At 38.8% G+C, this 71,899-nt stretch overlaps 2 protein-coding genes, 1 long non-coding RNA gene, 2 other non-coding genes and 2 pseudogenes across 6 annotated transcripts; 3 read left to right on the forward strand and 4 right to left on the reverse strand.

Annotated features, from left to right (window-relative positions):
- Positions 1-8,857: 8,857 nt before the first annotated feature.
- LOC112089829 lies at positions 8,858-11,316 on the forward strand. The gene is made up of 4 exons (XM_024160585.1): positions 8,858-9,159; positions 9,232-9,931; positions 9,979-10,483; positions 10,595-11,316. Exons 1-4 carry the CDS (start codon positions 8,858-8,860, stop codon positions 11,314-11,316), a joined length of 2,229 nt encoding a protein of 742 aa, XP_024016353.1.
- Positions 9,113-9,198, reverse strand: LOC112090115 (annotated as a pseudogene).
- Positions 11,317-19,022: 7,706 nt separating the features above from the next.
- On the forward strand, positions 19,023-21,126 carry LOC112089661. Its single transcript, XR_002901284.1, has 2 exons — positions 19,023-19,957; positions 20,199-21,126. It is a non-coding gene; the product is annotated as an uncharacterized LOC112089661 (long non-coding RNA).
- Positions 21,127-24,334: 3,208 nt separating this feature from the next.
- On the reverse strand, positions 24,335-24,441 carry LOC112090197. Its single transcript, XR_002901545.1, has one exon. It is a non-coding gene; the product is annotated as a small nucleolar RNA R71 (small nucleolar RNA).
- Positions 24,442-37,290: 12,849 nt separating this feature from the next.
- Positions 37,291-41,176, reverse strand: LOC18026059 (aminotransferase ALD1, chloroplastic). 2 transcript variants are annotated; one of them, XM_006409612.2, is made up of 10 exons: positions 41,029-41,176; positions 40,909-40,934; positions 40,670-40,737; positions 40,449-40,565; positions 39,190-39,252; positions 38,833-38,937; positions 38,709-38,759; positions 38,234-38,554; positions 37,846-38,052; positions 37,291-37,759 (listed from the first exon to the last, which is right to left on the reverse strand). In XM_006409612.2, exons 1-10 carry the CDS (start codon positions 41,097-41,099, stop codon positions 37,418-37,420), a joined length of 1,371 nt encoding a protein of 456 aa, XP_006409675.1. In that variant the 5' UTR covers positions 41,100-41,176; the 3' UTR covers positions 37,291-37,417. The 2 variants fall into 2 exon arrangements, with proteins under 2 accessions (XP_006409675.1, XP_024016608.1); XM_024160840.1 differs by having other exon boundaries at positions 40,909-40,952; positions 41,029-41,174.
- A 22,210-nt stretch (positions 41,177-63,386) lies between these two features.
- LOC112090020 lies at positions 63,387-63,493 on the forward strand. Its single transcript, XR_002901379.1, has one exon. It is a non-coding gene; the product is annotated as a small nucleolar RNA R71 (small nucleolar RNA).
- Positions 63,494-66,788: 3,295 nt separating this feature from the next.
- LOC112089830 overlaps positions 66,789-71,899 on the reverse strand; it is an 8,871-nt pseudogene continuing 3,760 nt past the window's right edge.

A 71,899-nucleotide genomic window follows, 5' to 3' on the forward strand; every position in this document is an offset into this window, starting at 1 on the left:
CCTTTGAAGTTTGCAAGCTTGGATTCAATACCTACAAGCCAGCAAGGATATCATTGATACTAGCTGATAGATCAGTGCGGCTTCCCATAGGTTTACTTGAAGACCTACGAGGCTTTGATTCATTGTTTTAGAGATGAATGAGAGCCAGTAGATCCACTCATCTTGGGAGACCATTCCTTGCCACAGCAGGTGCCATCATGATTTGAGAGGAGGAAAGATTGAGTTGCACCTTTGATCAGAAGCTTTCACATTTGACATGAATGAAATGATGAAGAAACCAACTATAGAAGGCAGATCTTCTATATTGAAGCAATGGAGGAGCTTGCTGATGAGCTTCTTCAGGAGTTAAACACAGAGGATCATCTTCAAATTGCTTTAACTAAGGAGCATGGTGAGTTGGGTACTTTGAAGATGAGACTTTGGGGTTTATGAAGCTCCTTGACTCTCACAAACCAGAGGAAATCACTGATTCTTTCATGGAGTTAGATCACAGGGCTCTAGAGAAGCCATTAGACCGTTTAGAACCTCAGATTTGTCAAGGGATCATGTTCATATCGACCAAGTTTCAGTCGGTATTCAACTCGGTGTAGAGGAGGAGCAAAGGCCGAACATATATCGACCAGCCACATCGAGGGAAATGAGGTCGGTGTCTCAAAAATCTGTCAAGAAGCTGAGGTTTTAACCCACACAGAGGTGAATTCAGTCGGTATAGCATCTCGGTGTGACAGGGCTCACAAAGCCGAAGAAATATCAAGGTCCTACACCGAGCAAAATCAAGTCGATATGAACATGGCAGCTGGTGTAGAAATGGGTTCCAAAGAGGATGAAGACAGGGTTCAAAGGCAAGAAATCAACACCAAAGAAGCCACAACAAAGGAGAGTTCAAAACAAGCTGATCAAAGGAGCTTCATGGAGGATTGGGATGAGACAAAATCACCCCCTGTTGAGCTCAAACCTCTACCAACAAGGCTCAGGTATGCATTCCTTGGCTTTAACTCTTCCACCCTGTCATCATTAATGATAGGTTGCTAGCTCATGAGGAAAGTGCATTGTTAAATGAATTAAGAAAGTATAGGAGAGCCATTGGTTATTCATTGGATGACATAAGAGGTATCTCACCCAAGCACACATAGAATTCATCTTGAAGAGGAATCTATGTCATCCATTGAACACCAAAGAAGGCTCAATCCTAACTTAAAAGAATAGTTAAGAAGGAAGTCCTAAAACTCCTTGAGGCAGGGATCATTTACCCAATCTCTGACTCAAGATGGGTTTCACCAGTCCATGTGGTGTCCAAAAAGTGTGGGATGACAGTAATTAGAAATGAAAAGGATGAGCTGATTGCAACTAGAACCATAATTGGCCTTATAATGTGCATAGACTATAGGAAGCTAAATGCAGCCTCAAGAAAGGATCACTTGCCTTTACCATTCATTGATCAGATGTTAGAGAGGTTATCTAATCATCCCTTCTATTGTTTTCTTGATGTGTACTCTGGGTTCTTTCAGATTCCAATAGACCCCAGAGATCAAGAAAAAAAACAACATTTACTGTCCATATGGTACATATGCATATAGGAGAATGCCCATCGACTTGTGTAATGCACCAGCTACTTTTCAAAGGTGCATGATTCATATTTTCTCTGATCTAATAGAAGAGAAGTTTGAGGTATTCATGGATGATTTCTCCGTCTATGGATCCTCCTTCTCTTCATGTTTGTCAAATCTTTCTCATGTCTTGAGGAGATGTGGGGAAACAAGCCTTGTTCTGAATTGGGAGAAGTGCCACTTCATGGTACAAGAAGGGATAGTGCTTGGACAATAGGTATCTGAGGCAGGCATTGAAGTGGACAAAGCCAGGGTTGAGGTCATGGTAAATTTAGAAGCTCCCAACTCAGTCAAAGGAGTCAGAAGCTTTTTGGGTCATGCTGGGTTCTATAGGTGATTCATCAAAGATTTCTCTTCAATAGCAAGGCCATTGACAAGGTTGCTGTGTAAAGATGTGGAGTTTCAGTTTAATGCTGAGTGTGAGGAGGCTTTTAAGAAGATCAAGGAAGCTCTCATCAGTGCTCTTATAGTCCAAGCCCCAGATTGGACTTTGCCTTTTGAGGTAATGACATATGCATCAGACTATGCTGTAGGAGCTTTTTTAGGGCAAAAGAAGGATAAGAAGTTGCATGTCATATCCTATGCAAGCAGAACTTTGAATTCAGCTCAGGAAAAGTATGCTGCAACTAAAAAAGAAATGCTTTCCATAGTATTTGCCTTTGATAAATTCAGAAGTTATTTGGTTGGCTCAAAAGTGGTGGTCTACACAGACCATACAGCTCTTAGGTACCTAATGACCAAGAAAGATGCCAATCCAAGGCTTTAGAGATGGGTGCTTCTCCTACAATAGTTTGACATGGAAGTTCAAGATAAGAAGGGCATAGAAAATGGTGCAGCTGATCACTTTTCAAGATTAAGAGTCGATTCTGAGATCCCCTTGAATGATTCATTGCCTGAAGAGCAACTCATGGTGATCAGGTTTTATTTGGAGATTGAGCAAGCTAACACCATCAGAGAAAGAGGATTACCATGGTTTGCTAACATTGTTAACTATCTCTCTTGTGGTGTGGAGCCACCAGAGCTGAATAGTTATCAAAGAAAGAAGTTCTTCAAAGATGTGAAAAGGTACTTCTGGGATGAGCCATACTTGTATGTGCTCAACAAGGATCATTTGTTTAGGAGATGCCTAGCTGAGAAAGAAGTGCAACCGGTTCTACAAGAGTGCCACAGTTCAGCATATGGAGGGCATATAGGAGCTTTCAAGACTGTTGCTAAGGTTCTCTAATCAGGGTTTTGGTGGCCTTCCATGTTGAAGGATGCACAAAATGTAGTTTCAAGCTGTGACTCTTGCCAAAGACAGAGCAACACCTCAGGAAGGAATAAATTGCCTCAGAACCCCATCTTAGAAGTTGAGATATTTGATTGTTGGGGCATTCACTTTATGGGGAGATTCATCTCTTCTCATGGGAATCAGTATATCTTGGTGGTTGTGACTATGTGTCCAAATGGCTGGAGGTCATTGCTAGTCCTACAAATGAATCTAAGGTTGTGCGCATAAGAGCATCATCTTCCCAAGGTTTGGAGTACCAAGATTTGTGATCAGTGATGGTGGGACTCACTTTGTGAGAAAGACTTTGGAAGGTTTGCTAAGGAAGCATGGGGTTAAGCACAAGGTAGCAAGTCCATATCACCCCCAAACCAGTGGACAAGTGGAGATCTCCAACAAACAGATAAAGGCAATCCTTGAAAGGACATTGAGTGCATCTAGAAAAGATTGGTCTAAGAAGTTAGATAATGCACTATGGGCCTATAGGACAGCTTTCAAAACCCCCATTGGGACCTCACCTTTCAATCTGTTGTATGGGAAAAGCTGCCACCTACATGTAGAGCTGGAGTACAAGGCTCTTTGGACTGTCAAGTTACTCAACTTTGACATCAAAACAGCTCAAGAGAAGAGGCTCTTACAACTCCATAGCTAGAGGAGATCAGGCTGAATGCTTATGAGAGCTCAAAAATCTACAAAGAGAGGACCAAAACTTTGCATGACCAGAAGATCATGCAGATGGAATTCAAGGAAGAAGACCTTGTGATGCTGTTTAACTCAAGGCTCAAGCTGTTCCTAGGCAAGGTAAGGTCAAGGTGGTCAGGTCCTTTCAAGATTTTGGAAGTAAGAAGCTATGGAGCTGTGGTACTTGAGGGAAAGAATATAAACAGCTTTGTGGCAAATGGACAAAGGCTCAAGCCTTATTTGGCTAGTGAAATCAAAGAGAGAGCTACCATAGTCTCTCTTGATGACACCCCAACCCAGTAATGGTTATGAAAAGTCAAACTTAGTGACACTAAACAAAGTGCTCTTGGCAGACACCCCAAGCTTATCCTTGTACATACTTCTTTTTAATATTTTCTCTTCTTTCTTTTTATGTTTGTAGGATGTTTTTGATGTGTTTGTTGAGTGTATTCAGGTCTATAAGTGTTCAGGAGTTGTCCAAAGAAGAAGGAATGGTGCCAAAGGGAAGGAAAAGACATGCTGCACCAAGTTAAATCCGGTCTTGGACACATCGAGCTCAGCATCAGCCATATGCACCTCGGTGTGGAAATTTTTCTTTAAGAAAGTTTAGCACTGGGGACAGCATTGAGCAAATGAACCTCAGTGTATACTTAACCAAAAAACATGAAGGTTTTACACCAGGAAGCACCTCGGAATGCTTAAGCTCGGTGTGCAATCCTTGAGGCGTATGGGTTTAACACCAGGGACAGCACCGGGGATATGATGGCCGGTGTAGAAACTCCCCAGACCGTGCAGCATAACACCTGGATCAGGACCTGGGAGATCAAACTCAGTGTAATTCTAGCCTAAAAGAATTCTTACCAACACCAGGGATCACACCGGGTAAAAGCAGCCCGGTGTAGAACTTTTTGTCCAAGAAGAATCCAGCACCGGGGATCACACCGGGGATATTATGGCTGGTGTAGAACACGGCTTGCGAAGAAGAAGACAGCACCAGGACAAACACTTGGGAGCTCAGTGTTGTTCGAACCACCCTTTTACCCAGCGACCAAAGGGTGTGCCTGCTCAAAGTCAACAAGAGACACCCATTCCCAGCTGTCTCCCACACCGACATAAAGATTTTGCCTTCTTCCCCGATCAGGCTTGCTTTCTTTCATTCCCTGAACTTCATTCCCTCATAACTTGTGCATTTCAAGTCGGTTTTTCGTGATTTTTGTTGCACTGAGCTCGGTTTTCATTCTTCTTTTTGCTCTTGAAAAAGTCTCTAGCTCATTTCACTTAATCCCAAGGTAATCGATCATGAAAATCATCTCTCTTGTTCTTGAACTGAATTGGTTTTGAAAAGAATTTTTCTTGAAGAAGTTTTTCTTGAAATCGGTTATTGCACTGTTAGAGGAACTTAGAACCTTGGGATTTAGGTTGAAAATGAGTTAGGAAGGAACCCCTGTGCCTAATTGCTGTTCTCGAGTTAAGTTTTGCATTTCTTGAGAAACTTGTCTTTGAGCAGTGATTTATGGTGCAAGAATTGTTCTGGGCTGATCCGATTTTTGAATTTGATGTGATAAATTGCTGTGAATTGATTTGGATGTTCTCTCATGCTAAAAATGTTTTCGAAAATTCACAATGACTTTACCATTTTCGATTCCATAAAATCGCACAAGTGATATTCTCTTGGCTTGAAAGTTCATTTCTTGTGTGCGGATTGTGTTTTCAGGAAGAATGGTGAAAGTCAGAGGATCTGATGAACCATAAAAGGTTAAGAAAGGTGCTAAGAAGGGCAAGCAGATGGTTGTTAGAAAGGGTGAGGCCTCAACTTCCAAGTCCCAAGGAAAAAGAGCTGAAAGTGAGGCAGCTAGCGATGATGTGAGAGCTGTTCAGGCAGCTGCTGGGAAAGGAAAAAAGACATAGAGCAAGAGGCCAAGGAAAAGCAAAGAACCATCTTTTGCTGATTACTTGAGGAAGCTGAGAGAGATAGAGATAAAGCCAACTTCGTTTCCTGATTGTGAACTCCTTGAGAAGCTTGGGATTTTGGAAGATGTGAGGACCATTACCCAAGTAGCTGGTCTTGGGAACTTGATTGACATGCCTCACCACGCCTACAGTGATTCCACAGCCCAATTCCTTGCCTCATTTCTTGTCACTTACCACAAAGATGAAGGGCATTGTTCCATAGACTTCAAGATTGGTGTGGAGCGATATTAGATGATTTTTGCTGAGATATATGAAGTCTTTGGGTTTGCCACTGTAAACAGGTCTGATATTGGTGAACCCTCTGCCACTAAAGAAGATGTGGAAGTACTTTGGAAGCTCTCAGCTAATGGAGTATATCTTGCTGGGATAAGCAAAGTTTCTAACTTGAGGAACCCAGCAATAAGAATGGCTCACAAGGTTGTAGATCAGAAATTCTTTGGAAAGAAAGAGTTTGGGTCTATGTCTGAGGAAGAGATGAGGATTGTGTAAATGGGGATGAAGGCTTTCCATTATTGGAGATGAGACAAAGCCTTCTATGTGATATACTCATATTTTACCATGTTTAGGATTGCATTTTTTGTCCAAATATTGAGTCTCATGCATAAATTTAGATAGTTTTGTTAGAGTTTGTATTTGGTTCTATCTTTGTTTAGGGATTGCATTAGGTCCTAGAGTGTCCTGAATTTTTTGAGTGTTCTCAGGTCATTTGGAGACTTTTGGGAGCAACTTGGAGCTGGGATCATGGAGGAACCCTCACCAGTGTACAGAAACTTGGATAAATGCTTTGGATCCGAGAACACCTCTACTTTGATTGCGTGAAACAAAGGACTTACACTGCGATTCAGCCTACGGTGTCCTCATCTATAGCAATGAGTATAGTTTCCGGAAAACTTAGAATCAGACGCTTTGGAGACGTGAGCTAGGAGATATCACAATCAGAAGGAACACATGTCTCGCAGGCCGATCAGGACTTACGCGATGCGCCTCAAAGAACCGGCAACACGGAAGCCTTTCCAACGTCACACGGGTTCGAGCCCTTCCAAAACGTTGGAGCTGAATGAGTCATCTAGTTCGTGGAGTTGACAGATCAAGGTTTGGACCATTGAGCAAGGAGTTATAAAGGATTTGGTGCAAGCGGTTTACATTCATATCGAAGAAATACCAACCAAAATCTGGTCGATATGACCTTGGAGCCTTGACGTTTTTGGCTGGCCTTTTGGGAGCTCAAAAAGCCAAACGATTGTCGAGGTGCTGCACGGACCGAATTCTACTCGGTATTGATCCCCTGAAGCAACTCTTTAAACTGCACCGAGACGCCACACTGAGAGAAGTCTGGTCGGTATTTTTTTTTTAAGCGTTTCTCAGAGCCACACCGAGGTCCTGCACCGACCACTTTCACCTCGATACATTCTCGATCCAAGGCCTTTTTGGGACCAATACCTAGTTTGTTCTAGGTTGGCCCCTCAAGGAACCCTACCTATATATATGTTTTAGGCATTATCCAACAGATTAAGGTTTATTCTCTCTAATTTCCTTGCCTCTTTTAGGAAAAGACTATTCCTTTGTAAGAGATATCATACTTTTTTGAGTTTTAATCAAGAGAAATCAAGGATCTTTTGAGTTTAAAGATGCAATCCATCATCATCTATCTTCTCCATCTTCATTTCCCATCATAAATGATCACTTACGATTGATTCTTAATGATCACAAAAGTATGATATCTCTTACAAAGGAAGAGTCTTTTCACAAAAGAGGCAAGGAAATTATTGAGTATAAATCAGATATCATACTTTTGTGAGTTTTAATCAAGAGAAATCAAGGATCTTTTGTGTTTAAAGCTGCAATCCATCATCATTTATCTTCTCCATCTTCATTTCCCATCCTTTTGTGAGTTTTAATCAAGAGAGATCAGAGATCTTTTGAGTTTAAAGCTGCAATCCATCATTATCTATCTCCTCCATCTTCATTTCCCATCATTAATCATGCCAATCTACTCTACTTGCAAAGGTTTAAGAGAGATTAGTATAATTAGTGAGTAGTTTGCTTAATGAGGTTCTAGATATGTAGGTTAGGGTGAAAAGTGTTAGATTAAGAGTGCTTAGGGCTACATCCATGTTTTCAATTCTCTAAATAGCTGATCTCTATGCTGGATCCTTGCACATCACTTGTTATCTACAATCTGGGTTTTTCATGCACTAAAGGTGATTGATGAAATTCCTGAAAGAGCTATATTAGAGGTTTATGCATTAATGCCATGATGATGTTTGTTATTTGCATAAATGATCACTTACTATTGATTCTTAATGCTGTCTTGTTGTTTGATCTCCAATGATGATGGGGTATGTGAAATGGCTTGATTTGTGTCTTGATGCTTGGGAAAGATTAAGGCTTGACTAGAATCCTACATCACTTAAATCATGTTTCATTATTTTCATTAGCATTTCTAGTTTAGCACCAATGCACCCTAGCCAGCTATCATGTCTAGAATCTCATGCTTCCATCATTTCATATTCATTCACTTGTTATTTGCTATTGCTTGTTTCTTGTTTTTATCACTTGGTAGTTTATTAATCTTGTTTAGTCCTTAGTTATTCACTTGTTTGAATCAAAACTCACTTGTTCGCTTGGATTAAGAAACTAACATCATGAACTAGTGTCTACCCACATATTTAGATTGATAATCCCTTTGTATTACAAAGACAAGGGATTGATAACCCCAACTAAAAGCCTAAAAACCTTAGTTATCAATTGGCGCTGTTGCCAAAGTGTGGTTTAGCATTAGTTCTTGATACTTTCTTGAGATCAAGCCTTTTTTGACCTTTTTGTTTTACTGATTAAACTCTTGAGTGCTGAGTTTCATGTTTATGTCACATAGACCCAGAACCAGGAGTAGGATTTGTGAAGCAGCTGAACCATTTATTGATAACATCCATTTGCTGGATAGAAGAGGAAGAAGAGAAAGGGTCAGAGCTGCTAATCAATAAGAAGATCATCTGGATCAGTTGGGTATAGAGCAACAGGCTCAAGAAGCTGAGCATCAAGCTCACTTAAATCAGGCTCAAACTGGGAGGAATTAGCAGCAAACGTTCATAAATCAAAACATGGCATAGAGAAATAAACGCCAAACTCAGGAGAATCAACAGCAAGCAAACAAGAATGAGCAGCAGGCTCACAACATTCCTCATCGTCAGCCACAGGCTCAAAGACGTCAAGAACACCAACCAATCTCTGTGGGAGCCAATGATACAGCCAATGCTCACCAGAACAGAGCTGATATTGTTTTTCCACCAGTGGAAAAAATAATTTCGAAGTCAAAGCATCACTGATTAATATGGTCCAAAACTCTAAGTTTCATGGACAGCTAATGGAAGACTCATTGGACCATATTGATCAGTTTGATAGAGTCTGCAACTTGACCAAGATAAATGGAGTCTCAGAAGATGGTTTTAAGCTGCGGTTGTTTCCATTCAGCTTGGGAGATAAAGCAAGACAATGGGAGAGGAATCTACCAGTTGGAAGCATTCAGACTTGGGAACAATGTAAAGAAGCTTTCCTCACCAAGTTCTTCTCCACAAGCATAACAGCAAAGCTTAGAAACCAGATCTCTAGTTTCATACAGCAAGCATGGGAGCGGTTCAGAACATATATCAATTAGTATCCACACCATGGGTTTTCTGAAACCTCTCTACTCTCCACACTCTATAGAGGAGCACTACCTATAATCAGGAACCAATTAGACACAACTTCCAATGGTAATTTCTTGGCAAAGGAGATTACAGCTGCTATGGAACTTGTGGAGAATCTGGCAATGTCTAATGACACATATGGTGAATATTATGACAGTATAAACAGATCAGATGGTTCAAGCTCAGAGCAAAAGCTTACTAGAGAAGTGAAGGAGCTGAGAAATGAACTTGACAAGCTTATGATGGTTTTTCAAAAATCAATCGATTATGTTGGTGAATTTGAAGAGTCTCTATGCTTTGAGAACATCAATGAAGATGGTTTAACCCAAGAAGAGTTGAATTACATTGGGAACCAGAACAGATACCAAAAATTCAACAACTTCAATGCTAACAACAACTTGTCTTATAAGAGCACTAATGTGGTAAACCCACAAGATCAAGTGTATCCTCCTCAGCAGAACCACCAAAGATTTGCCCGTAAGCCTCAGTTTGAAAGTTCATTTCAGCCAAAGCAACGGTTTTTGCAGCCTCAACAGCAGTATGGTCAGCAACAGCAGCCAAATCAGGGTACAAACTTCAGTTCTCAGCTGCAGCAGAGCAAGGAACCACCTGGGTTCAGTCAGCAGCAGTTTCAGCAGCCACTAGCGGTTCAACAGCAGCAGCAGATGGGTCCAGACCTTTGTGGAGTGCTACAGCAGTTGTTACAAGGACATCAAAAAGTTGAGAGTGGGTTTTTTGATCTGGGTTCAAGTATGCATCCATGCAGCAAAAGCTAAGAAAACTTAAGCAGAATCAAGCCTCCACTTCAAGAAGCCAAGGATTTCTACCTGGAATACCAGAACTAAATCCAAAGGAATATGCTAATGCCATCACCTTGAGAAGTGGCAAAGAGCTACCATGTCTAGAACACAGCAGAGTGCGCATTGAGTACAATAAGCAGGTTGGTGGGGAGGCAGCCCCAAGGGATGAGAAAGAGGATGAAACTTCAAAGAAAGGAAAAGCTAAAGAGGTGGAGAAGGAATCAGAACCTGAGAAACCTTATTTTTCACCACCTCCTTATCAGCCTAAACTTCCATTCCTTGGAAGGTTTAAGAAGCAACTCTTAGACAAGGCTAGAGCAGTTTTTGAAAAGCAGCTTAATGAGACCCCATTCACCATGCCTCTCATAGAAACATTCCTCATGATGCCAAAGTTGGGGAAATTTTTAAAAGATGCCATCCTCAACAAGACAAAGGAGCTGACAGGGATGGTTGTATTGACCCATGAATACAGTGCAATTATACAAAGGAGAGCAATCCCTAGAAAGCTATCAGATCCAGGGAGCTTCACACTTCCTTGTGCCATTGGTCCTTTGATGTTTGATGGTTGTTTACGTGACTTAGGAGCATCAGTGAGCTTGATGCCATTTTCACTAGCAAAGAAGTTGGGGTACAGAGTGTTCAAGCCAGAAAGAATCTCTCTAGTCTTGGCTGATAGGTCTGTTAGACTACCAGTTGGAATGCTTGAAGATCTACTAGTCAAGATAGGTGGCTTTGAGGTTCCAACAGACTTTGTGTTCTTGGAAATGGATGAGGAACCCATTGATCCTCTCATCTTAGGCAGACCATTCCTTGCCACTGCTAGTGCCATCATTGATGTAAGGGATGGCATGATTGAACTTCAGCTTGGATCAGAGAGACTCAAGTTTAATGTGAAAGAGATGATGAAGAAACTCACCATAGAAGGTCAAGTCTTCTACATAGAGACCATGGATGAGCTATCGGATGAGCTTTTGGAGGAGTTAAATCTTAAGGACCATCTCCAAATAGCTTTAACAAAGGAACATGGTGAGTATGGCCATCTAGAAGATGAGACCTTGGGGTTTATGAAGCTTCTTGACTCTCACAAACCAGAAGGAAACACTGCTTCTTTCATGGAGTTATATCACAGAGCTCTAGAGAAGCCATTAGACCGGTTTGGAAGCTCAGATTTGTCAAGGGAACATGTTCATATCAACCAGATTCAAGTCAGTATTCAACTCGGTGTAGAGGAGGTTCAGAGGCCAAAGATATATCGACCAGCCACACTGAGTGAAATGAAGTCGGCGTCTCAAGAATCTGTATAAGGATCCGAAGCTTTAACCCATACCAAGGTGAATTCAGTCGGTGTAGAAGCTGGGGGTGACAGAGTCCAAAAATCCGAAGAAATATCGACCTCCTACACCGAGCAGAATCAATTCGGTGTAAACATGGCGGCTAGCTTTGAAATGGGTTCTAAAGAGGGTAAAGACAAGGTTCAATGCCAAGAAAGCAAAACCAAAGAAGCCACAACAAAGGAGAATTCAAAAGAAGCTGATCAAAGGAGCTTCATGGAGGATTGGGATGAGTCTAAGGCACCTCAATTGGAGCTCAAACCTCTTCCTAAGGGGATAAGGTATGCATTCTTAGGTCTCAATGAGTCTTACCCTGTCATCATAAATGATAGGCTGTTAGATGATTAAGAGAATCTATTGTTAAATGAGTTGAGGAAGCATAGGAGAGAAATTGGTTACTCATTGGATGGGATAAAGGGTATCTCACCCAACCTATGCACTCATAGGATTCCCCTTGAAAAAGAATCTATGTCATCCATTGAGCACCAAAGGAGGCTCAATCCCAACTTGAAAGAAGTAGTGAAAAAGGAAATTCTTAAACTCCTAGAGGCTGGGATCATCTATCCTATCTCAGACTCTATATGGGTTTCACCAGTTAATGTGGTGCCCAAAAAGGGAGGAATGACAGTGATCAAAAATGAAAGGGATGAGCTGATAGCAACAAGAACCATCACAGGTCATAGGATGTGTATAGATTACAGAAAATTGAATGCAGCCTCTAGGAAGGCCATTTCCCTCTTCCTTTTATTGACCAAATGTTAGAAAGGCTTGCTAATCATCCCTTCTTTTGTTTTCTGGATGGTTACTATGGGTTCTTTCAAATCCCAATAGACTCAAGAGACTAGGAGAAGACCACATTTACCTGTCCCTATGGGACATTTGCTTATAGGCGCATGCCATTTGGACTGTGCAATGCTCCTGATACTTTCCAGCGCTGTATGATGTCCATATTTTTGGATCTGACTGAAGAGAAACTTGAGGTATTCATGGACGATATTTCAGTCTATGGATCCTCCTTCTCTGTTTGTCTTTGTAATCTTTCTCAGGTCCTACGGAGTTGTGAGGAGCACAGCTTGGTTCTCAATTGAGAGAAGTGCCATTTTATGGTTCAAGAGGGTATTGTTCTTGGGCACAAGGTTTCTGAGGCAGGAATAGAAGTGGACAGGGCTAAGGTGGAATTGATGGTGAACTTGCAGGCTCCAAACTCAGTCAAGGGAATAAGAAGCTTCCTAGGGCATGCCGGCTTCTATAGAAGGTTTATCAAATACTTTTCTAAGATAGCTAGGCCACTAACAAGGTGGCTTTGCAAGGAAGTTGAGTTTGTGTTTGATGATGAGTGCATGGAGGCCTTTCAAAAGGTCAAATAAGCTCTTGTTAGTGCACATATAGTCCAAGCTCCAATCTGGTCTCTACCCTTTGAAGTGATGACTGATGCTTCTAACTATGCATTTGGAGCAGTATTGGGTCAGAAGAAGGATAAGAAGCTTCATGTGATATACTATGCAAGTAGGAGTCTAGACTCAGCTAAGAAAAGTATGCTACAACTGAAAAAGAGATGCTTGCTATAGTGTTCGCTTTTGATAAGTTTATGAGCTATCTGGTTGGTTCAAAAGTGGTGGTCTACACAGACCATGCTGCACTTAGATATCTGATGACAAAGAAGGATGCAAAACCAAAGTTGTTGAGATGGGTACTTTTTTTTGCAAGAGTTTGATATGGAGGTTCAGGATAAGAAAGGAATAGAGAATGGTGCAGCTGATCACCTCTCAAGAGTAAGAGTGGATTCTGAGATCCCTCTTGATCACTCTTTACCTGAAGAACAACTTATGGTGCTCAAGAGCTACATGAAAGTTGAGGAGGTTGAAACCATTGGAGAAAACAGGTTACCATGGTTTGCTGACATAGTGAATTTCTTGTCATGTGGGGTTGAACCACCAGAGCTCAGTGGATATCAAAAGAAGAAGTTCTTTAAAGAAAATCAAGAAGTACTTCTGGGATGAGGCATATCTCTATGTGCTCAACAAGGATCATCTATACGGAAGATGTCTAGCTGAGGAAGAGGTCCAGCCAGTTTTACAAGAGTGTCATGGTTCAGTTTATGGTGGACACTTGGGAGCTTGTAAAACAGTGGTTAAGGTTTTGCAATCAGGTTTCTGGTGGCCTACTATGTTCAGGGATGCCCAAGGAATGGTCTCAAGTTGTGATTCATGTCAGAGGCAGGGCAGCATATCAAAGATGAGTGAGATGCCTCAAAACCCAATCTTGGAGGTTGAGATGTTTGACTGCTGGGGCATAGATTTCATGGGGCCATTCATCAATTCTTATGGGAACCAATACATCTTGGTGGCTGTTGATTATGTCTCCAAGTGGGTGGAGTCAATTGCTTGTCCAACCAATGATTCAAAGGTGGTGTGCAAGCTCTTTAAGAGTGTTATCTTCCACAGGTTTGGTGTCCCAAGAGTGGTGATCAGTGATGGAGGTAGCCACTTCATTAACAAGACCTTGGAAGGGCTGTTGAGGAAACATGGAGTCAAGCACAAGGTGGCAAGCCCTTATCACCCTCAGACTAGTGGTCAAGTGGAGGTTTCTAATAGACAAATCAAGGCCATCTTGGAGAGAACAGTGAGTAACTCAAGGAAGGGTTGGAGCAAGAAGTTAGATGATGTTCTTTGGGCCTATAGGAATGCTTTTAAGACACCTATTGGCACATCTCCCTTCAACCTTCTCTATGAAAAGAGCTGCCATTTACCAGTAGAGCGTGAGTACAAGGCTCTTTAGGATGTTAAGATGTTGAACTTTGACATTAAGACAGCCCAAGAGAAGAGGCTTCTTCAGTTACATGAGCTAGAGGAGATAAGACTCAATGCTTTTGAAAGTGCAAGGATTTACAAAGAAAAGACCAAGATCTTGCATGATCAGAAGATTCTTAAGAGGGAGATTCAAGGAAGGAGATCTTGTTCTCTTTTTTAACTCCAGGCTCAAACTCTTCCCTAGCAAGTATCAAGATGGTCAGGACCATTCAGAGTTCTAAAGGTTAGAAGCTATGGAGCATTAGTCTTGGAAGGTAAGGATGGCAAGGGTTTTGTGGTAAATGGACAAAGAGTCAAGCATTACCTGGTTTCAGAGAAGAGAGAGGAGGCTTCTACAGTTCCTCTTGATGATCCACCAACATGTTAAACAGCTTAGTGACATTAAACAAAGTGTTATTGGGAGACACCCCACGCTTATCTTTGTATATAGTTTCTTTTCTTGCTTTCTTTTGCTATTTTTAGGATGTTTTAATACTTTGTTCAAGTGTGTACAGGTTTCAGAGTGGTCCAAGTGCAGTTTTAAAAAGATTGGAGAAGAGAAAAGATGAAAAATAGGCTGAGGAATGCATTCATACCGACATGATTTCCCTTAGTGTATTTGCCCGGTGTAACAAGTTCAAAAAGCCGAAGAAATATCGACCAGTTACACCGAGCAAATGGAGGTCGGTGCAGTGCAAAAAGGGGCCAGGACTTGCCTCACACCAAGGTTATTTCACATGGTGCAAGAACTCGGTGCAGAAGGGGAAGAAACTTGAAAGAACACCAACCTCCCACACCGAGTAAATTCATGTCAATATGAGCTTGGTTCAGCCTACTGTCCAGCGGCCCAAAGGGTGGCTCGGTCAAAGTCAAAGACTGCAGCCATCTCCAGCTGTCTCCCACACTCCAAAAGAAGTCGTGGACCACACAAGACTAGGATTTTATCATCTTTTTCCTCTCATTTTTTGCGAAAACTCATCTCTCACCACCATTGTTGTTCATTCAAAAAGCTTGATTTCTTTTCTTGAGGATCGATTTTTCTGGTGATTTCTTTGCCTCCATTGGATTTCTTGCATCATTTGACCCAACTTCAAGGTACATCTTGCTGAAATAGCTTCTTAATCTCAAAAATCCAAACCGCTTCTCTTCTTGATTTTTCTTGAATAAATTTTTGTAAAATTGAGAATGCATTGCTTGAATCTGAGTTAGAACCTTGGAGTTTAGGTTGTGGGTAGCTAGGAATGAACTCACTTGTGTTCAATTGTTTCTTGAATCCTGATTTTAGACTCTCTTAGAACTTGTTGTTCTTGAGCTGAAATTTGGATTTTAGAAAATTATTTTGAAGTGAGAATCTCTTGGTGCTGCTTGGGATTGCTTAATATGATCTTGCTTGAATTTTTTCCATTGATTTCATTGCAAGCAAAAATCATTTTGAAAATTTCAAGAGATTATATCTCTAGAGACTCATTTTTTGCTTGAGAACTTGTTGAATCAGGTACCATGGCCAAAGGGAATCCTGTTTTGATGCCCAAAGTACTAAGGAGAGACAATGGAAAAGCAGTTTCTTCTGGTTCAGGGGAACAGTCTCAAGCGGTTGCTGCTGGTTCTAAAAGCATGGGGAAAGCCACAGCTTTAAGATCAAGATCTTCAGGGAAACAGAAAAGGGTTGAGAGGAGCCCAAGTGTGGAGTCTAGTGAGGAAGAGGATAAAGCAACTAAACCCCATCTTTACCACTCTCTTCCTTGGCACAGATAGCTGACTCCCATCTTTGGAGCAGTTACCTCACCTTAAACCAAAACCCCTTCTTTCAAGCCAATGTTTGTGTATGAATTATGAGGCCACCTTGGATCAAACTTAGCAAAACAGTGTTAGATTTAGAGCGACAAGGGTTAGGTTTCATGTAGATTAGTTACAACATCTAGGAACTACTAGGTCTAGGCTGTGAAATAAGTGTGGGGGAGAGGTTTCTTTGAGTGAGAGTTTTGAGAGAAAAGATTTTTGAGAGAGAAAAGAGAAAGAGTTGTGAATATGGGAGTGATGAGAGCTAAGGGTTTTGAAACAAAAGAAAAAAGTATTGGCTCTTGTGTTTTTAAAAGAAAAGAAAGCTCTAAGTGTTTTGAAAAGAGAAAGCTTCTAACCTCTAAGTGTAAAGAAAAGAAGCCAAAGGCTCATGTGTTTAAAAAAAAAGAGAGAGGTTAGATGAATCAAATAAGAAAAGAGAGCTAAGTGTAAAGAAAGATCCCAAGAACCAATGATTGTAAATGAAACGAAAACCCTTAGAGAGAGAGAAATGAATAAGAGAGAATATGAGGTTCATGAGATGGTAGTTTAGAGCATATTAGGCATTTGGGTAATGAATTCTAGCCCTTGTATGTATTGGTTGCTTTTTACCTTTAGCATTTTGCCAAAGTTTGATCATTCACTGAGAGATCCCTTGTGTTGAGCTGAACCCACATGTGAATATAATGAGATCATTTTTATCTCATAACCTCATCCCTTGGCCAAGCATGTTTGTTTGAGTATGCATCATTTTGATTCACTTGGTTACTGATTAATGAATGTTAAAGGGCTGAGGAAAATAAGAACTTGTGGAAATCCTGGTTTGAACTTGATGCACTAAGTAAAGTCATGCATGCATTTTAGAATTAGCAACTTCGACATTGAATGTGAATTCTTTTTGTGGTTAACTCTCTCTTCCCATAGGAAATATGAATTCCCAAACTCACAACCTTCTTCTCATTTGATCTTTTTGCTTGAGGACAAGCAAAGGAAAAGTGTGGGGGAGTTGATATACTCATATTTTGCCATGTTTAGGACTGCATTTTTTTACAAATATTGAGTCTCATGCATACATTTAGATAGTTTTGTTAGAGTTTGTCTTTGGTTCTAGCTTTGTTTAGGGATTGCATTATGTCCTAGAGTGTCCTGCATTTTTTTATTGTTATCAGGTTATCTGGAGACATTTTGGAGCAACTTGGAGCTGGAATCATGGAGGAACCCTCACCAGTGTACATGAATTTGGACAAATGCTTTTGAGCCGACAACACCTTTACTTTGATCGCGTGAGACGAAGGACTTGCACTGCGATTAAACCTCCAGTGTCTTCATCAAGAATCGAGAACAAGAGTCTAGTTTCCGGAACACTTAGAATCAAACTATTTGGAGCCGTGAGCTGGGAGATTGATATATTCATAAATTACATCTTTTAGTGTACATATTTTAGTCCAAATCATGTCTTATCTCATGCATTTTAGGTCTTTAGGCATTGTTTTTTAAGACTTAGGAGATTGCATTAGGTCCAAGAGAGTTTTGCATGGTTTGGAGTGTTAAACAGGTGCTTTTGGAGCCTATTTGGAGTGGAAGATGTGATTCAGATGAAGAAATGGAGTTGAAATGATCAAAAATGGTGAAAATGAGCAATTTTGGGTTTCTCGGCGAAATGCTGTACTGATGCCCGAAGATTCTCGGCAAAAATCCTTCCCGCGGGTAGACCTCTCGGCCAAAAACATGTACCAGCGGTCAAGTCTCTCGCCCAAAAATCCCAGGTGCAGATACATTTCTGAAATCGCGTCACCGGAAGATCTTGCCGGCCGATTCAGCTTACAGGGTCTTCAGAAAGGTTGGAAATAATTGAGTCAAGAACCCAGGACAGGTTGAATCAGGGCATTTAGAGCACTGAGCTGAAAGATACGGTCACCGGAAGACAGACCTCTCTCGCATCCATTCCGTAGCAATCCGATACTCCTGAATATTAGAGTGAAAGAAGGAAAGGAGAGGTGAGGCCGAAGTCAACAAGACAAGGCCGATCATCTCCAAGTCAAAGAAGAGGAAGAAGAGGAGTGTCAAGGCCAATGACATCAAGACAAGGCCGAAGACAACTCCAAGATCTCTCAAAGAAGATAAAAAGAAGACAAGACAAGGCTGAAGAAGCTATTGATCAAGTCTAGCCTCGGCCTAAAGAAGAAGAAGAACTGTACGGCCAAGTCAACTCCAAGAGGTGTCCGTACAAGTCTAAGGTTGTGTAAGGCCGAGGCCCATTAGATAAGAAGAAGAAGAGGACGCCAAGAAAGCCTAAAGAATGCAAGGAATAAGGCCCATAAGTGACAAGAAGAGGAGGGAAACGAATTCAAATTCAAGTCTGCTCTCACATGTGACTTTAGTCACATGTGACCGTTTATGAGCTGTCACTTTCAGCTCTTAACAAGACAAAAACGCTCTCTTTATGTCACTCTCAGTCTTGGCTCATGTGTTAGGGCTTCCTCTCTTCCTTTCTCTCTATAAAAAGAGATGTAACCGAGCTTGTAAATGTTACACAGAATCAATGAAGTGATTTCTCTCTTTTATCTTATTCTTCATTCTATTTCGCAATGTAGAGTCCTTAGAGAAAATCGTTTGTAGTGACTGCCCTTAAGGCAGCCTTATCACTTCATAAACACTCACTTAACTCTTCTTTATTTGCTTCTCTCATCTAGATTACTGAGTCTTGCATCTCAAGAACACAAACTCTCTATGTGTTGTGTTCATTGCTTAGATTAGTCTCAAACTAGATGCTTTCCCTTTATAGAATCGTTTTCTTCCTCATAGATTCGGTTCTACTTATGTTTATTGTGTGGATTCCATCACAAGTTGATGGTCTCTTCTCTCTCTTGAGATCGAGTTTATTTTGTGTGGGTTAAGTGGTTTCATTCACCAAGTGAATGCTTCCACCATTTGTTGAGCTTTGTCTCATAAATCCCAACATGGTATCAGAGCCAGGTTTCTTGGTTCCATCTAAAACTCGATTCTCTTTCTGTTTCTGTTTTTTTTTGTGTTTTGTGTTCTTCACTTGTGACCAAAGGAACAAGCTTGACAAAAAGAGAAATAGATCTTTAAAAAAAACTGGTGGAAAAATTGTTTTTAACCATCAGTGTTTGTTTTTTTCTAAACCATGAGAAGCACTAAGCATTGTGTAATTTTTGTGGTCGTTTTTATTTATTAAAATTCTCATGGGAAGCTCGTGTAAATGGGTTTTTCCTTGAGTTCTTGTGTTAATTGATGGAGAAATTAATTTTCCAATCAGTTTATCTTGTTCCAGCCATTAAAACTCCATAGTCTTGGGATTCTTGGTGTTTTTGGCTGGCATTTGCTTTGGCTTAACTCAAGAAAACAGAGAAAAACTCTTGAGCAAAATTTCTTTTCCCATTCTCCTTTGCTTCCGCTTATTCTCTATTCTCCCCAATATTCTCTTTATTCTCCATTATTCTCCTTATTCTCCAAATTCTCTTTTATTCTTCTGCTTATTCTCTATACTCTAACAAATACAATCTCTTGTTTTAGAATCTGTCTTCAAATTTAAACAGGTTCGGGTCTTAAAAGGGATGGTGTTTGGCTCGTTTGCTATCTCAAGAAGAAGTGGCGAGTTTGAGAGGTCTGAATGGGTCATGTGAGCTGGAAGTCAGCTGGTGGCTGTATTCAGATCCATTAAGGCTTCAAAGAAGCCAAAAGAAGGCGCAGCAACAAGCTTAGAATTGATCAAGAGGGCCATCAAGTTTCAGAGACCACAAGACAAGCCCAACCTAGTTTAACCTGGCTGACTTGAAGATGGCAGACCAAAGAGGCTGACCTGAAGATAGCAGACCCAAGGTGGCTAAGGTGGAAGTTCAAGTGGAGAAGCAAGCTGATGGAAGGCTATGAATCAATTCCAAAGTCTTTGCGAGTGCCTTTGGTTTAAGAGCTGAAGATCGGATGTGCACAAGATGTCAAGATCTATTTTGCACATAATTTCAAGGCTCAAGACATGTTTAGTGTGCGGGGGAGCTTAATTGGTGACCAAACCGCATTTCAAAGTCCTCACATTGCTCTTCATATAAATCAGACTAAACTCTAAACTCTATCCCATTTTTTAATTTGCCTTTATTTCATTCCCTTAAGTTCATTTGCGGATTCTTTCTATGAATTGCTTAGTCTATTGTACATCTTTTATTCTTGATATTCCTCATAGGATTTGAAGTTCCTCATTTGGTTATTTGTTTCTTTGATATTCCTTATGGCATTACTTAATCTTTTCTTCTTTATCTCTTGTTGAAGGGAAAAAGGAGACCATAAGAGCCTCAAAGAGACCAAAGAAAGCTTCAAATGCTGGAGAGCCTCAAAGGAGATGACAAAGAACGGATTCATGCGAAGAGAGTTCAAGGCAAGAAGAGCTAAAGGAATGGAAACACTTGGGAGAGGAGCCGGTTCAAAAGCAAATTCAAACCAAGGCCATAGCTACATCAAGCAACCGTTAAACTAATACTCTTTTTCCCTTCATAAAGTTTTATCCCAAGAGGTTTTCTTTATGAAGGTTTTTAATGAGGTAGTTTGGCGTGTTGCAAGCTTGGCCTCTGGTCCTCTTTGGCGTCTCGACGACCAAGCTTGCGGGGGAGTATTAGAGTGAAAGAAGGAAAGGAGAGGTGAGGCCGAAGTCAACAAGACAAGGCCGATCATCTCCAAGTCAAAGAAGAGGAAGAAGAGGAGTGTCAAGGCCAATGACATCAAGACAAGGCCGAAGACAACTCCAAGATCTCTCAAAGAAGATAAAAAGAAGACAAGACAAGGCTGAAGAAGCTATTGATCAAGTCTAGCCTCGGCCTAAAGAAGAAGAAGAACTGTACGGCCAAGTCAACTCCAAGAGGTGTCCGTACAAGTCTAAGGTTGTGTAAGGCCGAGGCCCATTAGATAAGAAGAAGAAGAGGACGCCAAGAAAGCCTAAAGAATGCAAGGAATAAGGCCCATAAGTGACAAGAAGAGGAGGGAAACGAATTCAAATTCAAGTCTGCTCTCACATGTGACTTTAGTCACATGTGACCGTTTATGAGCTGTCACTTTCAGCTCTTAACAAGACAAAAACGCTCTCTTTATGTCACTCTCAGTCTTGGCTCATGTGTTAGGGCTTCCTCTCTTCCTTTCTCTCTATAAAAAGAGATGTAACCGAGCTTGTAAATGTTACACAGAATCAATGAAGTGATTTCTCTCTTTTATCTTATTCTTCATTCTATTTCGCAATGTAGAGTCCTTAGAGAAAATCGTTTGTAGTGACTGCCCTTAAGGCAGCCTTATCACTTCATAAACACTCCATTAACTCTTCTTTATTGGCTTCTCTCATCTAGATTACTGAGTCTTGCATCTCAAGAACACAAACTCTCTATGTGTTGTGTTCATTGCTTAGATTAGTCTCAAACTAGATGCTTTCCCTTTATAGAATCGTTTTCTTCCTCATAGATTCGGTTCTACTTATGTTTATTGTGTGGATTCCATCACAAGTTGATGGTCTCTTCTCTCTCTTGAGATCGAGTTTATTTTGTGTGGGTTAAGTGGTTTCATTCACCAAGTGAATGCTTCCACCATTTGTTGAGCTTTGTCTCATAAATCCCAACACTGAATGTTCGCCTGTCCGGGGAACCTTCCGGTCCGATTCAGTTGTCGGGTGCTTCATAAAATTTGGATACGATTGGATCATGTTTCAAGACCAGGTGGAATCATAGGATTGCGAGGCGTGAATAGAGAGTTAAGCTCACCGGAAGGCACGCCTGTCTCGCTACCATTTTGGACCGACCCGATGAGCTCCGAAGATTGCGAAGGACGATGCACTTCCAGACCGATTCAGTCTACAGAAGCGTCATCAATATTTTAGATATTTGAGTCCTCTTTCCAGAACGTTTGAGATCATTCAATTTGAAGCCATGAGAAAAAAGAAAACGTTTCCGGAATGGACACATGTCTAGAAGCCTCTTTCTGACCGTGTCAATGTACTGCAAAGATGAGCCCTGCGGGGAACCTTCCACTTCCCAAGCGCTGAAGGTTTCTTCACCAAAGTTCGAGATATTTGAGTGACGTTTCGAATTCAGTTAAAATCATGGCATTTGGATCCATATCCTGGAAGTTACTCTCCCCTGAATGCAAAGTGGTCCGAGAAGGCTTAGGTTGTGCGACACGGTACTGCGACTTGATTAACTCGCACCCATGAATGTTCAACGCTCTGGAAAAAAGTTGCGACTTTAGAGATGAGTGTAAGGAGACTCTGAGCAAGTTAGAGACTTCCAGAATCAAATTTGACTAAGTCCACAATGCTGTGCGAGATAGGCCTGCGAGTTGGACATGAAGTGGAACCATGTAGCACATGTGTTCGCAATTTACACCGACTTGGGCTTGCAACTTGGGACTAAAGGAGGACCAACTCGCACACATATTATCTCCAGAATGCGTCTTGGTTGTGCGAGTTGAAGAGAAGAAAGCCTGAACAGCACAAACACTCGCAATTTACACCTAGATAGGCATGCGGCTGGGGCTTAAGGATTTAAGGTGCACAAGGCTGTTTTTATAGCTGTGCGACTTGGGCCTGCGACTTGGGAAGCACCTGACCATGTCGCACACTTGAGACATGACCCATTTGAAGCCGGGTCAGTACCCAGTTTGTCCTGGGCTGACCCGGTCCATAACACTTAGTATAAATACTTTTTTGGGAAAAAAACCCTAAAAACATCTTCTTCTCTCTTAGTTTCTCTCTTGTTTTCTTTCCTTTTCAGTGTAAAAACGAATTTGATCAGGAGATATCTAGCAGATTTAATCATCTTAAGGCTGTTTCTTATCATCTGATCATCTCATCTCTGCTTCTAATCATGATTAACACTACCTCTTGCAAAGGAAATGGTGTGTTAATCATGATTAGTGAGTAGTCATCTTTTAAGCTTTTAGGTGTGTAGATTAGGGTGCTTAGATGATCGGTTTATGATGTTTAGGTTCTAGATTCTCCTTTCCTTTCCTTAGTTAGCTGCTCTTAATGCTAGATCTGTGCACATCACTCTGATATAGACCTTAGTCATTTCTCCACCCACAAGGTGTTTGATGAAATGTCTGAATGAGCTAAGCTAAGGGTTTATGCATTTTTCATCATGGGAATGATTTGTTAAATGCATGAATGACATGTTAGAACTGTTTCATAATGCTCACTGATTTATATTTCACAAATGATGATTTGGTTTGAAAGTGGATTAGTGAAGAGATTAATGCCTTCATGAGAAGATTAGTCTAGATTTGAGTTCTAAGTTAATTGGTTCTGCTTTCTGTGTAAGATTCGGTCTCTTTGAAATAGAAACCGTTTGGTCATTATTAGACTTGATACTTTATGCTTGTTGATTGCTTGATCTTGCTTAAGGTGAATTAATCTTGATTAAGTGATTTACAAAGAGATTATTGTCATGAGAGTGAATTAATCTGCTTTTGAAGTCTAGACTAAAGAGTAACTTGCATTGCATTATTGTTCTTAGCATCATGAATTGATATCTACAGCACCCTAATCAATGATCACATCTAGAGGTTTAGCTTTCTCTTTATTTTGAATTTGAGTCTTGTTTTGTTGTCTTGTTGCTTGTTCTTAAATTACTGCTTGTTTTTGTTTGCTTTATGTTTTTAGATCACTTAATCACCAACCTGTTTCATTAGACTTGGATTAAGAATTGATCCTCATAGCCTTAGTGTCTAGATAATCTCCATTTGGATTGACCCTCAAGTGCTACAACACAAGAGGTTAATTGACCTTAGTGGGCTAAAAACCTACTATCAATTTGGCGCCGTTGCCAATTGGAGATTCATTCTAGCATTAGGACTTTGGATCTTCTTGAGATCAAGTCATTTTCTTTTGTTTTACTGATTACCTTTCAAGTGCTGTCTTTGTTTTCAGGTGTATGAACACCAGAAGTCAAGCAAGGAGACAAAGAGAAAGAGCTGAGCACATTGAGAGGTTGGGTATGGATCAAGGGCAACAGGCTCATGGTGGTAATGGAAACCACCAGGCTCAGCAAGAGGGTCCAGCACCACGTCCAAGAATAGTTGTGGGAGCTGGTGATGAGGCCAATACTCAGGGTCAGAGATATGGGATTCAAGCTCCTACACCTGAAAACGATTTTGAGATCAAATCTGGCTTGATCAACATGGTGCAATCAAACAGGTTCCATGGCTTGACATTAGAAGACCCATTAGATCAAATTGACAACTTTGATAGAGTTTGTGATCTAACTAAGATGAATGGAGTGAGTGAGGACAGTTTCAAGTTGAAGCTATTCCCTTTTTCTCTAGGAGACAAAGCTCATCAGTGGAAAAAGTCTCTATCTCAAGGATCAGTCACAACTTGGGAGCAATGCAAAAGAGCATTTCTAACCAAGTTCTTCTCTTCATCAAGAACAGCAAGGTTAAGAAATGAAATCTCAAGTTTCATTCAGAAGAACCATGAATCATTTTGTGAGGCTTGGGAAAGATTTAGAGGGTATACCATGCAATGCCCTCACCATGGATTCTCAGATTGTCAGCTGTGAAGTACCTTCTACAGAGGTGCTTTACCAAAGGTCAGACTTCTCTTGGACACAGCTTCAAATGGTAATTTCATGACCAAGGAAGTCAATGATAACATGACCCTAGTGGAGAATGTAGCTCAGAGTGATGAGCTTTATGGATCAGACTTTGAAAGGAATTCAAGAGGAGCTGTGAGTGCTGAAGAGGATAGGACAAGGAAAGACATCAAGTCTCTCAATGAGAAGCTAGACACACTTCTCTTAGCTTCTCATCAGTCAGCCAACTTTGTTATAGATGTGAATCATGTGTTTCAAGACACATTTCAAAGGGAAGACATCACAGCTGAGGTGAACCTTGTAGGTGGCCAACAAGGTTACCAAAAGGGCTTTACCTACTACAAGAATCCCCCAAACCAGAACTTCTATCCTCAAAACACTCAACAACAAGGTTTTGTCTCTCCCCAACAACAAAGTCTCCAACAGAACTCAGAGAATAAGGATCAAGAAGTGCAGAACCTGCTCCAGCAAATCCTCAAAGGTCAAGCAAGTGGTGCCATAGACTTCAACAAGAAAATGGCAGAGATTAACAACAAGGTGGATTGCACTTATTCTGATCTTCTAACTCAACTTTCAACCTTGGCTTCCAAAGTCAAGACTCTAGAGAACAACAAGGGCCACTGCAGTTCTCAAGCTCAAAGATCTTTACCAGGGACATCAATTGCACATCAAACAGAATACTGCAATGCAATCCTCTCAAATGATGAGAATCATGCTGCTGTCCAAGAAATTGAGGACCTTCTCCATGGCAATGTCTCAAGTGAAAAATGCCTGACAAAAGATGATGAGAACGCCATCATAGATGAGTTTGAGTTCTTGTACTGTGATCTCAATGAGGACATTGAGAAAGAAGGTGGGGAGGCAGCTTGTTTTGATATGAAAAATAATGATTCTGAGATTGCTGAAGGAAAGGATCAGAGAATGGTTCAAGGAAGAACATCTGATGGAGTCTCTAGCACTGGTTCAACAAGGGTGAAACCCAAATCTATTCCCAATCTAGGCAACCCAGGAAAGTTCTCCATCTCATGCTCTCTTGGAAATTTGAAAGTGGACAATGCTTTGTGTGATTTTGGATCGAGCATCAGTGTAATGTCTTTATACATGGTGGAGAGACTAGGGATCAAGAGTCTTAAGCATCACCCCATGTCAATCACCATTGGAGATTCATCCTCAAAGAAGCCATATGGAATCCTTGAAGATTACCCAATGAAGATTGGTAAATGCACTGTTCCAAATTATTTTGTAGTCATGAAGATGGAAAAGACCAAATAGCTACCTCTTCTGCTTGGAACTCAGATTCTGAACACCACAGGAGCAAGGATGGACTTCGATACTCAAAGAGTGGTGCTTTCTAAGGTAGATGATGAAGTATCTTATCCCCTTAAACCTCCTCTTGCTGGATTTTGTGGGGTTATATCTGATGATTCTGATGAGTTTAAACACTATGAGATGATGTATGTGGGGAGTATTGGAACTATAAAAGAAGCTCAACCCCTTGCATCTGTTGAGAAGAAGAAAGAATCCTTAGTAAGACCTGATCTTGAGTTTGAAGGAGATTTCTTTAGTGATGATGAAGTTTGATTGGAATCTTTTTCTCCCACACCAAGTGAGAAGGCGGTCAGGAGTAACAAAAGCAATGGTTCAGGGTCTCAAGACAAGAACCCAACAAGCACCAAATCATTCACTATTGGGTCCTCTTCTCAAGTCTTAACTCTCACTCCATGGAAGTTTGATGGTGGAGCTGTGGAATACAAGGTTAAAGGCATTGGAGGATCAAAACCTTTTGCAAAAGTCAGGGCAATCCTCACACAAGAGCTCATAGACAAAGGGTCATCTGGTGTTCAAGAGCTGATGAACAGGGACCTAATGCTTGAATTCATGGACAAGACAAGGAGCATCAAAGCTCCTCCTCTCACTCACTAAGAAAAGAGTATGAAAAGTCAAACTTAGTGACTTAAAAAAAAGTGCTCTTGGGAGACACCCCAAGCTTATCCTTGTATATAGATCTTTTTAATCTCTTTTTTAGTGTTTTTAGAATGTTTTGATGGGTTTGCTAAGTGATCTCAGGTTCTAGAAAGTGTTCTTGCTCAATGGTTTGAAGGAAAAAGTGCAAAGAGGAGCTTAAAGATGGCGGCCTAATGATTTAAAGGAGCAATGAACTTGAGACCTAAGCCAAGCACCTCGTGATGATCATTACCGAGGTCTCAAGTTTGATCTTCAAGGGACCAAGTGCTATGTGATACCTCGGGAGAGCCCAAGCCGATGTGATCTTGAGTCTATACCAAGGTGCCCTTGCAACAAGCTCAGAAAACAGGCACCCTCGGCATCACTATACCAAGGGGTCCCTGAACGAGCATGACCAAAGAGGAACGCTTGAGAGACTTGAGTCAGAGAAGAGGTTTCAAAGCACCAGCATTCTCCTCCATGTCCAATGCCTCCATTCTATCATGAAAAAGTCTGGTAACTCTCCAAACTCTTTGTACATATGCATCTAATTCTTAATTTTTCATTTTGCATTTTCTTGCTTTTTGCCTTTCACTTCTCTCTTATGCTTTTATAACACAGGGGACTGTGTTATTTAAGTGTGGGGGAGGAGTTTAGTGTCTACTAATCATGTTTTCTCTGTTCTTATATTCTCTTTTTCATTTTGAGTCTCATCTAGTTGCATCTAAATGCATATAAAAATCAGAAAATTTTCACAAAAAATGTTCATTCTAGTTGCATTCACATTTTTTAGGATCGAGTCTAGTTGCATCATATAGGTTGCATCTTGCAGGGAGTAATGATAGGTTTTCTAGAGAGTACATCACTTTGAGAACTTGAACTGAATATGCTTGTGAATCTTTTTCTGTGCTTACAAAGTCTGAAACGATCTGAATCAGAGAAGCAAGTTTGAATTGAACTCAACTCTAATTAAGTGAGAACCTTCAACTTGACTTGAAAATATCTTGTGATGCATTGTTTGAATAAGCTTGTGGATACCGACATACATACTTGAGCTAGAACCATTGTTTTTACCGCCCTTTTTCCTTAGCTCAAGTAGCTGAATCCGCATCATGGATCAGTTCTTTCACCTTGAACCCATCCTTCTTTCAAGCCAATGTTTGTGTGTGAATTGAAAGGCCACCTTGGATCAAACTTAGCAGAAAGTGTTAGGTTTAGAGCGACAAGGGCAGGTCTCATTGAGTGCTGTGTTCCAACATCAAGGAACTGAGAGTGTTGGCGAGGAATAAGTGTGGGGGAAAAGACTTGTTGGTGAGTGGAAAAAGGTGAGATGAGTGGAAAAGAGAAAGTGGAAATAGCTAGGGGAATGAAAGAAAAAGAAATCAGTCTTGGAGTTTTGAGTTAAAGAAAGTGAGCTCTGGTGTCTTGAAAAGAAAGAGTCTAGCCTCTAAGTAAAAGGAAAAGAAAAGAAGCTAAAGAGCTCAAATGTTTTGAAAAGAAAGAAAAAGAGGCTAGAGGTTGCAAAAGAAACAGAGCTGTGTAAAGTTTGAACTCCAAGACTTGAGAGTGAAAATGAAAAGTAAGTCCCCTAGTGAGAGGAAAATAAGTGTGAAAAGTGAGATTCTTGAGAGAGTGAGCAAATGAGAAAGCTTTAAGTAGAGTGTGGGGTGTGATGAGTCTTTGCCCTTGTATGCATAGGTTGCTTTTTACCTTTAGCATTATGCCAAAGTTTGATCATTCATAGAGAGATCCCTTTGCTGCATTAAACCCGCTTGAACACTGATGAGATCATTTTAATCTCATAGCCTCTCCCTAGCCAAGCCAGCTTGTTTAAACATTGCATCATTAGATTCACCTGATGAAAGCTTAATGAATGTGAAAGAGTTGAGACAGAGAAGAACTTGTGGAGATTCCTTGTTGAGTTGATATATATCTGAGTATGGCTTTGCATTGCATATATATCTGAATTCTCATTGTGATCACTTCTCTCAAAAAAAGGAAATATGATCTCCCAATGCATTCAACCTCTCTCTCTCATTTGTTCTTTTTGCTTGAGGACAAGCAAAGGATAAGTGTGGGGGAGTTGATATATTCATAAATTACATCTTTTAGTGTACATATTTTAGTACAAATCATGTCTTATCTCATGCATTTTAGGTCTTTAGGCATTGTTTTAGGACTTAGGAGATTGCATTAGGTCCAAGAGAGTTTTGCATTGTTTGGAGTGTTAAACATGTGATTTTGGAGCCTATTGTGAGTGGAGGATGTGATTCAGATGAAGAAATGGAGTTGAAATGATCAAAAATGGTGAAAAGGAGGAATTTTGGGTTTCTCGGCAAAATGCTGTACTGATGGCCAAAGATTCTCGGCCAAAATCCTTCCCGCGGGTAGACCTCTCGGCCAAAAACACGTACCAGCGGTCAAGTCTCTCGGCCAAAAATCCCGGGTGCAGATACATTTCCGAAATCGCGTCACCAGAAGATCTTGCCGGCCGATTCAGCTTACAGGGTATTCAGCAAAGTTGGAGATAATTGAGTCGAGAACCCAGGACAGGTTGAATCAGGGAATTTGGAGCACTGAGCTGAAAGATACGGTCACCGGAAGACAGACCTCTCTCGCATCCATTCCGGAGCAATCCGATACTCCTGAATGATCGCCTGTCCGGGGAACCTTCCGCTCCGATTCAGTTGTCGGGTGCTTCATCAAATTTGGATAAAATTGGATCATGTTTCCAGAACAGGTGGAATCATAGGATTTGGAGGCGTGAGTAGAGAGTTAAGCTCACCGGAAGGCACGCCTGTCTCGCTACCGTTTTGGACCGACCCGATGAGCTCCGAAGATTGCGAAGGACGATGCACTTCCAGACCGATTCAGTGTACAGATTTGTCATCACGATTTTAGATATTTGAGTCCTCTTTCCAGAACGTTTGAGATCATTCAATTTGAAGCCATGAGCAAGAAGATAACGTTTCCGGATTGGACACATGTCTAGAAGCGTGTTTCTGACCGTGTCAAAGTACTGCAAAGATGAGCCCTCCGGGGAACCTTCCACTTCCCAAGCGCTGAGGGTTTCTTCACCAAAGTTCGAGATATTTGAGTTGCCTTTCTAATCCAGTTAAAATCATGGCATTTGGATCCATATTCCGGAAGTTAATCTCCCCTGAATGCAAAGTAGTCCGAGAAGGCTTAAGTTGTGCGACACAGTACTGCGACTTGATTAACTCGCACCCATGAATGTTCAAAGCTCTGAAAACAAGTTGCAACTTTAGAGATGAGTGTAAGGAGACTCTGAGCAAGGTAGAGACTTCCAGAATCAAATTTGACTAAGTCCACAATGCTGTGCAAGATAGGCCTGCGAGTTGGACATGAAGTGGAACCATGTAGCACATGTGTTCGCAATTTACACCGACTTGGGCCTGCGACTAGGGACTAAAGGAGGACCAACTCGCACACATATTATCGTCAGAATGCGTCTTGGTTGTGCGAGTTGAAGAGAAGAAAGCCTGAACAGCACATACACTCGCAATTTACACCTAGATAGGCATGCGGCTGGGGCTTAAGGATTTAAGGTGCACAAGGCTGTTTTTATAGCTGTGCGACTTGGGCCTGCGACTTGGGAAGCACCTGACCATGTCGCACACTTGAGACATGACCCATTTGAAGCCGGGTCAGTACCCAGTTTGTCCTGGGCTGACCCGGTCCATAACACTTAGTATAAATACTTTTTTGGGAAAAAAACCCTAAAAACATCTTCTTCTCTCTTAGTTTCTCTCTTGTTTTCTTTCCTTTTCAGTGTAAAAACGAATTTATTCAGGAGATATCTAGCAGATTTAATCATCTTAAGGCTGTTTCTTATCATCTGATCATCTCATCTCTGCTTCTAATCATGATTAACACTACCTCTTGCAAAGGAAATGGTGTGTTAATCATGATTAGTGAGTAGTCATCTTTTAAGCTTTTAGGTGTGTAGATTAGGGTGCTTAGATGATCGGTTTATGATATTTAGGTTCTAGATTCTCCTTTCCTTTCCTTAGTTAGCTGCTCTTAATGCTAGATCTTTGCACATCACTCTGATATAGACCTTAGTCATTTCTCCACCCACAAGGTGTTTGATGAAATGTCTGAATGAGCTAAGCTAAGGGTTTATGCCTTTTTCATCATGGGAATGATTTGTTAAATGCATGAATGACATGTTAGAACTGTTTCTTAATGCTCACTGATTCATATTTCACAAATGATGATTTGGTTTGAAAGTGGATTAGTATAGAGATTAATGCCTTCATGAGAGGATTAGTCTAGATTTGAGTTCTAAGTTAATTGGTTCTGCTTTCTGTGTAAGATTCGGTCTCTTTGAAATAGAAACCGTTTGGTCATTATTAGACTTGATACTTTATGCTTGTTGATTGCTTGATCTTGCTTAAGGTGAATTAATCTTGATTAAGTGATTTACAAAGAGATTATTGTCATGAGAGTGAATTTATCTGCTTTTTAAGTCTAGACTAAAGAGTAACTTGCATTGCATTATTGTTCTTAGCATCATGAATTGATATCTACAGCACCGTAATCAATGATCACATCTAGAGGTTTAGCTTTCGCTTTATTTTGAATTTGAGTCTTGTTTTGTTGTCTTGTTGCTTGTTCTTAATTACTGCTTGTTTTCGTTTGCTTTATGTTTTCAGATCACTTAATCACCAACCTGTTTCATTAGACTTGGATTAAGAATTGATCCTCATAGCCTTAGTGTCTAGATAATCTCCATTTGGATTGACCCTCAAGTGCTACAACACAAGAGGTTAATTGACCGTAGTGGGCTAAAAACCTACTATCAGAGATATCGCAATCAGAAGGAACACATGTCTCGCATGCCGATCAGGACTTACGCGATGCGCCTCAAAGAACCGGCGAGACAGAAGCCTTGCCGACGTCACACGGTTCTAGCCCTTCCAAAAAGTTGGAGCTGAATAAGTCATCTAGTTCATGGACTTGACAGATCAAGGTTTGGACCATTGAGCAAGGAGTTATAAAGGATTTGGTGCAAGCGGTTTACATTCATATCGAGAAGAAATATCGACAAAATCTGGTCAATATGACCTTGGAGCCTTGACGTTTTTGGCTGGCCTTTGGGAGCTCAAAAAGCTGAAGGATTGTCGAGGTGGTGTACCAACCAAATTCTACTCGGTATTGATCCCCTGAAGCAACTCTTTAAACTGCACCGAGATGCCACACCGAGAGAAGTCTGGTCGGTACTTGTTTTTAAGAGTTTCTCAGAGTCACACCGAGGTCCTGCACCGACCACTTTCACCTCGATACATTCTCGATCCAAGGCATTTTTATGGGCCTTTTTGGGACCAATACCTAGTTTGTTCTAGGTTGGCCCATCAAGAAATCCTTATCTATATATATATATATATATGTTTTAGGCATTATCCAGCAGACTAAGCTTTATTCTCTCTAATTTCCTTGCCTAATTTGTGAAAAGACTCTTCCTTTGTAAGAGATATCATACTTTGTGAGTTTTAATCAAGAGAAATCAATGATCTTTTGTGTTTAAAGCTACAATCCATCATCAGCTATCTTCTCCATCTTCATTTCCCATCCTTTTGTGAGTTTTAATCAAGAGAGATCAAAGATATTTTGAGTTAAAAGCTACAATCCATCATTATCTATCTCCTCCTTTTTCATTTCCCATCATTCTTCATGCCAATCTACTCTACTTGCAAAGGTTTAAGAGAGGTTAGTATGATTAGTGAGTAGTTTGCTTAATGAGGTTCTAGATATGTAGGTTTGGGTGTAAAAGTGTTAGATTAGGAGTGCTTAAGGCTAGATCCATGTTTTCATTTCTCTAAATAGCTGATATCTATGATGGATCCTTGCACATCACTTGTGATCTAGAATCTGGGTTTTTCATGCACTAAAGGTGTTTGATGAAATTCCTGAAAGAGCTTTAATAGAGGTTTATGCATTAATGCCATGATGATGTTTGTTATTTGCATAAATGATCACTTACGATTTATTCTTAATGCTGTCTTGTTGTTTGATCTCCAATGATGATTGGCTATGTGAAGTGGCTTGATTTGTGTCTTGATGCTTGGGAAAGTTTAAGGCTTGATTAGAATCCTACATCACTTGAATCATGTTTTATTATTGTCATTAGCATTTCTAGTTTAGCACCAATGCACCTTAGCCAGCTATCATGTCTAGAATCTCAGGCTTCCATCATTTCATATTCATTCACTTGTTATTTGCTATTGCTTGTTTCTTGTTTTGATCATTTGGTAGTTTATAATCTTGTTTAGTCCTTAGTTAATCACTTGTTTGAATCAAAACTAACTTGTTTGCTTGGATTAAGAAACTATCATAATGAACTAGTGTCTTCCCACATATTTGGATTGATAACCTCTTTGTATTACAAAGACAAGGGATTGATAACCCCAACTAAAGGCCTAATAACCTTAGTTACCATTATGGCAGCACTTTTAATGAAGCATCATCTACATCACAAGGAATGGGCTCTCACCACCAAGAGCAGGAATCCACGCCTTAGCTGTGGAGATCTGATTAATCCTCTCTTGATTGCTAAAGGAGTGCCTATGCTTGGTGAGAAGAAGCACTTTAAGTTGATGATTGCAGCACATTTGGTGAAAACAACATTCATTGAAGGATCTGTGGAAGGAGGCTTGTTTGCTTATAATCTCACTTTCTATGACAGAGATGTGAGGATCTTGCTGCATAATCCCTCCATCACCTCACTTTCTGACCAAAGGAACATTGGTTTTCACATCACCAAGGACTTCCACTACAACCCAGCTATTCATCCTCCCATCATCAGCATCAAGAGAAAAGGAAAAGGAAACAAGGAAAGCAGGCAATAAGCAATGATGAAGAAGCTCAAGAGGATGAGCCAGTGATACCTGATTCAAAGTATGGTAGTGAGAGGTATGTCTTCACTCTATATAATGGAAGAATTCCTGAACCCATTGCCAAAGCTCATCGTCACACTAACCAGCTTCAAGGGTGGAACAAGTGGCAAGACAAGACACTCAGGAAGCTGGTGAATTCGGTTAAGAGCTTCACAAGGACTGTTAAGGGGATGAAACGCAAGATCAAGGAGCTTAGCAGCAAGGGAGAGAAAGGAGAAAGCTCCCAGCCCATCAATGCTGAACCGCTGCAAGATAAAGAAGCTGTAGGAGAGAGTTCTGAGCAAGGAGGACAACTGGTGGTGTTCAGCGATCATGAGTCACCTGATGAGGAGCTGAGGGCAAGGCGAGCAGCAATGAGATCACCCTCAGATCAGTCCAGCAATCCATCCTACTCCATGGGGTCTCCAACCCCACCTCCAAGTCCTTGAGAGGTACCAACTCTAACTTGTACATAGCATTTTGCATTTTATTTTTCTTTCTCATATTGCATTTTGAGCTTGATCTGCACTTCTTTCTTATGCTTTTATAACACGAGACTGTGTTATTTAAGTGTGAGGAAGGAGTTTAGTATTGCTAACCATGTTTGTTCTTGATTTTATTTTCCTTTTCATGTTGAGTCTGCATCTAAGTGCATATAAAAAACGAAAAAAATTCGAAAAACATGAAAACTTTTCAAAAAAAAATGATCATGTAGTTGCATTCTCATTTTTAGGATTTAGTCTAGTTGCATAATCATATAGGTTGCATCAATGCATGGGAGTGATGATAGGTTTTTCCTCGAGAGAAGTTCACTTTAAGAATTCAGTTCATTGCCCTAGTTTCTATTCTTTGATGCATGCAAACAAGAAAGAAATTAAGATTGGTCCATGCTTGGAACTTGTCATTCATTGACTTTGTGTTGAGTGAATCAAGCTTTAAATAGTTCCAGCATTCTCTAAGGGAGAACCATAATTTGACAATCTTATTATCATGTTTGTGCATGTCATTGTGAACTCATAGGTACCTTAAAATATTTGAGCTTTCTTATCCCTTTTTACCACTCTTTGCTAGCTCAATTAGCGGTTCTCTCATCTTGAGACAGTTCCCTGCCTTGAACCAAACCTTTCTTTGAAGCCAATAACCCTTAGTGTGTGGTCTGTGAGGCCTTGTTCTAGAGACTTGCTAAATGGTGTTGGTTTTAGAGCGACAGAGAAAGAGCCGCATGTAGATACTGGTCCAACATCAAGGACTAGTCCAGGTTAAGCGAGTGTGTGAGAGTTTGTTTGAGCTTGTGAGCTGAAAGAAAAATCCTGAGTGGTTTTTCTGTGGACATCAACAGATCTATTCTCTCTTGTGATTTTGCATAATATCTTGCATCCTCTGGAATCTGAAAGGTAACCCTAAAAACTTTAACTCCACCACTTAAATAGCATTTTCCTTTACCAAACGCCGTCTACCCTGGATGATATGTTTCTTGAGAACTTACGCATATACTATGTAGAGAGCTATTTGACTGGAAGTTAAGTCTAAGCGTGTAGAATTTCGCATGACGGATTAACGGACTAGTTAAGCTTGTATTTTGGTGGGAATTTTCTAGGCTACATCTGATGGATGCATTGCGCTTAATAATGGTCTAGGAGTATGGTTTCTGATGATTTTGAGTTCCCTATGATTTCTGTCTAAAACTTTTTCCAAGCTTAGATCTTGTTTTGTTTGAGGAAAAACAAAGGTTTAAATAACACCGTATTTGTACCTATTTTCACTATTGATTTCAAATGCTTTTTCAAAAGTTTTAATTAGTTTGAGGATTTTTTATTATTGTTTTCCTATATTTGTAGTTTCAAGACTCTTTTCAGGAAACTTAGGGACAAACATGACAAAATGGAGGAAATCCACATTTTTAGCTCAGAGTCAAACCGTTAGAAGTTCAGTCTTAAATGAAAACCTTCACACCGTCTGATCCAGCTAAAATTTGGAGACATTCAAAAAGATTCATCTGAAATTTCATATCTCTATACTTTAGGACAATCCAAAGGTGAAATCAAAAGATACATGAAGATCAAGTTGTCATGGCAGTCAGTCCGAACTTCAGCTGACCTGCGGCAAAACACCTTCTGACCGCGCCCCACACTTCTCACCCGTGGTGAACCATCATTTCACCAGTGCGGGAAGACTCTCACCCGCGGTGCATCACAACTCGGCCCCAAGGCCCAACATCAAGCCCATTTCGTCATTTTTAGTCTCAGAAGCCCTAAAGAAGATCTAGAAGACCTTAGGAACTATAAATACATCTCTTAGCTGTTCTTATTGGTTGTGTGCTCCTGTAATAAGTTTTTTAGCCACCAAACTTTGTTTGTTAGGGTTAGGCGAAGGATTGTGGGATTCTTCCCTTGAACCTTTGACATATCTCCTTCTTCCTTTTTATTCATCTATTCTATTTTTAGTTTATGCATCTTTCATATTTGTTTATCTTTCCTGCATCATGGTAGAATAGTTTAGTAGTTGAGTTTTAAGGACTCATCGAAGGGATCTACATGTTCGATTAGGATTTCTAGTTTTTCTCAACCATATTCTATATCCCATCTCCTCTAATTTGAATATAATGCATAAGGTTAGAGTCATGAACTAATCTCTTAGCCTAGGATTGATCAGAGCCATGAGAGTGATGTATCAGATCGCCGGACATAGCTTCGGAAGAACATAGTGGCTGTAGGAGATGAAAGCTACCTATAGAGAAGATGTGAGCAAAAATGAATTCTATTAGTAATGCATGATCTTACTCGCGGCAAGAGACAAAAGCTACTTGTCGAGTTTAAGTGATTGGTTGTTAAGATGACGAGAGTTGGTAAGCCATACAAGTGCCTATTCTAGTTCCATGCAGATGCTAGAAACAAATTAAGATATTCTACCTGAGACTAGTCGGAAAATACTTAGATTTCGATTAGGGTAAAGAAGAGAAGTCTGCGTTGACCCCTATGAGTGTAGAACCCTTGTTTGAATCGAGCATCCCCTGGATTGTCCTTAGCAACTCAATATTATTTCATTTTTAGTCCTTTATCGATTTAGTTTAGAATTAAGTCTTTTATTTTATCTTTTCTTTCCCTGTAAAAATCAAAACCAACAAAAATCCCCTTGAGTTTATTATTTCGCTTATTTATCCCATTTTGAAGTTTTTGCAAATTAAACATCCTTCCTGTAAATCGACATCCTAAGTACTACACCGCACGACTGTGCACTTGCAGGATACTAGAGTTTTATAAATTTAAAACTTATTTGCGATCCGCTAACCCTAGCACGCATCAATACATCCAATGATTCATTACAAGTTTAACATTACAAATTCCCCTCCCCCACTCCTCCCTTATGGTCGAATACATCAAACAAATTTGGTACTATTTCATAATCAATATCGTTTTCAAATATTGTGTTATACTTAAATTTATCCCTTTATTAAATGTATAAAACAACAAAAATTATGTCTGCCCACTCTAAACAACAACTGATGAGCTGTTTAAAAACATCTGAAATGTTAAACTCTAATTAAAATCTATATTTCCATATAATTAATTTTACACACATTGATGTTTAAACTTCACATATCATTTTGTCCATAACATAAAATTTTACATACTGAACTAAACATTATTATTACATACCTAAATATTTTTTTTATTTTAATTTTTTACCAACAAAACGCCAGCCCACCCCTGGACGGTTTAGAATATTAACGATGTAATCCAAAAGTTACACATGCATATATCTTCAAGCATCGATCCTTAGAGCTGTTTTAATAGGAACCAGTTAAAAGTTGCCCAAACATCTTTCTTTTCCCAAACATCTTGCTATAGAAATACCGTTACTATATATGATTGGTGCTTTAATATAAAGGTATAAAGACATTAAGGTTTGCTTCAATTAATATGGTCATTTCCTCTCCTGTAGTCATTAAAGGAATTTTGACTCAATATAGCGCAAAGATTAACACGGTCCCGTCGCTTTTATTATTGAACAATATACATCATGATATAACAACTGGGAGGGATTATTCGAGACAATGCACATAACACGAGACGTGTTCAACTTAATTGTTATTAGAAGGGGAAGAGAACAAAGGAAAATGTTTGGTTCGTGTGGTAAAGAAACTTTGCAACCTCTTTGATGCTTCAACAATGTCGTCTCTGCGTCCAAACCCACTGATCCTTAAATATTCTTCACCACCGGGCCCAAAACCTGAGCCCGGAACTGTAATTATATGAGTGTTTTCGAGAATCTCAGCAAAAACATCCCATGATTTTGATCCCTTAAAGTGAACCCACAAGTATGGAGCATTTACACCACCATAAACCGTGAGGCCAAGTGAGACCAGAGTCTCCATCAGTATCTTCCTGTTCTCTTTGTAGTAGTTGATCACCGACCCGATTTCCTGTCAATGTTTAGCCCACAAAAAGTGAATAAAACGTTAAAGAAAAGTAAGCAGAAATGCAATCCAATGCTACTAAATAAAAATACCTTAAGGCCAACAGAAGAAAGACATGCCAAGCCACCTGCTTGCGCTATATTTGAAGCTCCATTGAAGGAAGTTGTCACAATGCGATGGAAATCGTTTATAATTGGAAAACCATTAGAGTATAAGAGCTCATCAGGAATGATAGTCCAACCAAGCCGAACGCCAGTGAAGCCAGCAAATTTGGAGAATGATGAAATTTCAATTGCCACCTAGGAAAAAGTAATATGATATATGAATGCAAAGAAACAGTAATGCGAATCAGAAAAAGGAGAAGACAAAAAGTAATATATAAGATACAAAGGCTAATTTATTTATTGCAAATTAATTGGGTTTGAGTTGACAAAATATAATACTTAGCGAAGACCAGGAAAAATATCAAACTCGTCTCACCTCTCGAGCACCAGGAATTTCATAAATGGAACGTGGACTGCCATCTTCGATAAAAGCGGCATATGCAGAGTCAAAAATAATAATAGAACCATTGGTCTTTGCAAAATCAACTAGTTGATGGAGTTGTTTCTTGGATGCTACATAACCAGTAGGGTTATTAGGAGAACAGAAGAAGATAACATCAGTTCTTGGGGTCACTGCTAGATCAGGGAAGAAACTATTCGTAGGCCCACAAGGCATGTAGACAACATTTTGGTACTTCTTGGTTGCTTCATGGAAATAACCAGTCTGACCGATAATCACACTTGAATCTATGTAAGCCTAATTTCAAAAAGAAAAAGCAACATAAGAGCAACTAGTAACATTAATAAGAAGATTTCTCTCTCCATATTTTTAGCCACTTAACCTTTTTATCTTCAGACATTACAAAGAGAATGTAAAGATGTAAACAGAAAACTAAAATCGCTGACATTACCGGGAAGGTAGGATCTTGCACAGCAATAGTGACACCAGAACCTAGAAGTACCTGCAAATGAAACTCAAATAAGCATAACGTAAAATGAATGTGTCATATATCAAGAACACCTCTTGATCCATACTTGAAGACGAGAAATATCGCTCTGTGCACCATCTGACACAAAAACTTCATTGCTTTTCACATGCAAATGTCCATAGAACGTATTAGCAATAGCTTTCCGAAGGGCCTGGTAAAAACAAAAGAAGTCAATATACAGGAAAAGAGACTCATTGCTTAAGAAACTCATCTCCCATAGAAAATGAGAATATAGATGCAAACAGAGTGAAAGTAAATCCTTCTTTAGGTTTACAAATATAAACATTAACACTGCTGAAGAAAGAAAAAACTTAAATTGACACGCATATATGATCCAAATTTTTTCAAAACATAGTAAAAGAACGACTATAATTAATTATTTGGAAAAAAAGACCATAATTACCTCATCACCTTGTTCCAGTCCATACCCTCTGTATCCTTCCACAGTCGATAGGGCATGAGCAAACTGAATGATTATAATCAAACATGCAATATTACTAAACACTTAATTAAGAACATCTTTCTTTCTCAGGAAAATATATAGAAATGTTATATTACAATTGTACGATGACGACTAATCACCAATGATTTGAAAACTATATGTGATGTATAGTCACGGTTCAAATGGATCGGACCGGTTGGACCGGTTACTTTGTTTTTATATATTTAAATAAAGGAACCGAGTGATAGGTTCATTCTCATAAAGTCAAAAATTCCTTCAGCAAAAACCGGAACAACAGTGGACATAACAATTAAAGTGATATAAACAACAAAAGTCATTGCAAGTCAAACAACTATAAAAGCACAATTGACAGTAGCAGGTACAAAAGTATAGATTTTTCTTTTTGGTTCAATAAAAAAAGAAGCATAGATATTTGATATGAAACATATGGCTTCTGTTCCTAGACTAGAGCAACTATAAAATCAAAATTAATTGGAAGAGGTATATTGAAAAAAAGGAGACATTCACGAAGCATTTAACATAGACCAAGGAATGATTAACATGATTTTTCTTGGTATCTTCAAAATAACTCCAAATTTTTTCCATATCATTCTATTCTAATATAAGAAATAGATGCATACATATACCGTAGACGTAAACGACTAAACGACCTTTTCGCTACAAGTAAACAAAACTTTTTTTGCAAAATTAAATAACAAAAATAAAACCCTACACATGCATCGAGCATAAGAATAAAAAAAAAAAAAGAACACCAAAACTTGCAGAAAACAATTAACTTAACTTTTGACGACAAAAGAAATTATTTAACTTGCATGAACACAAAAACGATGACAAGAAGGATAATTTCCAAGAAACGAGAAGAGAACGACAACTGACTATTTAGATAGATAGTCAAGTCAGGAAGATATTTTAGGGTTTTGTATGAGTTAAAACACTTTAAGCATATACTCAATTCTAACCGAAGGATGTCGAGTTTAGGCATATACTTAATACATGAAAAACTGTCGAGTTTTATAATTTTTTTTTTAAAAAAAAAACAGTTTATGACTAAGAGATTCTGGACCTGTAAATCGGCCATTCTGTAGATTTAACCGGGTTAAAGGGGTCTCAGTCTCAAAGCAGATTTTAGGCCTTCCATAATAAACCCAAAAAATAAACACATAGAAGAATTTAAAAAATAAATAAAGTTGAAGTCATACGTTACTCATGTCTGTGGTTATCTTCTTCGGTATAGGCTCTGTTGTATCACCAGTTCCAAGGCTTATCAGTCGTACATTTGGATACTTTGCAACGTGCTCGAGCTCACGTCTGCTAATCTGTATATTAATAACAATAATTACAAACTCTGAGTGAAAAACATAATCCACCAATAGACAAGTGCGTGTGCAATAATCTAAAGATTGGAAGATCATGAAATTACTTCAGGGAACAAATAGCTGTTCTTTAGTTTCTCCAAATTCACATTACGGGTAAGTTTTGTGCACCCACCTGAGCAAAAATATAGACGACAGGTTAGTCTAAAAAATATTTGTGGACCCTGTACAGATATTTTAATTAACACATCTATATTGAGTCTCCGTTCGAATACTCTAATCACACATGCTATAGTACGACTACATCCAGATCAGAGTTTCAAGAGTCAAGTTAAGAAAGTTTTACCTAGTTTCTTCAACTCGAAATCTAAACTGTAGAAGAAAGAATGACTGCAGTGTATCAGATAATAATAATAAAAAAAAAACTTTGAATATATTTCTTGCATTCCAAATGTAAACCACTTACCTAGACTTGACAGTTTTTGATGGAGAAGAGCATAATGATGAGGCCAAACTGAAAAACTTTAGACTAACCATTATTTAGTTCAAAGTTTTTTTTTTAGTTGCTAAAGAACTCCCAAGATGTTATCAATTATATATATATAACCTGATCTGTTAAGAACGTATATATATACTCCAAGGAAGTACCAATAATCACTATTAAATTGTGATATATATATATATATATATATATATATATATATATATGTCACCTTCGAGGGGATAGAGTACAGAAATTTCCAAAGCAGCCAATCCATGCACGGCTAGTGAGTCAGAGGAATTCACACTAGGACCTTCTTTTTAATATTTCGTAAGTAATATTAATTGAAGATAGTATTTTTGATAGAGCTTATTAATTGAAGATACCTAAACACCATTTGAAATCTCCAGCAAACACTATTATCCTTTCCTATTGTTAAAGAAACCTCATAATTTTTTTTCTCTTTAACCTCATAATTTTCTTAAGATGCTTGAAGGCATATATACCAATTTTTGGTATCGAAACGTAAACAGCTAACTATTCCCTTCTCTGTATTTGTGAATTGTATTCTGATCTTTTGTGAATTAAAGATTACGAAAAGCTAAATAAATTTGGTAAATGACAAGATGTAAATGTGAAATTAAGAAAAGAAAAATTGGTGAAACTCTAGTTAAAATATAGCATGGAAATGAATTTTAACTAAGTGTTAGGGGTAGTAGATTCCATTTGTGAAAAAATTGATATGTTGGTGTTGGTGTAGATCATGGATCGATTTCCCATAAGTGCAGAATTATCTAATTACTCCATTGAGCAGATAAAAACTGTGTCATACGTTAATCCTATTTGACTACTCCTTGAATGGGATACTTGACTGCTACACTCAGTCTCTGGAGAATAGTCAGCTGGTTAATTAAAGTCCAAATCACCACCTAATTATCGAAACAAAATAATAGCATGATACCACCTAATTATTCTTATGATACTATAATTTTCTTAAATGCAACTACTCTATATTTCATATATACCACTTTGTATACACAATCCATGTATGAATCATGTATTTTATAAAAATATAAATTTCTAAATATTTATAAACCAGTTTTTTAATAATAATATGTTTTATAATATTTTAAAATATTGAAGAAAATTTATGAAGTCTTACATATAACATGTTAAGGTAGTTATGAACATGAAAAATGTTTATAGTCAAACATAAATCAGGTTATAAAATATTTGAAATTTATTAACATTCATATGTATATAAAAATTGTCTTTCAATAAATGTTTCTTAGTAGTGTAGTTTTCATAATTGCTATCATAAAAGTACTCTCAACACTGTCCGAATAGCAATGAAACAAAGAAAATATCTTTACGTCTTCTATTTTTAATCTTCATTTAACTATTATGGTGTTGATGATATTTTTATATAAGTAAAATTTTAATATGGAAATCTTTATCAAATAGTATCTTAACAAAACTGAACCCTAAACCTCAAATTATATTCCGTAACTCCTATTTAGTAAATTAGACACTAACATTAAAACAGTACAACAAAAAAAAATCATGCCTGTCTCATAATTACAGTTAAAAGAAAGATAAATTGTCCAACTCGTTAAAAAGTGAATCCTAATTTTTGTTTGTTTTTCGGCTAATGGCACTCAATAATCCGAAAATATTTTTTTTGTCCGCATTGATATCTTCAAATTGTCAATCTATATTCTTTTCACTGTGTGAAATTACACTCAGAAAAAAAAAATATATTTTTTCACGACGAAGTAGCTTTAGTAGTAATAAAATTCCATGCATGTGAGGTAGAGATCCGGAGAACTTCATGCACACGAGCACATGTTACAAAGGTTGTTAGGTACAACATGGTGGGCCAGTGGACAATTGATTCATCGTGACTCGTGAGGCTTCAGTCTTTCAATCATATCGGTTCACCTTCATAGGATGTGTTAAATGAAATAATCGCTAAAATTTCACATACCCTAGCTTCGGTCCGGGATTCACCAATTATGTAAGAATATGAAAAACTTGTTAGCTACCTAGTTTTTTCATTCCACACAAAACTTCTGTATATATGAGAAGTTGGTCTTGTATACTGTATACGCCAAGTACAAATACAGAAATGGTTATCTTTCTATACTTTAAACGAAGATGAATCTTACAGCATGTCATCATTAGGCGTACTACTACAAGTGTTCCAACTTTTTACAAGTTCCTATAAAATGTTCTTCCACCAAATTTTCAGAAACCTTATTTACGTCACATGGTTCATTACCTTAATTAGGGAAGGGTTTATTATGGCAGAATACAAAGTATCTAAGTTTATAGCAGACAAAGTTTGGACCTAATTGTGTTGTTGTCTTGATAAGAGGACTATAGAGGAAAGTCACGTATGAATAGGCTTAAGAAATGACTAAGAAGCCTCATAGAAATTATCATTTTTGCAAAAAAATTAATAAAAACTTGACCAGTATATATCAACATCAAGATATGAGAATAAAAACGAAAGAATCACACCTTGACGAACCAATATTTTACTCATCTCTGGAGAAAAGTCAATAAGGAAGAGAAGAAAAATCGTAATAGTCAATTTATAATATTAATTTAAGTTTGTTAGAAATATCAAATATTCTCAAAGAGAATAATTCTTTTTTTTTAAAGTATCGGTCCAAATTCAAGATATAAAGGAGGTTATAATTTTATGAGTTTACGACAACGACTTGAAAATTCAGCACTTCTTAGTTCTTACTCTCTCATCCACCCATGTCTCTCGTGAATATTTATATAAATAGAAAGAAATCAAAAATTTTAATTCTCAATTATAATAGTATTTGACAATGTGGAAAGGAAAACTCCTCAATGAACACGAAACTCCTCATTATAATATTATATAAGGCGTGGAAAATATTTTTTTCTAGAAAATGAACAATAATCTTTAGGAATCTTGGATCTGCCAAGGAACCAAAAAAAAATCATATACGTAAATGTAGTAATTTAGAAGAACAAGATATTTTCACGGATTATGATAAATGCGAATACCATTGAGGGAAGTTACGTACACAAGAGGTGAATTATCCTCTTTCACCAACTTTTTAATTAAGGAAACACTAGTTCTCAACAAAGAGTTGCAGTATTAGAAGTTTCGAATGTCTTTTTATTACAAGAGAACAATTACAATATGCAGAAGCAAAGTAAATCGTTTGATAGAGGAAGTTCTTAAATCTGTAGAGATCCGTATTACTACGAAATGTACAGATACATTTTAGAAGCAGAAACAATGATATTGCTTCCGAAATACGCAGTCTAACACCCTTCCTCAAAGTGGAAGGTGGCTTGAAAAGTGGAAATACCTAACTAAAATGCAAAATGTATAACTAGAAAATGCTTAGAATTCACGCTCGCCAATTTTTGTTTGTGTGAAAATGACGGCACGTTGTTCGGTAGTAAGTATTTTTAGTTTCTTGAAATCATGAATATTATGACAATCGTTCTTGATGTATTATGATTTATTTTGGGTATTTTGTTTTTCAAAACAGCATATGTTTTAATTTGCAAAATGTAAAATAATTAACTTGAAAATGAAAAATGCAACTGCCTAACTTAAATTTGCAAATGTCTTTTTTTTTTTCCTTTTTTTTGAACAACAGAAATTGCAAATGCCTAACTTGAAATTGCAAATATCTAACTTGAAAATGAAAATGCCTAACTTTAAAATGCAAATGTCTAATTTAAAAATTCAAATGCCTAACTTGAAAATGGTTTGAATTCATGTTGATCAAGTTGTTCTCTGTAAAGGTAGGCAAGTTAAGTTGCTCGGTAAAAGTGTTATATGACATTATATGACAAACGATATTGAAGTGTTATGGTTTTGGTCACTTTTGATATTTTTTCCCAAAAATGTATTATTGTACTTCTGATAATCGTTCTTCATGTGTTATTGTTTTGGCCATTTTCTCTATTTTTTCCTTCCAAAACTGCATAATGTTTTTGAAAATGCAAAATGCAATATGCCTAACTTGAAAAATGCAAATGCCTAACTTGAAAATATTTCAAAGTCACGACGACCAGTTTCCTATGTGAAAATGTTAGTAAGTTTCTCGGTACTAGTACTTTTGGTGTACAACTGGTCTCAACTTGAACAACATCATGAACATTATACGACAATAGTTCTTGATGTCGTATGGTTTTGCTCACTTTATGCTTTTTTTTTTCAATACTGCATAAGGTTTTGGCATCATGAAAATTATATGACAATTGTTCTACACATATTATAGTTTTCACACTTTCGGTATTTGTTTTTCTTCTCTTAATTAAAGAAGCAGCCGTCTCTAGTCTTCTTGTGAGCGAATCTTTGAAGCTTGAGTGTTCTAGACTAATCACAGATCTTCCATCATCTGTGTAGCATATTTCGATTCATTGTTACTTTATATCAATCAATCATTTCATCGATTTTTTAAAGAATGCTTTTCAGGCCAGTTGAAGAGCCACAATCACTTCATCACTTTTAGGATCCATCCCCATCGATCCTATATCGCATCCTCTTCTACGAGATTGGTAATCTCCGTCGCATCGATCAGGGACTCCCAATTCACTTTGTCAGACGTCAGCTCATCCATCTTGGCCTGAAAAATAGATTACCTTCTGATGCGGTCTAGGGTTGATGTCACATGTCAATTTTAAATTTGTAAAATCCTAATATTTGCAAGTGCACAGCTGTGCTAAGTAGTACTTAAGGTGTCAATCCACATAAAGAGTTGTCTTTCTTGCAAAAATCCTGCATCTTGCTCCTCATTGTTCACTTTTTCTTCTTGTTCCAAAGCTGGGTTACCCTTGTTGACGTTTTGCTTGAGCTCCTTTATAGACTCATTCATGCTTTTGCATGCTTTCACCAGTTTTCTCATGGACTTGTTTTGCCACTTACACCACCGCTGAAGAAGCCTTATGTGCTGGTGAGAATAGCGTATACTGGTGGAGGTGATTGGCTTATTAAAGGGTTTGAAGTGATACTTATGAATTCCATAGACGACACAAGGAGGGTCAGGACCTAGTTCTTCATCAGTGGTCTGGGTTGGTTTCTTGCTTCAGCTTGCCTTGGTACTTTGCTTCTTTTGGAGATGTCTTGAAGTGAAGGGTCAAATTATGGGTTATGGAAGATGTCCTTGGTGGGAAAGAATTTCACATTCTTCCTCTCTTGCTGAGTGGTGATGCCAGTGTTTGGAAGTAATATGTTCACTATGTGAGATGAGTTGAGAGACAGCTTATATGCATATTGACTCTCAGTTCTTCCACCCAAGAATGTGACTTGGTTATGTAAGCTGCATCAAGCCAATCTCTCTTCTTTACATCAGAACCCAACTCTATACATTGCTTGGACTCCTTGTCTGGTGTAATACAAGCCCAATGATTGTAGTGGATCAGCTGCTGCACAAAGATGGAGGCCATCGATGGTTTGTGGGTGTTTCCTCTTATTACTTCACTGTTCCAGTGCTTGTCTATGAGAGGCTTTAATTCAACAGCAAACAGTTCCATCTCTGTTTCTGTAATATTGCATGTTTCTTTCTTAGCAAAGAAGGTGTGAGCCAGAATCTTTTGAGCTTATCTGATAGCTGGCACTACAAGAAAAACACTGTTTTACAACGCCGAAACTGTCGTAAATTCGTTGTAAAACCCCTATTATGACGAATTAGCGACGGTTTCGAAATCGTCGTAAACGATATTTCATCGTAAAATCGTCGTAAATTGTTGTAACATCGACGTAAATTGAACATATATGACGACTTTACATCGATTTGCCTCGATTTAGTTTTCAGCGTAACCGTCGTAAAGTCGTCGTTAAATACCGACGTAAGTTCATCATATAATAAACGACAAATATCGTCGTAATTTGATAGTATTAATTTTTTTTCTTTTAGACGTTAAACCGTCGTAAAAAAACAGACGTATATTCGTCGTATAATACGTCGTATATTATACGACGAATATTTCATCGTAATTGGGTCGTATTGTTATAGATTATTTTACGACGATTTTACGATGATTTATTAAATAAATAATAAATATATTACGATGATTATACGATGGTTTTTTAAAAATAAAAAAATATTTAATCCAAATTAAAAATTTAATTAAATAAAGAAATAAATTTAAATTTAAATCTAATTAAAATTCAAAATAAAAAATTTTTCATTAATTACAAAAAACCTATCAAAGATCTAACTCTAAACTAATGTCGACTATCTCCGCATCGTCCCGCTCCGGATCCTCATCTTGGTCCGCAGGTTCCTTGCCGGCATTTCGGTTGGAGGCTTTCGGCGCCTGATCCCCGGCTCTAGGAGGATCAACCCCGAGAGACCGGAACATCTCCTCGTCCGTCTGCACCGGTGGTTGCCTCCTAGAGGATAAAGAAGATGCCCGACTACTCCAGCTGCCCACAACCTATCCAACTGCGCCTGGAGCAACGGGTTGTCGGCCCCATAATCTCGAAGAGACCGTACTGTGTCCGGATCTGATGGAGCTCCTGGCGGATAACGACTGGATCCTCTGCCTGGACATGACCAGTCGCCGTAGCGATCGGGGTATCACGGATGGATCCCATCCCTAAAACCTGGCCCTTCTTCCGAGGGGCAACCTGAAAAAATGTAGAAAACTTATGTAAAACAGTACAATATATAGTTAAAATTAAACCAAATATGACAAAATAAAGTAAACTAAACTTACCTCTTCAAAGATCTGGTCCATCTCCGCCACCATCAATGTTGGGGTGGACTGGACTAAGCTACCTCTGGGAGACGTCGGAGGCGCCTGCTGCGTGAGCTACGTCTGCCACTCCTCGGTCCTCGCAAAGGCTGCGTTGTAGATCTTCTCCGCCCGAGGATCCGTGAATTTGCCGTTCTTCTTCTTATGGGTCTCGGCGAAGACCTTCGTCATCGGAGGAAATTCTCCCCCATCGGCGAAGACCTTCGTCAATTTACGACGATTTTGAAATAAATATCAAATATCTCTTTATCGATGTATAATCATCGTAAAGCGTCATAAATTATACGTCGAATTTACGACGATTTTTTTTAGGACGGTTTTACGACGTTTTGTTTTTTCCTCGTAAAATCGTCGTAAAATCGTTGTATATTTGCTACGATTTATAAACCGTCGTAACAGACCGTTAGAAAACGATTGTTTTCGTGTAATATGGGTTCCTTATGTTGGTTACTTTTATTTCTCTAGGCCTGTACTCTCCATTTGCTTTGGTCTTCCAGAGAAAGCATAGTTCATGAGCAGGATAAGAAAATCCTTAAAATTTGTGGTGTCTTCTTCTTCAAATCCATAGACCTCACTGATCTCATGGAAAGTTGTGGTATAAGAATCAATGAAATTTACGGTGTCTTGGATATTTCATGGAAATTTGTGGTGTTTTGGAAATTTCATGAAAATTTCTAGTGTCTTCCCACCTTGAACTGAATGAAACCGTGGCCATCATGTCGATGTCTTTGCTCATAGTGCTCATGAAAAGTGGCCTTGAGTGATGCCATAAAGTGGCAAGTTTGTGCCTTGTAGCCATCATGAGACATCTCCAAAAACTTCCCAAGTCCCATATTTCAGAATAGCAGCTTCACATATCCATAGAGTCCCACTTCTTTGAGGAAAGCAAGGTCAGTAAACCTTGTTCCAGCAAATGTCATTGTTGAGAGTTTCTTGAGAGCTTCAGAGTATGTGGGGGCTTTTGGCTTTGGCTTAATCACCTTTTTCTTAGGAGACACTCGGCCTTCACTCTCTGTCTCACTATCATCCCTCTAAACTCTTTTCCTCTTTCCTTTTTGTTGTTGAGCAAGTTCTGATGGTGATTTTTTTTTCCTTCTGAAGATAAACTGGTCCTTTTTAAACAATATCTCCTTTGTCTTTAGCCATGATACCTACATGGTCTTAAGAGAATCCGAGCTCCAATGTAAAATACGTCACTTAAACAGTTTTTCAATTTGGTTCCTTAAATGAAAAATTTTAAATGAGTATGAGAGCTTTCATGGATCTCTAATCTCAATGTTTATGCTCTTAAAACTCATTTAAACCATTAAAGTTTTAACCTTTAATGCTCAAGAAAATCCATAATTTTTTTTTTAGCTCGATACAAATTAGTTTCAATTCTCAGCAAAATTAGCCATGTTCTAGCATGTCCCAAGGTACAATGAGGTCACTAGGTGCAATGCAACACAAAATCATGAAGTTTTCTTTCAAGAACAGGTTTTAATTCTTCATAAAAGAAATGCCAAAAATACCTTGGGACTGAGTGAGGGAATGCCAAAAGCGCTAAAGGATCCAAACAGAGCGATGAAATACAGAGATTTAATTAACACTTTGAAACAGCAAAATCGACCAAGAAATGAAGGAGATGTGCAACGATGAAGTAAAATAAGCGAGAGAGAGTAAAAAGAGAGAGAGAGATCGGGTGGAAATATGATTCAGAAGGGGAAAAACCTCTTTCTCCTCTTGTGGGACCACTTACCTAGTGTGACACTCTTTGGATTGCTGGATGAAAGAGTGTCCCTCGGGTTGGAGTGAGTATGCTGCCCGAGGAATTAGTTTTTCCCTCGAGGAATAAGAAGCTCAGCCTCAACATGTGCAATCCGAGGACTCCTGGCCAAGGAACTCTTGATGCTCAACCTCGACATGTACACTCCAATGAACACAAGCCGAGGAACTCTCGAAGCTTGGCCTCGACATGTGCACGCTGAGGAAACCTGGCTGAGGCCTACCTTTACCAAGGTAATCATCTATTACTATGAGCCAAACCATTTTTTCTCTATTCTACACTTCCTTTAAGCAAGGATCACACCCTCAAACTCCAAATAGACCTGAAGACACTTAACAGAATAATTAAAAGGTCCTAAAAAATTTGAAAATAAGACAAATTAAACTATGTACAAAGATAAACATGTGATTGTCTCCCAAGTGCATTTTTTTTTATGTCACTAAGTTTGACTTTGGTTACCTTTATAGGAAATATAAGCATCAATGAGAGACAGTGAAGTCCCTTCTCCCATGGATTCTTGAGCTAGGTAAGCCTTGAGTCTGTGTCCATTGATAACAAACTTGTGAGACCCCGCTCCCTTCTTTCCTTCCGGGAACCAGACGGACCAGCTATCAAATCCATGAGACTTCGAATCCGCCTTTCATCTGGATTGGCTATTAACTCTGCACGCCCCCAACTGTCCCTACCGGTGAGCCCAACGCCGTATAATCTGGGGCCCAACGTCCTCTCTTTAGGCCCGTTGGCCCACCAACCGTCCCTACCAGTGAGTGCAACGCCTTTTCTCTCTTAGGTTTGTTGGCCCACCACTGTCCGACGGTTGGCCTCTCTTTAGGCCCATTGGGCCCACTCCTGTCCGACGGTCGGGAGTCGCTTGGTCAGGGAGGCTCGTAAGAGTTGTCTACTATCCCTGCAATCACCACATGATCTTTCCCGTGCTTTGTCCTCACTTGCACAGTACCGCAGACTACTTCCTGGTAGGTCACCCATCCTGAGATTACTCTAGCATCAACACGCTTAACTCTAGAGTTCTCTCAAGACACTTGACCGGAAAAGATAAGTGCACTTTGATGACATAGGTAGCCAAATCAATTCTTATAAGCCTTTTCACATATACCGGAAATCGGGATGTTTATGGTTATTGTTCAGCAATACCACTGCTCCATCGGGCCTTGTTTCCGTGAATTTTAAAGGAATAGACCACCTTAACCTTAGTTTCCATGGAAACAAATTGAGTCTTGAATTAAACAGCAGCACTAGATCTCCTTCCTTGAACTCTTTGGAGATGATCTTCTTATCATTAAGGACTTTTGTTCTCTCGATGTATAGCTTAGCACTGCCAGAGACATTTAGCCTAAGCTCATCTAACTCCTCCAACTGAATCAGTCTTTTCTCCTGGGAAGTTTTCAGATCAAAATTTTGAAGCTTGATGGCCCATAGAGCTTTGTATTCCAACTCTACTGGCAGATGACATGATTTCCTATAGAGAAGATTGAAAGGTGTAGTTCCTATGGGAGTCTTGAATGATGTTCTCTAAGCCCATATTGCATCATCTAAGTTCTTTGCCCAATCTTTCCTTGTGGAGCTAACGATGTTCTTAAGTATTGCCTTTATTTGCCTTTTAGAAACTTAGATTTGGCAACTATTTTGTGGGTAGTAAAGTGTTGCAACCTTATGCTTGACCCCATTCTTTCTTAGAAGACTCTCAAACACCTTGTTTATGAAGTGACTGCCTCTATCAATTATAACAACCCTGGGGACTCCAAACCCTGGAAAAATAATGGTCTTGAACAGCTTCACAACCACCTTTGTATCATTTGTTGGGGATGCCACAGCTTCTACTCACTTAGAAACATAATTTACAGCCACCAAAATATATTGGTTGCCATATGAAGATAGGAAAGGTCCCATGAAGTCGACTCCCCAAACTTCATATACTTCTACTTCAAGAATTGGGTTCTGTTGCATTGCATTTCTCTTTCCAATATTCCATCTTCTCTGGCATTATTCACACCTAGAAATGATTTCTTGTGCATCTCTGAACATGCTTGGCCAATGGCAGCAAAATGGCACCGTTGATATATGGCAGTGAAACAAAATCCCTTGCACCTCTTACTCTGAGACACACCTTTTGTATAGCTTATCCTTGCAAAGGGTGTAGAGGTATGGTTCATGCCAGTAAAACTTGGTGATGTCCCTAATGAAGTTCTTCTTCTCATAGCCTTCAAGACCTGGAGGTTCTACACCACATGATAAGTAATTTAGCAGGTTTGCATACCATGGTAACCCAAACTCTTTCATACTTTTAGCCTCTTCAAGTTTCCTGCTTATTTGGTACCTTTTGTTCAAAGCCTTCACCAACATAAAATGTTCCTCATGGATAAAATCATCTATAGGGATCTCTTCTTCAGTTCTCATCCTTGAAAGATGATCGACTACCCCATTTTCAATCCCCTTCTTGTCTGTAACCTCCATATCAAACTTTTGAAGAAGTAAGATCCTCTCTTTGCTTCTTTTTTGGCCATTAGGTATCTCAAGGCTGCATGATCAGTATACTCTACAACCTTAGAACCTAGAAGATAAGATCTGAACTTTTCAAAGGCAAAGACAATGGCATTAAGCTCTTTCTCAGTTGTTGCACTTTATCTGAGCTTCATCCACTGTTCTGCTTGCATAATATATAACATGCAGTTTCTTATCCTTCTTCTGGCCTACAACAACTCCAACAGCATAACCACTAGCATCGCACATGATTTCAAAAGGAAGAGTCCAATTAGGAGCTTGAAAAAAATTGGTGCACTGATTAAAGCTTGCTTGATCTCAACAAAGGCCTCAAGACATTCTTCACTGAGCCAAAACTCCACATCTTTACACAAGAGCCTTGTGAGAGATCTTGCTATCTTTGAGAAGTCTTTGATGAATCTTCTGTAGAAGCCTGCATGTCTCAAGAAGCTTCTGATACCCTTTATTAAGCTTGGTGGTTTCAAATTGACCAACACTTCTATCTTAGCCTTGTCCACCTCAATACCATTTTCTCATATTTTTGTGTCGCATCATTATTCCTTCTCTCACCATAAATGGCATTGCTCCCAATTGAGCACAAGGTTTTTCTCCTCACACCTCTTTAGAACCCTGCACAGATTAGTCATCCATGAAGAATTTTACCATCTCTTCAATTAGATAAAAAAAATACTCATCATACATCTTTGAAAAGTAGCAGGTGCATTACAAAGACCAAAATACATTCTCCTATATGCAAATGTACCATATGGACAAGTAAAATTGGTATTTCTTGGTCATTTGGGTGAATTGGAATCTGAAAGAATCCATAGTACCCATCTAAGAAACAATAATAAGGATGATTTGCAATTCTCTCCAAAATTTGATCAATAAATGGTAAAAGGAATGTGGTCTTTTCTAGATGCAGAGTTCAGTTTCCTATAGTCAATACACATTCTATGTTCAGCGATGGTTTTAGTTGTAATTAATTCATCCTTATCATTCTTAACCACTGTTGTCCCTCCTTTCTTGGGTACAACATGAACTAGAGACACCCCTTTACTTTTAGAGATGGGATAGATCACACCAGCATATTTTGGAGTTTTAGAGTCTCTTTCTTAACAACATCTTTCAAGTTGGGATTCAACCTTCTTTGATGCTCTATAGAAGTCATAGATTCATACTCCAGATGAATTATGTGTGTGCAAAGAGATGGTGATATGCCTTTACTATCATCTAGAGAATAACCTATTGCCTTTCTATATCTCTTAAGTTCATGCACAAAAACAGACAATTCATCTTCATTCAGATCATAATTAACTATGATAGGATAGGACTCATTAGGACCTAAGAAAACATACCTGAGCCCATGAAGGCGTGGTTTGTGGTCTAGCTTTTGTTCCTTGAGTTCACTCCAATCCTCATCAATGTTGACTCTTTGGCAGCTTCTTTGTCTCCTAGATCCTCGTGAACACCCAAGGCATGGACTCTTGTCCTTTATCTCCATAATCCAGCTCAATGAATGATGAATCTCCAAGTAATGTTTTGTGAGAGTCCAACAGCTTCATGTAACCCAAGCTTTTAGCTTTAAAAAACCTATACTCTCCATCGCTTTTGTCAAGGCTGCTTGCCAATGATCTTCGAGACTCAATTCTCCTAGCAGTTTATCAGCCAATTCCTCCATTGTTTCAATGTAGAATGCTTGACCTTCTATTCTAGGCTTCTTCATGGCATCACTGATGCCAAACTTGAGAACTACATCTTTTTCCCAAGTGTAAACCGATTTTCCCTTCTTAACATCAATAATGGAACCACCTGTAGCTAGGAAAGGTCTTCCAAAAATGAGAGGGTCCTGTGGCACTTTATCCATTTTCAGAAATAAAAAGTCAGTTGGGATCTCAAAATCTCATACTTTCACTGGTAGATCCTCAAGTTGACGTACATGGTGTCTTACACTCCTATCAGCCAATATAAGTGATATTTTGCAAGCCTTATGAGAGGTAAACCTAGTCTCTGAGCCACAGAAAATGGCATCAGGTTCACACTTGCAACTAGATCACACAAACAATTGTTGAATCTTAGAGGACCTAAAGCACAAGGAAGAGTAATCTCCCTGGATCATTCAATTTCCTTGGAACAGTTTTCTTAATTATGGCACTGCATTCATGAGAGAGAACCACCATCCCTTGTAGTTCTTTTGTATTTTCCTTCATAGCATCTTTCAAGAATTATGTATAATGAGGAACCAACAAAAAGGCACTAGAGGCATATAGTGACTTGAAAAATTTTCATCTATTTTGTCAAAAAGTGTCCTGTATTTGTCAACAAGTTGCTTCTTGAATCTTCCTGGAAATGGAAGTTTTGGCTCATATGGAGGTGGCACAAACAAAGTTTATGTGGCTTTTGGCTTCTCCTTTTCAATACCCTTTCATTTGTTCTTTTCCTTAATAACATCACCCAAAACAGCTCAATCTGCGTCCTCCACCACAAGAACTAACAAAAAGGCATCTACTAAAGGCATATAGTGACTTGAACTTTTTTCATCTATTTGTATAAAGGTGCTCTGTATTTGTCAACAAGTTGCTTCTTGAATCTGCCTAGAACTGGAAGTTTTGGCTCATATGGAGGTGGCACAAACAGAGTTTCTGTGGCTTTTGCGCGCCTTCTCTTGTCCGTACCCTTTCCTTTGTTCTTCTCCTTAACAACATCACCCAAAACAGCTTCATCTGCGTCCTTCACCACAAGTCTCCCCACCGAGGTGGTCACTATCCTTATTGATCTGGTCAAAGTTTAATCCCTAGAGCTACTCTGCAAGAGCACAGATGTGCAGTTGTAGTATGTAGGGGTCGAACCACAGAGACGAGAGATTCGCTCAATAAACTCTATAGGCTTGAATTACGCTAAGCAAACACAATGAAATTAAAAGCAACAATGAAAGCAAAATGGTTGTAAACTCGATGGGAAAAAGATAGGTTCAGGGCGTTTCTCAGGAAATCAAAGTATGTAGATTAATCGATAAATCAGGGTTCAGGGTTAAGCACAGGTCTTGAACTCGAATCACAAAATTATAATTTACCAACTTCCGTTGTAAGAATTATCTAAGTTAAAATCCTAGAATTCCAAATTCCTTTGCAAACCCTAAAGATTTAAACCAGCTTTAATGCTCAAGTTCGATATGTTCACAAAGTATCTAAACCAAATTCCTTTGCGAATAGCTACTTTGCTCACCCTAGGTTATTTCCAGTTATTCAATTACACTCCGTGTCAATCAATTAACCTAAGATCTAAGTTCTAGGTGGCCAGTCCAGAATTAGCTTTAAGAACAACCTACGGTGAAGAACTAAATAGATTATGAACCCTAACTAATCAATCAATCCAACATTCAAAGAAATCCTTTATGAGAACCCTAAACCTAACAAGCAAACTACTCAGACATGAAGATTGAAGCAATAAACATGATTGAATAGATTGCAGTAAGCGGTAAATAGATTAATAAACAGGGGTTCGAAATCTTCTCTCTCCGGAACAGAGTTTCAGACTTGTCTCCCCAAAAACTCTCAAAAACAAAAGTCCTCTCTAAGAAAATCTAAGTTATCGATATATGGTGGCTAAAAACCCTATTTATCACTTAAAAACACGTTTTGGGCTTCCTTGTAATTATTGGAGACTTTTGGGCCCAACTCCTTCTTCAAACAGGAAACAAAATCACGTTTTCCTTATTTCTGCAACAAGTGTCGAGCGTCACTCTCCATGGTGTCGAGCGACACTAAAGCACATGATCCATCCTTCACGAATTTGATCCTTGTTTAGCTCCAAAGTGCTCCAAAATCATCAATTAAGCTCCAAACGTACCTATGACCTGAAAAGACTCCAAAAGACTAGAGAAACACTAAAAAGACTCTATAAATAAGACATATACCATGGTTAAAAACCATAAAAACCATGATATATCACTTATGGAGCTCAGAATAGGCTTCTTTGGGAGCTTCTCTTGTTGGTAACACCTTACCACTCGTCAGGTAAATTGCATTAATGTATTCCTTTGGGTTTTGTTCAGGTTTTCCAGGAAGTGTCGCTGGATTCCTTGAAGAACAAGATGCTCCCTTATTCTCTATGTTTATGATTTTAGAGTTCAAGGTCTCAATATTGGATGTAAGATCAGAATAAGAGAAATCCACCTTGTTGTGAATTTTAATTAGCCATCTTCTTACTCAAGTCCATTGCGCCATTGGCCTGACCTTGTATGATATATTGTAACATGGCTCTCATTTCCTGATCATGAGAAATTTGTCCTTGACTTTCTGCTTAATTTCCAAAGCATGTTGGAAAGCTTTGAAGAGCTTTAATTAGGGTGGTAACTCCCTTGGGTTTCTTGAAAGTGAGGCTGATATTGTTATTGCTGCTCACCTCCTTGAGAGTTGTTATTCTGATTAGGATACACTTGGTCTTGAGAATTTGCAACATTGGTGCTCCAATAGGAAAAATTTAGGTGATTCTTATAGTTAAACCCTTTGTTTTAGTTCCCTTTATTCCCAACATAGTTCATTTCCTCTTGGATCTCTTCATTCTCCAACATATCTTGATAACCCTAAGTAGCATCAAACTCACCCACAAAATGCACAAGTTTTTAAGAAGCTAAGAGTACTTCTCATTAACCAGCTTCATGACCTTCCTTGATTTCTGTTCATCAAAAGATCCACCTTCTCTAGAGCTTATATCATATTCCGCACCGTAATTCTCATCACTTTGTGTGATAACACTGTATTTTGACCACTTTTATGGATTGTTTTGAAATAATTTTTCTATGTTTTTTATTGCTTTCAAGTACATTTATTATGTTTTTCTAGTATTTGTAGTTCCAAGGCTCTTTTCAGGAAACTTAGGAGACCAGATTTTCAACTCAGAGTCAAACCGTCAGAAGTTCACCCCCGATTGGAGGCCTTTTGACCGTCTGATCCAGCTCAAATTTGGAGATCTCAAAGAAGATACTATCAGATTTCCAACACACTTTACAGCTTGACAATCCAACGGTTCAATCAAAAGTTACACAAAGAGCAAGATGTCCCATAAACCAGCCGGCAAGCATTCTCACCCGCGGCCAACAGCCATTTCACCACGGTCAGAAGCTACCCGACCACGGCCAAGCATCCATTCCCTGCGGCCGCGTCCCTTCCGACCGCAGCCAACCACCTCCGAGTTAGAAGGCCCAATTATGAAGCCCAAATCATTTTCTCAGTCTCAATTCCGGAACCCTTGACACCATGGAGCATTAGAGACTATCAATGCTTATCATTTAGGTTGTTTTTAATAGAGACGAAGTACTTTAGAAAAGATTCAACTTTAAGCTTTTGTTTTAGGTTTAGGGAGAGAGAGATCTATCTCTTGAACCCTTTTTCTTTCTTCTTCTATTTCGATTATTGCTCTACTTTTTAATACTATGTTTTTGATTACGTTTATCATGTTTGAGTAGTTTTATTGTTGGGTCAAAGGGATTTTCGATGGGGATATATATGTTAGATGAGGATTCCATGAGCTATTGAAGCCGAATCCTAGAACTTTTTCATCTGAATTTACTTTTAATGCATGAGAGTAGCGTCATGAACTACAATCTGATTCAGATGCTTGGTGAAACGAAAGTGTTCATCCGGTGTCAGATCTAGTTTGGGAGAGCAAAACAAACATAGGAATGAAAAGCTACCTATGTGCAATTTGTGAATGCTGACGAGTCTTAAACATATTGCAATATTTTCTTTTCTAGGGCCAGAGTGGAAACCTACTGGTCAGGGTTGAGAGAGATATTTGTCTATGATCACGACAGTGGCATATTCATATGTCCGTGACTCTAGTTTGAAAATTTTTAGCTAGGATCTTATTAAATTTAATCTTTAGCAATGTTTTGAATCGTTCATACCCCGGAGAAAACTTACCTGAAACCCATCGCCTCTTTTCTATTGATTTTCACAGATTTTATTTCAAGCTTCAGTACATCATTTTTATTCTCTTAATCGATTTTTATTTAAGCAATTAGGTTTAACCGTTTTTCTCGTTTTTAGTCTATTTTAATCATCCGTATTACCGGTGTAGAGAGCCTACTCGCCGCCGAAAAGATCCTTATGGTCCTCCTCCGACCTATTTCGAGCCACACGCCTACCATCCTCCACCGCAGAACCCTAATCAGCAAGAGGACGTCTCGAAGGAATGATAAACCAGTTCCTTGTTCAGAAAATCCTCACCGAAAACACCCTGCTCAAGAGAAATGATTCAATTTCTGAAGAGTTCAACATAAAGTTTGATGATCTGGCCAATCATTTACGAGTTCTGGAAGAACAAATCCACAAAGACGCACAAACACTAGTCGGGATGATCAATCAAGTCGCAGCAGAGCAGACAAGGCAATGGTACGATATCATACAGAACTCAAGTGATATTGTTGAATCAAAAACAGAGATCAAAGAAGTTGGAGAATTCGCCTCCTGGTATAGAGAAAAGACAGACGAAGAGTTGCAAGAAATCGAGTACAGGCTTAACAAACTCGAGCTCAAGGCACGAGAGATTGATGCGAGAATGGGACAGGTGCCCAACATTGAGCCAATTGTGAGATTTTTGAAGAAATCTCCCAAAGATCCTGATGAAGATGCACAACAACACCCTGGTATTAATTCAGATGATGGTAGTTTACCAAAGAAAGAAGCTGAAGAGGTGAACACCAACTACAAGAAGGAAGAAGCACGGAGCCGCGGGTCCGTAAACTCTGACCGCGGCCAATACCCCTTTTCCCGCGGTCGCGAGGCCTCTGACCGCGGGGATTGGTCATTCAGATTCACCTCTGGGATTTGAAAGAAAGAATGTGCACCTTCTAGCCCAACCTCAACCTCCAGCATCTAAAAAAGAAACTCAGGAAGAAAAAAACCAGGTTTCAGATGAAGAAACAGATTGGCAGAAATCATTACCTTGTATGATAGCAATGGAATATGTTGAGGATTCAGCTGACTCTTCAATCTACGAAGACCCGATACGCAGCAAGATAGAGATGCCATACATCGATTCAATCATTGAATACGACGCTGCAGCTTTCTTTTGTGAGTCCTATTCTGCGTTTGAAACACCAGCCAACACTTACAAGGATAGAAAAGTTCGAACTCTCCATAAAGTCAAGACTAAAGGTCAGTTTCTCATCTCTTGTTCCATTAGAGGAGAAATGTTTAACAATATACTTTGTGATTCTAGAGCTTGTCTCAACATGATGTTTAAGGCAATTTCTTTGAGACTTGGTATTAAGCACTTGCGCTGGACTAGAGCGAAGATTAGTCTAGCTGATGATTCCAATGCAATACCTAAAGGAATAGCCCACGACATTCTTTTGAGAATAGGAGATTGCATTGTGCCTGTCGACTTCTACATTGTCGAAACAAGAGATGCAACACATCCAGTGATTCTCAGATGGTCTTTCTAGCAAATTCCGGAGCTATAATGGACTGGCCAAACCGGAGAATTTCATTTGCTAATATAGACAAAGATGTCTTCACAGAAGCTGTCTCATACAACAGCAAAACAGAAAAACGTTCTGCAGCAGAAGAGTTTGAAGAAGAACTTTGGAGTGATGAAGAACCTGCTAGGCAAAGCAAGGAGATTTCGAAAAAGACTTGTCTTAGGACAAAGTCTTCTTCATTGGACTAAGCCACGTCATAGACCAAAGTCGAGCTAAACGACTTAAAACAGAAGCGCTTAATGGGAGGCGACCCATTTAGGTATTATTTTCTTTAGGATTTTTCTTTCTTTTTCTATCGATATTTTTCTTTTTCTTAATTTCAGGTGTTTTTTATAAAACAAAAAAGCCAAAAAATCAAAAAACCAAAAAAACCAAAAAAGAAGGATGGTCCCTGACTGCTCGGCCCATCAGGAACCAAGGAGAAGCAGGCACATGTCGCATTTAAGCCCCCGCGGTCGCATGCTTTCGGACCGCGGGAAACACCATTTCGACCACGGCCACGTCTTTCTGACCGCAGCCGGACAACAGTTTACCGCGGTCGTATGACCTTTGACCGAGGCAAATGGTCATTCAGATGATACCCGACCCCAAACCACCCACTTCACCTCATTCCACCTCACCAAGCCCCATTCCACCTCATTCATCACTTCTTACACCTTCCATCACCACCTATCAGCTTTCCAAACCTTTCCGAATGGATCCTGTCTATCTCCACCAGCATCCCGGATCCAGGTACGTTCTCTTTGTCTTACAAAATTCGATTATCTATGCATTTTTCTTATCCAATCTCGACTTGCTTCACACTGAGGACAGTGTGATTTAAGTCTAGGGGAGGATTTCATCCCTTTCTAACCACTTTTCTTTCATGTGTCTTGCATTATCTATACTTTTTGCATTTTCCTTAAAGTTGTTCAAAAACGGTTTTCAAAACAAAATACGTTTCAAAGGGAATGGTGAACATGAATCCATGATAATTGACTGTGTGCTTTTAGACTGTTCTTAGTGACATGCTCATTCATGATTTAGGACTAGACTGGGCGGTAGCTAAGCACATTTGAAACAAAGTACCCCAGAGGAATTTGAATGATTTCGATTTAGATGAAGGAATATACTAGCTCTGTTTTATTTGGACTTAACTTGGACTTAATACTCTCATTAAAGCATTAGACCAGGGAAACGAATCATACATTCAGGACTCCTTTACCCTTTTACCACTCTCTGTTGATCCTAAATGGCTAGTTCATCTTTAGCTAGTTCCCCACCTTAACCAAGCCTCTTTCAAACCACATGCATTCTTGTTTTCTATTGTCTTATATGCAGATATGTGCAAAAACGTTGGAGAAAAAGAGGAACAAAGCAGTTTTCAGTCACCAAAGACAGAGACCTGCGATTTTGCTGGCAAACTTCCCGGAATGATTCAAAACATGAGGAAGCTCAGTTTGCCTTAGAAAAATCTCAAATTTTGGTACAATCTCGTCCTCTAGTCTCTCTCTCTCTTTAAAAGGCATTTCCTCTTTTCAAATTCAAAAAAAAAATAATAATCCAAAAATAGGAAAGGAAAGGAAATAAAAGCCTTAGAGAGTCTAGAGCGGTCGAATTTTAAGTCCAAAGGCAACTAAAGTTCTATTTTATGGAGTTTTGGAGATCATTTTTCTGATTCTCGGAAAGAATTTAAGTTCGGGGAAATAGCTGTTCACAACAAAGGAGGAAAGATTATGCAACAACATCAGATAAGAAGAAGAGACTGAAAATTGCGGTCATCAATAGGTTCTTATCTCTCTTGCGGTTTTGCATAATATCTTGCATCCTCCAGATTCATCAGGTAACCCGAAACACTTTAACTCCACCACTTAAACAGCCCTTTAATGCCAAACGCCGTCTACCCTAGATAAGGTCTTTGATGAGAACTCACTTTTGCACTTAATGAATGTAGAGAGCTAGTTGTCTATAATCAAGATTTAGGTTATTTAAGTTTTGCATGACAGATAAAATGGACTAGTATCTTTTGTGTCTTGGTGAGAATTTTCTAGACTAAGTTGTGGATTGATGCACGATCTATGGTCCTAGTTTAGGAGTTCATGTCTCTGAGATTTGTGCATTTCCTATTTTTGTTTTCACTTAACCAGTTTAAACTTTTGCGTTGTTTGGGGACAAACAAAGGTTTAAGTTTGGGGGAGTTGATAACACCATATTTTGACCAATTTTATGGATCGTTTTGAAATACTTTTCCTATGTTTTTTATTGCTTTCAAATACTTTTATTATGTTTTTCTAGTATTTGTAGTTCTAAGACTCTTTTAAGGAAACTTAGGGAAAAACTTAACAAAATGGATAGAAGACCAGATTTTCCGCTCAGAGTCAAATTGTCAGAAGTTCACCCCTGATTGAAGGCCTTCTCACCGTCTGATCCAGCTCAAATTTGGAGATCTCAAAGATGGAAGTATCAGTTTTCCAGCACACTTTACAGCTTGGCAATCCAATAGTTTAATCAAAGGTTACGCAAAGAGTAAGATGTCCCGTAAACCAGCCGGCAAGCATTTTCACCCGCGGCCAACAACCATTTCACCACGGTCAGAAGCTACCCGACCGCGGCCAAGCATCCATTCCCCACGGCCACGTCCCTTCCGACCGCGGCCATCCACCTCCGAGTTAGAAGGCCCATTTCTAAAGCCCAAATCATTTTCTCAGCCTTAATTCCGGAACCCTAGACACCATAGAGCATTGGAGACTATAAATACTTATCATTTAGGTCGTTTTTAAGAGAGACTAAATACTTTAGAAAAGATTCAACTTTAAGCTTTTGTTTTAGGTTTAGGGAGAGAGAGATCTATCTCTTGAACCCTTTTTTGTTTCATCTTCAATTTCGATTATTGCTCTATTTTTTAATACTATGTTTTTGATTTCGTTTATCATGTCTGAGTAATTTTATTGTTGGGTCAACGGGATTTTTGATGGGGAATATATGTTCAATAAGGATTTCATGAGCTATTGAAGCCGAATACTAGAACTTGTTGATCCGGTGTCAGATCTAGTTTGGGAGAGCAAAACAAACATAGGAATAGAAACCTACCTATGAGCGATTTGTGAATGCTGACGAGTATTAAACATATTGCATCTTTTCTTTTCCAGGGCCAGAGTGGAAACGTACCGGGCAGGGTTGAGAGAGATAGTTGTCTATGATCACGACAGTGGCATATTCATACGTCCGTGACTTTTCAAAAAGTTTAAGCTAAGATCTTATCAAATTTGCTCTCTAGCAATGTTTTGAATCATTCATACCTCGGAGAAAACTTCAATTAAACTCAGTGGCTTCTTTCTATTGATTTACATCGAATTTATTTCAAGCTTTAGTTCATCATTTTCATTCTCTTAATCAATATTCATTTAAGCAATTAGGTTTAGCCATTTTTCTCGTTTCTAGTCGATTTTATTAAGTTTAGTTATTAGGTCATTTTAGTTCCTGTATTTTCTCGTTAAGATTAGTTTTTACGTTTTAAAGAAACCACCAAAACCCTTACAAAAATTGTCTGGTTCTAGACTTCCTTACTTTATATTGCTTTTGAAGGCTTTTGCAGGAAAGATTGTCCTTCCCTGTATATTCGATCCCTAAGTACTACAATCGATCAGCTGTGAACTTGCGGCTATTGATTTCATTGAGGGTAAAACTTGACAACCCTCAACGCAGCTCATCATTGTGCAAGATTCTCAACCAATTCCATAGCATCAAGTACCTCTTTAGCTAAGAAGTTTCCATTGGAAGCAGTATTCAACAAGAGTATGATCTTTGGGAAGGAGCCTTTATAGAGAGTACTAAGCAGTTGTGTAATCTGAGAAGTCATGATGTGGACAATGCACACTTTAGCTTTTGAACCACTCTCATTCCTTAGAAAATGACTCATGGTTCTTTTGTGTGAAACTTGAAATCTCATTCCTCAGTCTTCCAGTTCTTGAAGAAGAGGAAAAATTTGCTAAAAAGGCCTTCTTGAACTGGTCCCAAGCAGTTATTGAACTATGAGGAAGGTTTCTCTCCCACTGGAGGGCCTTGTTTCCAAGTGAAAAAGGAAAGAGCTTTAACTTGAAGCAATCCTCAGACACATCATTCATTTTAGTAAGACAACATATTCTATCAAATTGGTCTAAATGGTCAAGTTGATCTTCCATGGCTAAGCCATGAAACTTATTGCTTTGAACCATGTTGATTAGATCTGACTTGAACTCTAAGTTATTGTTTTCAACAGAAGAAAGCTTGAATCTCTTTTCTGTTCCCATGTGCATTGGCTGCAGCTCTTGCACCTACCAAGTTGGCAGCTCTTAGTGGGTGTATAGGACCTCTCTGCACCCTAGCAGCTTATTCCTCTTGTTGCACATTGGCCTGATGCCCAGCAGCACTATCTTGGTTCTGATTTTCCATGCCCATACGGTCAAGATGCTCAGCTCTTTCTCTTTCTCTTTTTTGGCTCTGTTTGTAACCTGATCAATGTTTTCTATCAGTAGAAGCAGGTTGATTGCTCATCTGCTTCTCAAATTCATACACCTGAATACATGAAAAACAAGTTCAAACAAAACATATGAGAGTGTTTAAAAAAGTAAATCTTAATCCCTAAAAGAATCTAAATCTAACTAAATAGAGCTATTCTCATTTGGCAAACGGCGCCAAGCTGATTAAGAGATTTTTTCAATCAATGGTCAATTAACCTCTTAAGCATGTCATTGTAATACTTGAGGTGTCAATCCAAATGGAATAGAAGAAAATTCTAAATCCAAGTTAACAGTTAAGAGTTTTGAATTGAAACTGACAACCTAAATGAAAGCAACAAGTAAGCAAGCAATTAAAAACTAATTAAGAACTAGCAACTTAAACAAAGATTAAAGCAATATAGCAAAACAGAGTAATTAAAAACAGAGTATAACAGAGAAATTAACTAAGCAAGATTAACAATGATCCTTGGGTGGGATCATTGACTTTGGGTGACTTCTAAGTTGATCTATGATGTCCAGAAAAATCAATACTTGCTAAACCTTAGGTCTAGATCACTAATTAAGACTAATCCATTTTCATAGCACTAATTACTTGATTAATTACTTAATCAAAAAAATTATTTGTGAAAAATAATAATTAACAAGCATTATTAACAAGATCAAACAACTAGAATGCTCTTTAAACATCTAATCTCATAAGTTAAAAAAGAAAATCCTCTATTTAGCTCTTTGGTGAAATTATATCTATTTAACTCTTTGGTGTTTGATGAAATTTCCTAAGGTCTAAATTAACTTTCTCAAGCTAATCAAGCATTAAGAACTCTAACTACTCAAGGAAAATAAGCATCTATGCCCTAAATCCCATAGATCAAACCTAAAAGCACCCTAATCTACCTCACCCATAAATTCAAAAGAAAACTGCTCACAACTCATGTTGAAACCCAGAAAATCTACAAAAATCAAGGTTTGCATTATGTTTATGAGATAAAGGAAGAGAGATTGGAGGTAAAATGATACTAATGCATTCAAACTAAAAGAATCTGTTTACAAAATCTTGTTTCCCCAAAAGGAAGTGTTTCTGAAAGAGAAAAACAAGATATGATAAGAAATTCGGTCAAAAAATATAGATAGAAGGCTGGGTCGAACCCGATTAACCTGGAATAAACTGGGTACTGACCCAGCCTTGGCTGGATCTGGGAGTGATCAATCGACCTGTCCACTCTGAGGACGGGGACGTTTTGGTGGTGAACCTCGGCTTAAGCAGTCCGAGGGAGTTGGTCGAGGGTTCTTCAGGTCTTCAGTATGGTCATCCTCAAGGAGAGCACTCCAAGAGAGTTAAGTCGAGGAACTTTCGGGCATGAGCCTCAGCCAGGCTTGTTCGAAGGATGGAAGGTCGAACCTTGGACATTTTCATGCTAAATTTGTTGCATCACCTGAACCTGAGTGGAATGACTTAAAACAACCTTTAGAGGAAAGCTAACTCAATTATCTAAAGCTAAATCGGAATGGAAGCTCTTCGTCTGGCCCAATCTTTGAGACACTTCAAGTGGCTTTGGGGATACCACTCCGAGGGAGTTGGCCGAGGGTTTCTCAAGAATGAGCCTCGACCTGAGCAGTCCAAGGTCGTTTGGTCGAGCCTCGACCTGAGCAGTCCAAGGTCGTTTGGTCGAGACATTCCTTGCTTCTTCAATTATCTTCTAAGTCGACTCGAAGTGTCCCAATTGCATCTCCACTGATCCAAACCAATCCTCCAAGCTTGGCCAAGTCCGCATTGCTTCCTAAGTGCCTAGAAAGCACTTCAAAACATGCAAGACTCTCTTGGACATTATCTAAAACATCGTAGACTATATGAATGTAAAACTTAGTGAAAACCATAAGAATGCATGCAAAATTTCCAAAATGCTAAGTAAAATGCATGCTTAAATAGGCTAAAATATGACTACATCTGTATTAGAGCTTAAACATTTCTATTCTGGTGTTTTCTATTCCTTTGCTCTTGTTTTTGTTTTGTTTTTGGAATAATTTTATATAAAAAAACGAAAGAAAAGAATTATTTTTTGATTATTTGCTTTTTGTCCATCATAAACTAAAAACCTATAAAACTGTTTTTTTCTGTTATTTTCTTCTCATAAATCCAGAAAACCCATAAAAAGTTTTTTATTTTCACAATTTTTATGTTTCATATTCTTAACTAAAAAAAAAAATAGAGATTTTTTTGATTTTTTGTTTGCTTGTTTATTTTACTTTGTTTCCAATCAAACTTTGACCTAGTTTTTTGTGAAAAAGTTTTTAGGTGATTGATCACAACGTGCAAGACGCTGTGATACAACTTCTCCAAGCCATGAGATAAGATATGAATGCCATGAAGGATGAAATAAGAACCGTGAAGGCTGGTATGAATAACATGGAGGCCAATCTAGAAGGTAGTATAGATTGTATTCAGCAGAAACCACGCCGTTAGAGATCTCAGTAACCCTCAACCAGCTGCAACAACACCACTCAATCATGATCCTCAAACCACAGCAGTCAGAACCACGAACCGAGGAGAAAATCAAAACAATGTTGCACCTGATCTGGGGGAACTACAATAACAACCAAGACATGACCCCATCCATGGTAACAGAATCAGATAATAAGATCCCAATAAAGCCATCAATGAAATCAAGCACACTCCACCGACCTTTGCAGGAAAGGTAGATTCTGATACATACTTGGAATAGGAACAAAAAATGGAGCACATCTTCGATTACTATGGCTACAATGAACAAATGATTCTAGCAATATGCCCAATTTTACCGAGTACAGCAGTTGTCCCATGGAAGTTCTTATAATTTATCAGCTTTGCGAGCCCAAAATCTCCAAGCACAGCTTCAAACTCTTCATCTAACAATATGTTCGCAGCTTTCACGTCCTGGTGAATGCTTTTTTAGTCACAATGGTCATGTAAATACGCAAGCCCCTTGCTGCTCCCAGTCCAATATGCTTTCTTTTTAGGGAATTAAGTGCTGGATTGCATTCAGGACGTTCTAAGTAAAGTTTGACACTTGAGATTAAGAAAATACTTTTATTGCTTTAAGAAAATAACTCAAAATTTAAAGCTCTCAAATTCTCTCTATAATCTTATGAGAATGCCACACTTTGACACCTTCATATATATAGAAAATTATTTCCTAAAACCTAAACCAATTAGAAATACAAATTTCTTTTTGCTTAGATAACTCCTAGGTATATTTAGATAACTCCTAAATATAACTATTCCTAATTGATTTAGGAGACTTGCTGCTCAAGCTTTCTTCAAGCTTACTCCAACATTCTCCCCTTTAAGCTTGAAGTCACTTCTTGACACTTCTTGAGCTCCTATGAGATCTCTCATCTCTTTAAATTTGATCCTTCCAAGTGCCTTAGTTAAAATGTCAGCCTTCTACTTTGTTCGAGGAACATGTTCGACCAGCACTTGCTCATTCTCTACACAATCTCTTATGAAATAATATCTCCTGTGTATGTGATTACTTCGTCCATGAAAAACTGGGTTCTTAGTAAGCAATATTGCAGATTTGTTATCTATGCGAACTGTCACCTTTTCACACTCTGTTCCAGTGACTTCTCCAAGTAGCTCTTGCAGCCAGATCGCTTTTTTTGCCGCCTCTATGCCAGATATAAACTCAGTTTCGCAGGAGGATAATGCCACTGTTTTTTTTCTTGTGCAAACACCATGTTATATAGGGCAGTCATTTAGGTAGAAGATGTGACCGCTGCGCTTTTTCCATCATCGGTGTCAACATTGTCGCTGCTATCACTATAGCCCACTAAACCTGTTCCTTTTGCTCAAACGAACCTGAATCCTAGTGACACGGTACCTCACAAATACCTTAGGACCTGCTTTAACGCTGCTTCATGAGACTAAGATTTCGATAGGCATCCATATCGATTAAGATTTCTAAGTTTCTAGACCATATTCTGGATCTCATCTCTTCTAAGTTGTTCCTATTGCATGAGAGTTACCTATAGAGAAGATGTGAACAGACGAATTCAATGTCTAATGCATGATCTTATTTCTGGCATGAGAGTGAGAGTTATTTGTCAGATCTGAGTGATTAGTTGATTAATATAGCGAGAGTTGGTTAATCATACATATGTGTATTCTAGTTCCATGCAGATCCCAGAAACAGATGGAGATAAATCGTCCGGAAGCTAATTGGAAATGCCACCAAACATCGATTACGGTAAACCGGAGAAGTCTAAATTGCCACCTATGAGTTTAGAGTCTATTGTTTGAGTCGATATGCTTGAGATATTCTTTTAACAATTCATATGCATTGCATCTTATTTCTCGTGAATATTAGATTAGGTTTAGTTTAGGATTCTTATCCAAAAACCCCAAATCCCATGAGTTTGTGACTTTGCTTACTTTCCCAGTTTGTTGTTTCTAGCAGATTAGACATCCTCCCTGTGGATCGACACCCTTAGTCATACAACGTATATCTGTGCACTTGCAGACACTAGGGTTTTATAAATTTAAAATTTTTTGAGGATCAACGGGCTTATTAAAAAAACCCTAGGCCCGCAAGCCCATGATCTGTTCGAAAGGTTTTGATGGTGGTAACTGTTTCTTGCTCAACAGATGCTTTAGGTTTATCAAAGGCTTCGCTCTTCTCCTTCAGCAATATTAACCATATATAGCAAGAGTGGTCATCGATCAGCACAAGGATATACCTGTTCCTTGTAGCTGGTTGAGGCGTAATAGGTCGACAAAGGTATCCATGTATGAGTCACGTATTTTTGCAGCTCGGTATGCTGTCGCTTGAGGGAACACTTGTCTTGTTTGCTTACCAAGTAATCACGAAGGACAAGTCTCCTTTTCAACGGAAAGACTAGGTATTCCTGTGACAAGTTGCTTCTTTATCATCTTCTTCATTGTTTCGGAATTAATATGTCCAAGTCTTGCATGCCGTTTAGTCGAATCACTAAAATTCTCAAGCTAGTAGCTTGCCATCACGATCGTATAAGGTTAGATGATCCCCTTTCATTCTAACGTCACATCCTGACTCTGTAGCCTGACCCGAGGCTTATGATGTTGCTCTTCAAATCCGGGATGAAATAAACATCAGCTAAGACCTTTCGATCACCACTCTTGCTTATAAAACGAATAGACCCTTTTCCTGTGATGTCAATGCGGGAGTTGTCCCCAAATCTCACTTGTCCTGTAACGTTTTCATTGAACTTTGAGAAATACTCCCAATTTCCTGTAGTATGATTGCTAGCTCCGTTATCTAGATACCAGATATTGTCTCCATCTGAGCATGTCTCGAACCTATTGGGTTCTACATTCTTCTCATTAAGATACACCACCTCGTGCATCATCAATTCCTCTGCCTTTATACTTTCATCTTCCTCATTCTCCTGTGCTTCTTGATGCTTAAGAAGTCTATCTGGACAAACGCATGCATAATGACCTGCTATATCACACCGGTAGCATATGCGTTTTCTTTCTCCAGTCTGTATCCTCCGTTTTGTTGGTTACTGTTGTTGCCGTAGTTCCCACGGCCTCTTCCTCGTCCATAGAAACAACCACCACGTCCTCTTCCTCTACCAGTTCCATAAGATTCTTGTGAGTCTGTGTTTGCATACATGAGTTTCCCTTGATCACTCTGCTGATCTTCTTCTTCTTCGTGAATCCTTTCCTCATATACTTTTAGTCTTCCCACAATATCTTCAAAGCTTGTGGTTTTAAGGTCGAGAACTTGTTTGAGTGCAGAAATGATGTGAATGTATCAACCTCTCGGTAGATTGTGAAGGAACTTCTTTACCAGTTTTGATTCTTCAATAGTTCTCCCAGAGCTGCTGATTTCCTTGAAAATTCAGAAAGCTTCTTTTACTCTATCAGCTCCCATATTCCTGGTTTTTATCACGTCCCATACAGCTTTTGAGGTGTCGAAGTTTCCAATTTGTATGGTTAATGTATCCGGTATGGATTGTAACAAAAGCGCTCGTGCCATATCATCTTTTTCACATTCTATTGTTCATGGATCGATGGCTTCCCACACTTTTTGTACCTTGAGTGCTACTTTCATCCGAATTGCGCAGACTGTGTTGTTTGTTGTATTTAGCATCAGCCATTATAAGCGAAGGACTACTTTCCTTAGACTTTGTGATCGGAACTAGATCACCCATATCATTGTATCAAATGATCTTCTTAGTTAGTCTCTTTGCTTAACCTTGAAGCTCTGATACCAAATAAAGTTTGTCACTTGAGATTAAGAAAACACTTTTATTGCTTTAAGAAAATAACTCAAAACGTAAATCTCTCAAACTCTCTCTATAATCTCATGAGAATGCCACACTTCAACACCTTCATATATATAGAGAATTATTTCCTAAAACCTAAACCAATTAGAAATACAAATTTCCTTTTCCTTAGATAACTCCTAAATATAACTATTCCTAATTGATTTATGAGACTTGCAGCTAAAGCTTTCTTCAAGCTTACTCCAACACTAAGCAAGAAAAGGAAAAATCAGAGACTTAACCAACTGCCCAAATTTCAAACCAGTAAAAACAAAACTATATTACAATCAGAAAGGTTTAAACCCACATATTGTATGTAATATGTAATCGAAAAAAAATGAAGAACAAATTATAAAAACTTGGCTTATAACAAAGAATTAGTTACCTCTTAAACAATAAAGGAACCCTTCCATTAGCCATGTAGGGATAAATGAGCAATCTTTCAGTTGGAGTCATGCAAAATCTACCAAGCGGAAGCAAGTCCCCTTCCCGGTTTTATTTGTCCCTTCGGCTGTGCATTCAGTAGAATTTTATACCATACCAAAGTAATGCATCGCATCATCCATGTAATCCATTTTTCCGCAAAGCCAAAACGTCTCATAATATTGTCAATGAAAAACTATTCGACCCTATCATAAGCTTTGCTCATGTCCATCTTAATTGCCAAGAAGTTTCCTTTGCATGATTTATTAGTATGCAATCCATGAAACATCTTATGGGATACTAGAATATTATCTGAAATAAATCGTCCTGTCACAAAAGCTGATTGTATTTCCGAAACCAAATCTGGTAACAATATTTTCAACCTTTGACACAAAACTTTTGATATTATATTATTAACCTACGTTACATAGGCCAATAGGCCATAACTCTGTCATCCTTGTAGGTCTCTCTGTTTTTGGTATAAACAGATGTTAGTCATATTCAATCTTTCATTGAAGCTTGTTGTTTCCAAGAAACCATTGACTAAACCTACAATATCTGTCTTGAAAATTAGCCATGTGCGTTGATAAAAGAGTGCTATCATTCCATCTGGTCCCAGAGCTTTCTGGGAACGCATCGCAAATAACGCATTACGTACTTCTTCCCCAGTAGCCCTAGCCGTGAGCATCGCATTACCGTTCTCTGAAATTAAAGTTTTTATCTTTCCTAGTGCTTCCTCAAAATCTGTCGGAGATGTCGACGTGAATAATTCATCAAAATACTTTACTGCCACCTGTTCAATCTCTTTTTCCGAAGTAACCTATGTACCAACCGTATTATGTAAACCAATGATTGGGTTTCCTGCTCTCCGTTGTTTAACTACTGCATGCTAAAATTTTGTATTCTTATCTACTGTCTTTGCCCATTGAGTTCAGCTTTTTTTGTTGCCAGAATACTTCCCCGTCGATATATGCTTCCTTTATTTTTTTTGTAACCTCAATTAATTCCTCCTCTGTTCTCGTATCGTTGGTCTGAATGATGTGATCATGAAAGCACCCGAGAAAACCCTTGTGTATTGTCCGACACAAATGAAGTCCAAGGTAAACTGTTTCAGCCCAAAGACCACTTGGACTACATTCTCACCTCGTCGAGAGACTG

Source organism: Eutrema salsugineum, unplaced genomic scaffold (assembly GCF_000478725.1).
Source record: "Eutrema salsugineum unplaced genomic scaffold, Eutsalg1_0 scaffold_11, whole genome shotgun sequence".
Classification (NCBI taxonomy): Eukaryota; Viridiplantae; Streptophyta; class Magnoliopsida; order Brassicales; family Brassicaceae; genus Eutrema; species Eutrema salsugineum.

Bases quoted from the DNA above. Each gene is read 5' to 3' on its own strand.
- LOC18026059 (XM_024160840.1), bottom strand. From the start codon at position 41,099: ATGGTTAGTCTAAAGTTTTTCAGTTTGGCCTCATCATTATGCTCTTCT. The intron at 39,253-40,448 runs GTATGACTTCAA...ATAATCATTCAG, and splicing joins TAACCACAGACATGAGTAAC to TTTGCTCATGCCCTATCGAC. The intron at 38,555-38,708 runs GTAATGTCAGCG...TTTTGAAATTAG, and splicing joins TGCAAGATCCTACCTTCCCG to GCTTACATAGATTCAAGTGT.
- LOC112089829 (XM_024160585.1), top strand. From the start codon at position 8,858: ATGGTCCAAAACTCTAAGTTTCATGGACAGCTAATGGAAGACTCATTG. The intron at 9,932-9,978 runs GTTGAGAGTGGG...GCATCCATGCAG, and splicing joins TGTTACAAGGACATCAAAAA to CAAAAGCTAAGAAAACTTAA. The intron at 10,484-10,594 runs GTGCAATTATAC...TACGTGACTTAG, and splicing joins TGTATTGACCCATGAATACA to GAGCATCAGTGAGCTTGATG.